Here is a 72,089-nt window from a genome sequence, read left to right on the forward strand (position 1 = left end):
CTCTCATCACTTTAATCAGCAAAATAGAATTGAACATCTGTTTGCATCCCATCCCACAGCCTCCTTGCCTCGAGGCTAATGCTCGCTGCCTCCTGGAATCCTCTTGGAGACAGCAAAGCACTGGATCACCCAAATGATCTCCAAACTGCAACTTGTCGGCTCCAACAGTTCCAGAAATATAGGAATATCAACATGGCTTTGTGTGTGGTAGGTCATGTCTAGCAAATCTTAGAATTTTTTTTTGAGGTTACCAGGAAAGTTGATGGAGAAAGACCGGTAAATGTTATCCACATGGACATCCTATTCAGGATGAAAAACAGATGTAAAAGAAGTGAAATAAATAGTTTCATGGTCTATCCAGATGTCAGTTGAGGGAGCGTTGTACAGAGGTGCCATCTTGACCGGTTGAGAGGAAAAAAGGCTAATGTGCCAAATGTTTTCTTCACGACTCTATCTACCTGTGACACCACTTTCAAGGAATTATGGATCTGCCATTCCCAGATCCATTCTACTGCACTCTTCAGTGCCCTACTGTTCAATGTGTATGTCCAACCGTAATTTGTCCTTCCAAAGTGCAACACCTCATACTTGTCTACATTAAATTCATCGCTATTTTTCAGCTCATTTTTCCAGTTGGTGGTCCAGATTCTGCTGAAAGCTTTGATAGCCTTCCTCGCTGTCTGCTACATCCCCAATCTTGGTGCCATCCTCAGATTCGTTGATCCAGTTTACATCATCCAGATTGTCAACATAGATGACAAACAATAACCGATCCCTGCAGCACACCACTAGTCATATGGCTCCAGTCAGCGAGACTACGATACCTGCAGCACACCACTAGTCATATGGCTCCAGTCAGCGAGAGTACCACCCATGACCACACTCAGGCTTCTCTTGCCAATGTTGAATCCAATTTACTATTTTGTCCTGAATACCAAGTGACTAACCTGTTTGGACCAGCCTCCCACAGGGGACTTTATCGAAGGCCTTGCTAAAGTCCATGTGGATAACATTTACCGGTCTTTCTCCATCAACTTTCCTGGTAACCTCAAAAAAAAATTCTAAGATTTGCTAGACATGACCTACCACACACAAAGCCATGTTGATATTCCTAATCACACTCCACCTATCCAAATACTTATACAAGTGGTCCCTTAGAAGGCCTTCCAATAATTTACCCTCTCTGTTAACTTCTGACTACAATTTCCCACCTTTTTCTTACAGCCTTTCTTGAACAATGGAACAACATTAGCTATCTTCAGTCCTCTGACACCTCACCTGTGGTTAAGGACACATTTAAAAATTTGCCAGGGCCCTTACAATTTCTGCACTAGCCTCTCACAGGGTACAATAGGATACCTTGTCAGGCCCTGAAACTTTATCCATCCTAATCTGTCTAGTGACTTTTATTTTATTTATGCCACTCATTCACCTGCTTTTCTCTGAATTCCATATGCAACTATGTAACATGTGGGCACGTGGCCAAGTGGTTAAGGCATTCGACTAGCGACCTGAAGGTCGTGAGTTCGATCCCCAGCTGAGTCAGTGTGTTGTGTCCTTGAGCAAGGCACTTAACCACACAGTGCTCTGTGATGACACTGGTGCCAAGCTGTATTGGCCCCTGCCCTTCCCTTGGACAACATCGGTGGCGTGGAGAGGGGAAACTTGCAGCATGGGCAACTGCCGGTCTTCCATACAACCTTGCCCAGGCCTGCACCCTGGAGAGTGAAGACTTTCCATGGTCTCGCAAGACTAACGGATACCTTAAATATGCAACACCTTAAATTATTATTTTGCCTGCTCTATATACATTAGCAGTTTAAAAAATCTGTAGTGTCATTGAAGATTAACAAGAGCTTCAGAACTTTTATAAATCATGTTAATAAATCTTTTCTGTTGTCAATGGGTAAACTGACTTAAGAAATCAACACTGCTGTGGAAGGCACTTAATGTCCTAGAACCTCCAGTTTTTTGCCATGATCAGTTGGCTTCATGAACAGCTAGGTGCCAAATTGAACCGAATTCTAGAGGTGAAACAAGTGTGACTACCCCGAGATCATCAACCTACATGTGACCAAGCATAGCATGAAGAAACCCTCGGTTGCTTAGTCATACCTTGACCAAGATGGTTGTCATAGTTGAAGATCAAACTTTCAACCCTGAAACATTAGAGCAATAGTTCAACATCTTCAGCTGCTTCATTAGTGATCTTCCTTTCATCACAAGGTCAGAAGTGAGGATATTTGCACAACATTCAACTCCATATGCAACTCCTGAGCAACTAACACAGTCCATTCCTGCATGCAGCAAAACCAGGGCAACATTCAAGCATCGGTTGCAAGCTGCAAGTAATATTCAGGCTCAAAAGCATCACGTAATGACCATTTCCAACATGGATAGACAACAATAACTTCAAATATAACACTGAAGCTGCCGCTCATAGCTGAACCTGTTTTACTATTCTTCAGTTATTATCTTGTGCAAAAATAGTAAACTTCCTTGTCAGTCAATTCCTAATGAATTAGTTACCTCACTGGGTTTATTTAGCAAATTGCAACCAGACAATAATCAATTTTAATAGCACCCAATTCATCTCAATTCAGATCTCACTCCTTTTCATCAAGAATACCTTTGTACCTACCTTGATATTTCACACAGATCTTTAAAGAATCTATTCAAGGGTTATGTGGAAGTTGAATTCCAGTAATTTGTTCCAATAAGACTCTTAAATTTATCCAAAAGGGTTGAATTTTAAAACAAGACCAAGTAGAATGTAAAAAAGTACCAATTTCTTGATTACACCAAAAACATTTATCAGATAGATTTGAATTTAATCTATTTATTTTTTGTGGTGTAATGTATAATTGGTGTAAAAAATTATATTGTACTAATCTAAGTCGAACATTTATTGTATTTGTCATACTGTCTAGACAAAGTCTTGACCAATTTATTTCATCAATATTAATATTCAGATCTGTTTCCCATTTTTGCTTTGACTTATGGGTTCCTTGTTTAATTGTCTGTTCTTGAATCAAATTATACATACAAGAAATAAATTTTTTAAAAGAAAAATTTGTATTATTTCTATTAGGTGATATTGAAGGGATAAAACCGAAACTTAAATTGAATAAATATCAGAAAGAATTTATAAAAATTGCATTGGCAGTAGCTAAGAAGACTATAGCAGTTACTTGGAAATCTGATTCGTATTTAAGTATGGATCGTTGGAATAATGAAATGGCTAGTTCTATTCCACTTGAAAAAATTACTTATAATTTAAGAGATAATTATGTAACATTCTTGAATATTTGGCGCCCTTATTTACAAAAGATAGGATGTCATATTTAAGTGCTCCGACAAAGAATTTGGTTACTTGGGGAAAGTAACGAATAATTATACCAAATTTATTTTGAATCCCATGGAGCATGTGGAAACCTTCCAATACCCAGGTGGCTCTTTTTTTTCCCCTCTTTCTTTCTTTTAGGTAGGACTATATATATGGGGGGGGAGGGTTAAGGGGAGGGGGGGTGGGTAGATTTTATCTTTTCATGTATTCTTTTTGAAAATTTAATAAAGATTATATATAAAAAAGAATCTACTCAATATACATATGCTGTAATTGATTTACTTGTTTATTAATTATTATTTTTCTCTTCTATATTATGATTGCATTGAACTGCTGCTGCTAAGCATCACATGCCGGTGATAATATATCTGATTCTGATTAAGAATAATTTTCTCCAGGTAAATTTAGTATACTGCCATGTAGTTGTTAAAAAAGGAATAGTATATTTTCCCACAATTAGAAATATATAACCACAAAAACTTCCAGGTGAGATTGCATATGTGAAGTAGGGAATAGTTCAATTTGACCTTTTTGCAAAAAGTTTCCTTCAAATGAAAGGTCATCCATCAGAAAAGTTAACTTGCTTTTTCCTCTTTCCTCTAAAAATGTCTGAACTGCTGAGTATTTCCAGCATTATGCTTTTATTGCAGATTTTCAGCAACCAATCTTTCCTTTTCAATTTTCTTTGTGCTGATAGTATACTCTATTTACACAAATGAAAAGGAAGCAATAATAGAACAACACTCGATACCATCTCACAAACAAAATACAAACTCCATGAAATATTTCACAGGATCTTTATTGGCTGTGGTATCCTCATTAATATCACCACAGATCAGCAACTTAAAGCTCCCGGTGTCTCATGAACAGTGTAATGTAATAAAACACTCATTCCCATGCTCTGATTTATACAATAAAATCAACTCACTTTCAAACCAATTAGTCACTGTCAAGTATCAACATATCAGACTCAATGTACAAGGGATGCTTCACTCTAATCAGCATTCCTGCCTTGCACTTGCACAACTCTTCATTTTTAAATAAAAAAATGGATTTTCAGTTTTAGATTTTCAAAATATTCAAAATTCAAAAAGGAAGTCTTGAATTATGTGAAATGAAATAATCCTATTTTTCAAAAGTATTGGGATGGTATAAAGCAAAACACTGCCCTCACTTTCAGATTAGGGTTCAAAAATTAAAGTCCATATGGATATTTCAGGAGAAGCTTTGCTACCTCCTTAATCCAAACATAATCTTGATCTGTAGATAATATTCCTCTTTCTATTTACTCTCAAACAAACACATGTACACACATTATCATCTCTCTTGGCAAATCGGTAAAGCATTTATCAAGATTTAACAAATTAATGAATGGACAAAAAAGCTGGTGCAAAATACACAGTAAAAATGATGGCACTATATTTCTCTGATATCACTGGATTGAGATAGCTACATTTTTTAAAATCTTACACAACAGATGCCACCTCAAATATCATTTTGAATGTTAAAACATCCATTAAATCAGATGAATTGCTGACTACAAAATTGTAACTATTGCCATCTTGTTCAATGAAATCCAATTATAGCTATTAGATTTAGATATAATATGGTGCTATATTTAGAATTTCATAAAGGCGCAGTGGGGTTTCTCAATGTGTCAGAGAAAGTTAACATCTTACATTTTGTCATGAAAATACGACTACCTGGAAAAAAAATCTTGCACCAATTTTGTTAAAACATTTATTTTTTTTTTAAATTAAATAGGCTGTACAATTTGGAAAATCTTCTTTCTCCCATATCCACTATTCAAGTGCAACATCCACCAGCATCTCGCTAGTTTGACCCATAGTCAGATTAACAGTGGATTTGTTCTGACTTTATGTATACTTAATGTTAAAACTCTTGATCCAATACTTTCCCCCAAAAGGGTTTGCGCAAAGGCTTTCCTTGGAGGGAGTCATGATAGCCTGTAACCACAACCTCAAAATGAGCAATATACTGTGCATGGAATTTCCTACTGATGTATTGTAAATTGAATATTTCTGTAATTCCTTGTGTATTATCATTAAAGGCACACAATATCCTTCTGAACAGCTGAGATAGCACCAACAACACACACCCCAGATACATTCACAAAAAAAAACCTCAAACTCCACACACAGCATGTGTTAACTGGAAATTACAAAGCTATAGCCTGGCAACTGCTTTCAAAAGGTTTGATTTATTCTTTATAACTGCTTGGTTAGGTCAAAGGCCTTACTAACACTGCCAGGCATGTCATTTCAAAATGCTCTATACAACTTGAGTCTTACAAAGATCAGTTTTTTTTAATTCAATGGAGCATTTTATTTTAAACTTTACTTCTCCCTCCGATACTGTTTTGTGGTATCTAAACAATTGCTCTGTTAAGATAAGGCCACTTCTGTTCTCCCATAAAAACCCTAATACAGAACATGTGCAACAGCACCAGCAGCATAGATAAAAAGGACCACTGCCATCTAAAGAGTTCAAGCTTGATTAGCAATGTATAAAAATAGCATCAGCAAAAAAAAAGGGAAGAAACGAAAGCACAATAGCACACAGCTCTCACACTACTGGCTCATTGCCAGTTCATGTACAACAAGTTAGAAATACAAGAAGAACTTTATAAATCAGAGATCTAAATTGAAAATCTGTAAGTGCCATTTAAATTATCATTAAAAATGAGATTAAAATGGAGTTTTCTTTTGCTTGGTGAACACAAGCTCCAACAGTCATGCACTTCGATTGGATTATTGATGCTCGAGCTCCTCATCATGTTGTGATCGGTCTGTCAGCAGCAGAGAAACAATTGTTCTCATTGTTACAGAACACTTTTCTCTCTCTACTCTCTCAACAGCTCCACTGTTTGTCAACTCTCTTCCTTCAAATGTCTGAGGCAGATTGCATTGATGAATGTCACCGGAACTCATAGATCGGAGTGCTGTGTTCAGGGACATGTGTCAGATTTAAAGACTGATACCTGTTAAACAAAAGCAATAATTCAATCAAAAATTAAGATTCAAACCTATAGATATACAATTAAAAAAAAATTGTGTGGAGGAATAAGAGGGAAAACTATCAGCTGGGGCCCATGCTTACCATCTTGCAAGCCTGACTGAAAATTTTAATGTCTGAAATTAGGTTGGATCAGTAGAAAACATAACAGACATTTTCTCTCCTAGTTAACTACTAATTGTGGGATCTAAATGCTTGCATAGTCCCACATGGATAAAGGATCAGCAGTGTAATTACATTTAATGTCTTCACCACATACAGGGGCAGAAATTGAGAAAAAGTGTATAATTTAATGTTCAGCTTCTCAGACATTTAGGGTGATTACTTGCATTTTGTCATATAGTTCATACAACTAATGTTACTTCTCACTTTAATATTTCATTTTTACCAATAAATTTGCAGTGAAATAGTTCATGGCATGTTTAAGTAATACATATATGAAACAATATATACATGTCATCACACAAATTACATCATATGGAATTACAATATTGTAGCCATTAGTGAGACTTGGTTGCAGGAGGGATAGGACTGGAAGCTCAATATTCTGGGGTTTTGTTGTTTTAGATGTGACAGAGCAGGAGGGATTAAAGGAGGAGGGGTGTCATTATTAGTCAGGGAAAATATCATGAAAGTGCTCAGTCAGGAAAGACCAGAGAACTCATCCAGTGGGGCAGTATGGGTGGAACTGAGGAATAAGAAAGGTATGATTACATTAAGGGGGCTATATTATAGACCACCCAACAGTCCACAGGACACAGAGGAACAAATTTGTAGAGAGATTGCAGACTGTTGCAAGAAACGCAAGGTAGCTACTATAGGTGATTTTAACTTTCCACATGTTGACTGGGACTCACATACTGTAAAAGGACTACATGGGAGAGAGTTTGTCAAACACGTTCAGAAAAGTTTCCTTAATCAGTACATAGAAAATCCAATGAGAGAGCGTCCGATACTTGATCTCTTATTAGGGAATGACAGAACAGGTGATGGAAGTTTGTGTAGGGGAACACTTTGATCTAGTGATCATCTAACACATTGGTTTCATAGTAAATATGGGAAAAGATACATCTGGTCCATGATTGAGATTCTACAAACCCCATTTCCAGAAAAGTTGGGATATTTTCTAAAATGCAATAAAAACAAAAATCTGTGATATGTTAATTCACGTGAACCTTTATTTAACTGACCAACTTAATTGTATTTTGTAAACATATACAAATTTAAAATTTGATGGCTGCAACACACTCAACAAAAGTTGGGACAGAGGCATGTTTACCATTGTATTACATCACCTTTCCTTTTAATAACACTTTTTAATCGTTTTGGGACTGAGGATACTAATTGTAGTAGATTTGCAATTGGAAATTTTGTCCATTCTTGCTTGAAATAAGACTTCAGCTGCTCAACAGTCCGTGGTCTCCGTTGTCTCCGTTGTCTGATTCTCCTCTTCATGATGCGCCATACATTTTCAATAGGAGATAGATCTGGACTGGCAGCAGGCCAGTCAAGCACAGGCACTCTTGTGTCCACAAAGCCACGCTGTTGTAGCCCGTGCAGAAGGTGGTCTGGCATTGTCCTGCTGAAATAAGCATGGACGTCCCGGGAAGAGACGTTGTCTTGATGGCAACATATGTCTCTCTAAAATCCTAATATTCGCCTCAGAGTCAATGGTACCTTCACATACATGCAACTCACCCATGCCGTGGGCACTGATGCACCCCCATACCATCACAGATGCTGGCTTTTGCACCTTTCATTGATAACAATCTGGATGGTCGTTTTCATCTTTGGCACGGAGAACTCGACGCCCGTTTTTTCCGAAAACTAGCTGAAACGTGGACTCATCTGACCACAGCACACGGTTCCACAGTCTTTCGGTCCATCTGAGATGAGCTGGGGCCCAGAGAACTCACCGGCGTTTCTGCATAGAGTTGATGTATGGCTTCCTCCTTGCGTAATACAGTTTCAAGTTGCATTTCTGGATGCAGCGATGGACTGTATTGAGTGACAATGGTTTTCCAAAGTACTCCCGAGCCCAGGTGGCTATAATTGTCACAGTAGCATGACGGTTTCTTAGGCAGTGCCGCCGGAGGGCTTGAAGATCACGCTCATTCAACAGTGGTTTCCGACCTTGCCCTTTACGCACTGAGATGTCTTTGAATTCTCTGAATCTTTTCACAATATTATGTACAGTAGATGTTGAAAGACCTAAATTCTCTGCAATCTTACGTTGAGAAGCGTTCCTTTTGAACTGATACTTGAATATTCTGTGCACTTTTCAATCTTATTTTAACTGTCTCAACTTTTGTTGAGTGTGTTGCAGCCATCAAATTCTAAATTTGTGTATATTTACAAAATACAATTAAGTTGGTCAGTAAAACTATTGAAAATCTTTTCTTTGTACTTTTGTCAGTTAAATAAAGGTTCACATGAATTAACATATCACAGATTTTTGTTTTTATTGCATTTTGGAAAATATCCCAACTTTTTTGGAAATGGGGTTTATAAATTGGAGAAAGGCTGATTTTGATGGTTTCAGAAAGGATCTGGCAAGTGTGATTGGGACAGGCTGTTTTCTGGCAAAGGTGTACTTGATAAGTGGTATGCCTTCAAAAGTGAAATTTTTAGAGTACAAAGCTTGTATGTATCAGAATAAAAGGCAAAGATAACACACACAAAATGCTGGAGGAACTCAGCAGGCCAGGCAGCAACAATGGAAAAGTTGACGTTTCAGGCCTAAACCCTTCATCAGTCATAAGCAGGCAAGGCGAAGGAAAATCCTAAGAGACTCTACAGATATGTTAAGAGCAAAAGGATTGCAAGCGACAAAATTGGTCCTCAAGAAGATAAGAATTGTAATCCATGCATGGAACCAAAAATGGAGGACGTAAATGGATTTTTTGCATCTGTATTTACTCAGGAGGCCGACATAGTCTACAGATTAGTAGTTTCTGAGATATTCAAACCACCCCTTCTGGCACCAACAATCATTCCATGATCAGTCACTTAGATTACATTTCTTCCATGTTCTGATGTTAGGTCTGAACAACTGAACCACTTGACCACATCTGCATGCTTTTACGCATTGAGGTACTGCTACATGATTGGTTGATATTTGCATTAACAAGGTGTACAAGTGTACCTAATAAAGTGGCACTGTGTATATGGATTTTATGAAAGCATTTAAGAGATGTACAATAAAAATTATAAAATAAGCAAAAAATCAAAAGCAATTAAGTTGCAGGGGACAGAAAGTGGTTAGAGGAAGAAAAGGACAAGAGGAATGGTCTCCAACGGGGAAGATGTAACAAGTGGTGGACAAGGCTTTTATCTTGTTCATTGATACATTACAAATAGGAATAAAGAAAAAATTAAATTTGCATATAACATTGTTAGGGGACAGCAATTTGTGTTCACTGGAATGGAATACTATGAAAATAATGTAACAAGTAGGAAGCATTGAATCAGAATGGAGTTCAGGAAAGGAAATATGAAGCCATCCATCTCAAATCCAAGAAAGATCTAATATTTTTGTATACATTTCAGAAAACAAATTTGTAGATAATTATCTTTTAATATAGCAAAACACCCCAAGGAATATCACAGCAAGTCATAGGTATCTGGGCTGAGATCCAAAAACTTTGTCAGAGAAAGTTTTAAGGAGTATCTTAAAAAAAAAAGACAGATGTACAGAATGAAGAGCCTTATAGACAGATTCGACACCTTAGACTATCAATATTGGAGTGACCAAGGCAAGAACTGGAAAAAAAAAAGGAGAAATTTAAAGATTTGAGGGTTGTGCGAAATTACTGGGACGAAGTTAAGTGTGAAAGATTTCATCTGCTTTAATGAATTCATTTTTGGGCATCTTATCTACTGAGAAGCTATTCTTGCTTGATACAAGCAGTTGAATTTTGGATCGCTATAAGTATGATGCACTTTTCCCCCTTATCAGTGGTAGAGGAATTCTGAAAAGATTGGCCTAAAAGAGGACCAAGTAGGTTGCTCGAAGGATGATCTAATTAACAGTTAAAACTGCACAGAGTGCCTGTCAACCAGTCAATAAATGGGTTGAAAATAGAAACAAGACCAACATAAATACAAGTGGTGCCATTTTCTGCAATGCAAGGGTGTCTGCCCTGGGCTAGTACTCAGGCTGCAGAGGCTCCCCTCTTTCCTGCAAATGCCTGCAAGAAAATTAACTTAAAAAGTAGTTTATGGTGACATGCCTAATCTGGTAATAAGTTTCCTCTGAGCCAGCTCATCTACTTGAATGCCACTGAGACCATGCAAAAGAAGTGACACCCTCAGGTATCGCAAATAATAAGACCAGAGTGAATGCAAAAGAACCTGCCTAGCATCACTGTGTCTCACCATACCTTTAGATTTGTGCTTTTTCTGTTTACATCCCTGATGAAGATGCTGGGCTGGGACATACTGTTCAGCTAGTCAATAGTTCTATAACTACAGTACATATTAAAACATGTAGATTTTATGTCTACATGCTGTTGTCTGAGCGAGGAATGGGCCGGAGGTCAGATATGCACAACCATCTAACACTGCACCCCATCACTGGAGTCATCATGGAGTCTGAGCTGTTGCACAGAATGAGTCAAGGGAATAGATATACTTAGCATCTAGCCATCGTCAAGCATCTAATGAGGCTCCATTCAGTTAAGGGTAACCACCTCTCGTTTAAAAGTTTATATTCATCTTCATGTTTTTGTTTCATTCAGTTTCTGTCTTATATCCTTGATTAAAAGTTTAATAAGTTATAAGTTTTAAAAAAATAATTTTACTTTTAAACACTGAGGTGTTTAACAGAACACGTCAAAAACAGTGAGAGAATGTGGATGGGACATTATCTTCAGCTTCATTTGTGGTGACTGCCTTCCATAACACCCAAGGCAATGGCACCAGCTGGATGTCACCACAAAATGTAAATGCAGCCATTGAGCTACTGTAGAAAGCAATGGTGAAGTGTCAGCCAATACTTTGGGGCCCACGCAAGGATAAAAACGGAGTGGTTAATTTATAATGTGTATATTTAAAAGCATATAAAATCTTGCATGATCTGAAAACCTTATGGTTTAGTAAAAAAATTATTGTGCACCATTGCCTGGCCATAGCCTGCAACTGCATGGGGTCTAAAATCATTCTTAAAGTAACCTGCCATACTAACTGGAAATTCCAATTAATAATGTGAAATATCCACAGAAATGCATAATAGGATTGTTAGCAAAACACTTGAAGGGGGTTTTTGAGGCATCCTTACAACAGGTTGGCAAATGCAGTTCAATTATTCATCTAGGTTAGTTGGAGTAATGAGGATATTCCCTATCAAAGGAACGTAACATCTAGTGTTCGGTAGTGACTTATCCCATATATTATTCTATTTCACTACATACTAAATCATTTATAAATCGAGGACTGATTTTTCCTACTAACAAGTGACATTGAGTAACATAGTAGGATGGGAACATCAAGGATACAGATTAGATGATTCATTTCGACTAATCCAAGTCACTCTTCCAAAGAACAGTTTCTTCTTGTATTCAATTATGGCATGTGAACAATCTCATAGCATCTCTGGTGGAGTGTATTTCTACAAATCTTAATGGTGTGGAATTCCAAGATTAGTACACACCATTTAAGAGATCATACTTCCCATCCATCTGATATCATTGACCTTCTTGCTAGTAAGAAGTGTCAGAATATCCTAGGAATAACAACGCATTTTGTAAATGGAAAACTGAATTTGCAACAGTGTACTCCTGATGGGATGGTGAAGAATCAAATAAAGTGAGCTGCTTTTTCCTGGATGGTGTCAACCTTCTTTGTGTAAGCACGATGGGCTGAGAAGTATGATCTCCCCCTTCCATAATTCTACAATAGTTGGAATTCAAAAACAGCAGTCACCCATTTTGGATAAAAAGAATTATTTTGAAAAGTGATGCTGCAGAGGAATAAACATTTAGGAATCCACCTACAAATTCTTTTAGTATAGTTGACAAGTACAGAGAGCAAATCAAAGAGACTGGAATGCATTTGGAATTAACATTCAATATTATATTTAAGGTACAGATGGTTACGTTAATTGAAATGTTTAAAGTGAAAAAATACCATGACAGATTTTCTCTGTTGAAAATTATTTCTTCATGTTGGCAATTTCTACTGAGGGAATACTTTTAAAATTAGAACGAGGACAAAGCATTTTCAGAAAAATTTAATTTTCTCCTTCAAGGAGTAAATAAAACTGGGTACAGATAATCCAAAATAATTCAGGCCAAGGAGCTGAAATATTTTGCTTTATCATGTAATCAAGAATCATATCAATCATTTCTGCAAACTGAAATAAAATATTAAAGTTGTTTAAATTGAAATGTTTACAAGTTTCTCTCACCATTCGGAACTCCTGTGATAGTAATAGCCCTCTATTGAAGCTGTGGATTTTTGGAAGCAAATGTAATAAAAGCCTGCAAAGGAAGCACCGCTGATGTCTTTGATTGTGTGATCAGGGACCAAAAATTGTTCCTGTTGGAAAAGAAAAAAAAACTTGGTACAATTAAATCAATTTATAGAAGTAACCTCTTAAAAAAAAAACTTTGTAAACTAAATCCAAATTTAGTTCCAAATATATGAAACCTATTGGGAATCTTGTAATTAGAATCAACATAAATAAACCAAAACAACTGCATTAGCCAAAGAGGCTTGTTTATAAAAAGAGGCACAATACTGTTTGAACACAATGCAGAACTGAATAACATGGAGCCACTTGCTTAGAATGTTGCAAGTAAAATACCTGAAAAGCAGTATGCTTCTTACATAGGTACGCCATGAGGAAATGTTACTAGCACAGAATATCCTATTGTACAGAATATCCTCACACAATAAACATTGCTTAACAGAGAGGAAACATTACATCACTCTTCCCATTTGAACAGCTAAGATACAAAGAAGAAAGAGATAAAGCCTGCAAGAAACAAGATTTAGTTTGATAAAATGATGACAAATCGATCAGATATAAAGGGGACAAAATGCTTGAAGAGTGCAAAAACACAATTATATTCTAGATAATGAAAGTAAACTGAATACAACTTTAATTGATGATTGAATACCTGGATATTTTCAGCATACCTGCAGGCATGAAAAAATAATCAACTTTATGAAGTGTTTATAACTTACGTTTGTCCAAGGTGGGGAAAAAAGGGAAAATGTGAAAGCTTTGCTAAAAGCAAACCTTTCAAGGTGTCAATCTTTTTTTGCATCCCAACATACCTTTAAGATATCCCAAAGCACTTTACAAGAAATAGAATACTTCACAAATCCCATTTTTAAAAACAAAAATGAACAGTTCATGTAGTAGATTGTTAAAAAAGTCTCTTTAGTTCTATTGTAACAACTGTGCCACAAAGTTAGACAGATGAATTAATGCTTGCTCCAGAAACATCACACATGCTGACAGATTAGTGCAGTATCACAGGGTATGCCGAGGAACAGACGTACCTCAACCACACTGCTTTTTATATGCACAGACTGATTTCCACATTTACCAACGATGCAACAGCAACTGCATTTAAAAAGCCATTTCAGTCTGAGGATTTTGAGATTGTGAAAAGTGTTTCATAAATTCTAGCCTATACATCTTGGCTTCTCTTGCAGTTGCACAACTTCAACTGATTTAGTTTTTAGCTTTTATTGATTGGTAATTATAAATGACCCCATATCCCCAAATCTCACCCCATAATATTGACAGAGCTGCATCATCAGCTGAAATTCTTCCCTCCAATTTCCACAGCTTATATCACCATCAGAAGTTTTAATAAATTCTACTAACATTGCCAATCACATCAGTTAGTTTTCCTCATGCACCTGGTCAGGTTAGTGAAGCAATTTAGGAGCCCACTGCTCTCAAGTCAAAGTTGCTCAATTCAAATATTAAAATTAATCTTGGCATTAAATTCACATTTTACTTTTTTTTTTAAAAAACTGTTGAATACATGTTAATGGAGAATTTGCATTTTAAAACTACTTTCAGATTAACTGGGAATACAGAAATTAATGCACTAACTTTTTGGAGTGCTTTAAGGAAGTCTCACATTTCTGTCCTTTCTTTGAAACTGCTCTAATAACTTGCCAAGATACCCAAGATTAGTAGTTTTCATAAAATGATCTCAATTTAAACTAGTTCTGTAAAATATTGCACATTATTATGCACTTGGGTAGTAATCACAATTTTGTTGGAAAACAAAATGAAGAATTTTTAATATATATAAAATCCTACTAAATTATCTTGCTCAGCTAACAAGGAATGAAATAATCAGTTGTGAAGAAAGTCAAATTTCAGACCAAAGTCACCAGTATCAAAGTGGTTCTGTTTATTTTTGAACTGGGAAAACATTACATAGGAGATCCAAGCTGTTGGTGTGCCCTCCTAAAGAGCATGTCTATTCTGTAGGGAAAGAAATGTAAAATGGGAAATCTCCATAAAGCTATCTAAAAGACTAGGAAAGGCAAGGACAAAAACTTGAGTTATAAGCTAATTCCATTATAGACTTGCTCTCACTACCATCTATTTATTATCCAATTTAAAGTGGTACAAGTTCATGCCTCAATTTGTTTAAAAAACTAAATACGTATTTAAAAAAACTTAAACCCAAACCCCCCTTCTCAAAAGGTATCAGATGTGCTACTTTCAAAGGTTCTTCAGAAGTTCTGTTTCATGTGTCCACTGTCCTCATATTAAAGTGAACTTTGGACAAATGGTAGAAAGCATCATGAATAAAACAGAATTTTCCCCTCTGAGTGACTTGCGTTTCAAGGCAATAAGTACAGACTGTTAACTTGTACACTTACTGTGTTGGCAGCCCTTGCGCACGGAAGATACTTTGAGGTCCTGTGTTTCGGGATCACAATCATGGAGGGAAGTTGCTGTGCATCAGTTGATAGAGGCAGGCATGGCATCCACGTCGTGGAGCAGATGTAGGCGGGACTAAAAAGAGGTGTTGAAATGTATTTGAGTTGGAGGATTTTTATGGAGCAGTTGCAGAAGGATGAAGTCAAAACATTAATGAGCTCAGTATCTTGGAAATCCTTGTCAGCTTCAGGCAGTTCGGAGAAAATTTAAATCTGTTTATGTTGCGATGAAAAAACAAAAAAAATCACTGTTCCTCTGCACCAGTGTTTATTTTTCTTGGTGCACATGTGGCAGTCATGGGATAGTTCTGTCCCAAAAGAATGGTTTTGGAGGACTTTCCCTCCTTCCCAATTGAGAAATGCCTTGCCTCTGGATGCCAGCTTGTTCCACTCTCTTTTCACTCCCCTCCTCCCGTCCTATTGTCCAAATAATAAATATGGCCCAAGTGAAAGTGGTAGGACCCAAATTTATTTGGATGCAGATTTATTGATGATGAAACAAAATCAGTTTGGTTTCATCATAAAAAGCATCACACCCTGAAAGCAAAAAAAAACAGTACAGTGGCTAAAAGCAGACTTCTGACCTTCAACACAAGTGATTCCTTGCTAAAAATACTTTGTGTTCAGAGTTATTAAAATGTGGTCAAAATAAAAAGTTACTAAGCAATTAAAATGCATTCCAGGTCAACTATATACTTCTCATTTATAGCCCTTTATATATCAAGCCCTTAGTAAAATTCATTTTATAAAGTGCCAACTTTTAGATGAATCATACACATCCACCTGAAGAGGCAAACACCCAGCACTTCCCTTTTGAAGAACAAAGTTCTTCTGGTGCTCGAGTCAAGATCCACCATCATCAAATCATTACAAGCATCTTGCTGTGTGCAAATTGCTTGTTATATACAACTACAAAAGGCTGTGAAGTGCTTTGGGATATGCTGTGGACATAAAAGGTGTTATTTAGAGGCAAGTTTTCTTTTTCTTGTAAGCATTTAGAAATTACACTTTCTATTTTTGAGGTGCTCCTGGATAAATTTCCAATGATAAAAATCTGATAAGAAAGAGGATCCTCTAGGAGTTAGACCTCTCTTAAGCCAGGTTTCAAAAACAAGTTTTCATTACCAATGCAAGGTCATATGCACAAAAGGATTTCATTTTCACTACTATTCTTTGAACATGGGGTGTCCGGCAGCAACTTTACAAGATGAAATGTTTGATAAATTGCCAAAAGTTTATAGTTTCTTCTTTTAGCCGCAACTTGATAGAAAACTACTCAAAAAGATGGAAACTAATTCATAGTTAAAAGAAAATGTGATGCCCATGAAGCTTGGACGTAAAAGAGCAGTGATTCCCATTTAGTGAACTGAAAACCCCATTCCCAAATATCCCTAGTTTAATTGAATATGTGGGCATCTTACTATTATGGGAGAATAGGTTATAATATCTGCGAAGTAACTACAAATCAAATGATCCACTGAAGTATAAAGTCTAGAAATTTCAGTATTAGAAATTGACAAATTGTAATATCAATTTTAAACAAGTTTCCCATGCAGGAACCAAAATTCACTGAATACCTCAAGTGATTTGATGAAGATTTTAAATTTACATCACACTACCAATTTTAAATAGAGGTAACTGAAGGAATATTACTGAGGGGAAAGCATTAGAATGATAGGTGTTTCATCACTGTTAAACGATCTGTTTTCAAGATGTGGGAAGCAGCTAATATCTCAGCACTTCAAATGAAAAAAATCAATTACAAGATCAGAAATGAAGGACAAGTCAATTTTTGACAAATATATTCAATAAATCTTTGCTTCCCTACAGTAATCTTATTTTTGGCTTCTGTATTTAGCAGAAAGTCATGCATTTTGATTATCAGTCATAAAAAGTAGATGAAACATCCTTTCCTGTCCTGTCAGAAAGGGCTTCACTTGACTACTCTTCACTATGTCAGTCGATAATAGCACTTCTCACTTCAAACATCAGAACAAGAATACCAACCTCCAAAATTCAGTAACACAAACACGAGGAAACCTGCAGATGCTGGAAATTCAAGCAACACACACAAAATGCTCGTGGAATGTAGCAGGCCAGGCAGCATCTTTAGGAAGAGGTACAGTCAACGTTTCGGGCCGAGACCCTTCGTCAGGACTAACTGAAAGAAGAGATAGTAAGAGATTTGAAAGTGGGAAGGGGAGATCCGAAATGATAGGAGAAGACGGGAGGGGGAGGGATGGATCTAAGAGCTGTAAAGTTGATTGGTAAAAGGGATACAAGGCTGGAGAAGGGAGAGCATCATGGGACATGAGGCTTAGGGAGAAAGAAAGGGGGAGGGGAGCACCAGAGGAAGATGGAGAGCAGGCATGGAGTAATAGTGAAAGGGACAGAGGGAGAAAAAAAGAGGGGGAAAAAAGGGGAAAATAATAAATAAGGGATGGGGTAAGAAGGGGAGGAGGGGCATTAACAGAAGTTAGAGGTCAATGTTCATGCCATCAGTTTGGAGGCTGCCCAGACGGAATACAAGGTGTTGTTCCTCCAACCTGAGTGTGGCTTCATCTTCACAGTAGAGGAGGCCATGGATAGACATATCAGAATGGGAATGGGACATGGAATTAAAATATGTGGCCAGTGGGAGATCCTGCTTTCTGTGGCGGACAGAGCGTAGGTGTTCAGCAAAATGATCTCCCAGTCTGCGTCGGGTCTCACCAATATATAGAAGGCCACACCGGGAGCACCAGACGCACTATATCACCCTAGCTGACTAACAGGTGAAGTGTCGCCTCACCTGGAAGGACTATCTGGGGCCCTGAATGGTGGTGAGGGAGGAAGTGTAAGTGCAGGTGTAGCACTTGCTAAGTGCCAGGAGGGAGATCGGTGGGAAGGGATGCGGGGGGGGGGGGAACGAATGGAGAACGGAGTCACGTAGGGAGCGATCCCTGCGGAAAGCAGCATCTTTCCGTCCCCCACCTTTCTGCTTTCCATTCATCCCCCCCAACCCTTCTCATCGATCTCCCTCCCGGCAATTATCCTTGTAAGTGGAACAAGTGCTACACATGCCCCTACGCTTCCTCCCTCACCACCATTCAGGGTCCCAGATAGTCCTTCCAGGTGATGTGACACTTCACCTGTGAGTCGGCTGGGGTGATATACTGCGTCCAGTACTCCCGATGCGGCCTTCTATATATTGGTGAGACCCGACGCAGACTGGGAGATCGTTTTGCTGAACACCTACGCTCTGTCCGCCACAGAAAGCAGGATCTCCCACTGGCCACATATTTTAATTCCACGTCTCATTCCCATTCTGATATGTCTATCCATGGCCTCCTCTACTGTCAAGATGAAGTCACACTCAGGTTGGAGGAACAACACCTTATATTCCATCTAGGTAGCCTCCAACCTGATGGCATGAACATTGACTTCTCTAACTTCCTTTAATGCCTCTCCTCCCCTTCTTACCCCATCCATTTTCTCCCCCCCCTCTCTTTTTTCTCCCTCTGTCCCTCTCACTAACTCCTTACCTGCTCTCCATCTTCCTCTGGTGCTGCTCTCCCCCTTTTTCTCCCTTAGCCTCCCGTCCCATGATCCTCTCCCTTCTCCAGCCTTGTATCCCTTTTACCAATCAACTTTCCAGCTCTTAGCTCCATCTGTCCCCCTCCTGTCTTCTCCTATCATTTCGGATCTCCCCCTCCCACTTTCAAATTTCTTATTATCTCTTCTTTCAGTTAGTCCTGACGAAGGGTCTCAGCCTGAAACGTCGACTGTACCTCTTCCTATAGATGCTGCCTGGCCTGCTGTGTTCCACCAGCATTTCGTGTGCATTCCAAAATTCAGTTACTGTTTCATTTAGATTAGTTAAGTAAATTGTTAAAGATAACCTTGCAATCCAGGAAGAGAAAACTACAAACTTAAACACCTCCATTAGGAGTTCAACAGAATTCTTATCTCAAGCTTGTAGCAATCTCTTGATGGTGACTTCTTAAAGTTTCTTCTAATATCTACCTAACTTCAACCTGAAACACTAAAATAAATGAAGTTACAACCCCAATTAAAAAAAATTATTACATGAACTGTTATTTTCTGGCAGTGCTATTTATCAACGAAATAAATATTTTTCTCAAGGGGCACTCTGAAGATTACACTGGATGTGATGGTACAACAACCTGAGCTTCATCACATAATGCATTTCTAAATTCAGTTGTACCAATAAAGGTTAATAACAAGTAAATGCAAGAATTTTGCCATGAAAGAGAAAGAAATTGAACAGATAATTTGAGTAAGTACTTTTGTGGACCTTTCACATTTGCCTTTGTTTTCCTGCAGGCCACAGTGAAAATAAAGAGGAATAGGTTCCCACCCAAATTCATCAGTCAGTTTGTGCCTGAAGACCAAGGAACACATGCCCATTGAGGTGAAGAACAGGAGTTACTTTAAAATATATTGATGCTACAATGGATATATAAAAAAAGATTTAAATAGCATGTTCATCTAAAATCAATGTCTCCGGGGCTACTTCAAACTTCTGCACAAGGACAATTAAGTAATTTTCATAGCACACATACTAAAAAAAGGTCAAGCTAAAATGGAAATTTGTTTTGATTTGTATTGGGAAGTCCTAAAAAACAAACAGAACTTAGTTCTGATACTCAGCTACAACCACAAAGCACAATATCAGGCAATCCAGGAACTGCTGCAGATACTTCTGAGAGAATATATGAAAACAGATCTGGGCCAAGATACATATGAGTCCACATTACAGTTTAATTTTGATAATTTCCCCTCAATACTAAATAATTGCTGCTACTATTTCCTAGCAACATAGAGGCACTATCCATATAACTCATTTAGCATCCAGAATCACTCAAGGGTGCACAAACTATTACAACATTAGTATATACATCTGACAGCAACAAGGCTATTATACAGGGCAAAACAACAAAGATATTATTTTTAAAATCTTCATTTCAAAATTGAGCATTATTTTTCCATTAAAAGGCAAAATGTACTAGGTAATAGTTCTGTAATCAGTTATGCACCTAAAAGTTCAATTTCCATGTATAATGAAACACTCAAAATGCTAGAGGAACTCAGATCAGGCAGCATCTATGGAAATGAACAAATATTTGATGTTTCGGGCTAGACAGTTCTTCAGGACTTGAAAGGAAGGGAGAAGTCACCAGATTAAGAGGTGGGACGAGGGGAAGAAGGACTAGCCAGGTAGGTGGGAAAGGTGAATGAATCTGATAGGAGGGGAGAGTGGACCATGGGACAAAGAAGAGAAGGGTCACCAGGGAGGTGGTGTTAGGCAGGTGAGGAGAAGGTGCAAGAGGCCAGGATAAGAAATAAAAGGGAGAAGGACAGGGGAGGGAATTTCTTAAAATCAGAAAGAGAAATCTATGTTCATGCCATCAGGACAGAATGAGGTGTGCTCATCCACCCCGAGAGGGGGCTCATCATGGCAAAAGAGGCAGCCATGGACTGACATGTCAGAATGGGAATGAGGATAGGAATCAAAATAGTTGGCCACCAGGAAATTTCACTTCTGGTGGATGGAGCGGAGGTGCTCGACAAAGCAGCCCCCAATTTATGCCTGGTTTCACCAATGTAGAGGAGGCTGCATCGGGAACACTGGATACAGTAGACAACCAAAACAGATTTGCAGGTGAAGTGTTGCCTCACCTGGAAGGACATTTTGGGGCCCTGAATAGAGGTGGTAAATGGGCAGAAGTCAATACACACAGTACATAAAGGACTATAAGAAAGTCATTGATGTTAATCAATAAGATTATTAAATTTTGGGGAATATAATAGAGAAGATGAAATACAGGAATATAAATGCAAGATGCACTGATTATTATTTCTTGCTGCTTTTTTTTTAAAAAGAGAAACAGAATTAATTTAAGGTATTTCAGCAATAATACACAAGCACAGTGGCACACTCTGTCCTTACACCCCAGGGTTCTGAAAGAGGTAGATAAAGAGATTGTGGAGGCATTAACAGTGATCTTTCAAGAATCACTTGATTCTGGAGGACTGGGAAATTGCAAATATCACTCCATTCTAAGGGAGAGAGGCACAATACAGGATATTATAGGTCAGTTAGCCTGACTTCAGTGGTTGGCAAGATTTTGCAGTCCATATTTAAGGATGAGATTTCAGGTACTTGGAGACACAACATAAAATGAGCTGAAATCAGCACGGTTTCTTTAAGGGGAAACCTTGCCTGACAAATCTATTCAAATTTCTTGAGTAAATAACAGGTAGGAAAGACAGGAGAATCAATGGATGGTTACTTGGACTTTCTGAAAGCCTTTTACAAGGTATCACACATGCACGACATCCTGGTACAAGAGGGGAAACAATCAGAAGTCGTGATACATGTTGGGACCAACGACATAGGCAGGAAGAGGGATGAGGTCCTGAAGTGTGAGTTTCGTGAATTAGGCAGAAGGCTGAAGAACAGGACCTCAAGGGTGACGTTCTCAGGATTGCTGCCAGTGCTACGTGACAGTGATGGTAAGAATTGGAGGAGATGGCAGTTGAATGCTTGGCTGAGGAGTTGGTGCAGGGAGCAGGGTTTTAGATTTTTAGATCATTGGGATCTCTTCTGGGGAAGGTGGGACCTGTACAGATTGGATGGGTTGCACCTGAACTCGAGGGGGGGCAATATTCTTGCAGGTAGGTTTGCTAGCATGGTTCGGGAGGGTTTAAACTAATTTGCAAGGGGGATGGGACCCAGAGCAATAGAGCAGTGAAAGAAGTGCATGGAGTAAAGCCAGATCTAACATACAGAGAGGCTTTGAGGAAAGAGAAGCAGAATAAACGGTGTAAAGACAGTAAGGTAGAAGGGCTGAAATGTGAGTACCTCAATGCAAGAAGCATCAGGAACAAAGGTGATGAACTGAGAGCCTGGATACATACATGGAATTATGATGTAGTGGCCATTACAGAGACTTGGCTGGCACCAGGGCAGAAGTGGATTCTCAATATTCCTGGATTTCAGTGCTTTAAAAGGGATAGAGAGGGCGGAAAAAGGGGAGGAGGGGTGGCATTACTGGTCAGAGATACTATTACAGCTACAGAAAGGGTGGGTAATGTAGCAGGATCCTCTTTTGAGTCAATATGGGTAGAAGTCAGGAACAGGAACGGAGCAGTTACTCTACTGGGGGTATTCTATAGGCCCCCTGGTAGCAGCAGAGATACAGAGGAGCAGATTGGGAGGCAGATTTTGGAAAGGTGCAAAAATAACAGGGTTGTTATCATGGGTGACTTCAACTTCCCTAATATTGATTGGCACCTGATTAGTTCCATGGGGTGTAGATGGGGCAGAGTTTGTTAAGTGTGTCCAGGATGGATTCCTGTCACAGTATGTGGACAGGCCGACCAGGGGGAATGCCATACTAGATCTTGTCCTAGGTAATGAACCGGGTCAGGTCACAGATCTCTCAGTGGGTGAGCATCTGGGGGACAGTGACCACCACTCCCTGGCCTTTATAATTATCATGGAAAAGGACAGAATCAAAGAGGACAGGAAAATTTTTAATTGGGGAAAGGCAAATTATGAGGCTATAAGGCTAGAACTTGCGGGTGTGAATTGGGATGATGTTTTACAGGGAAATGTACTATGGACATGTGGTCGATGTTTAGAGATCTCTTGCGGGATGTAAGGGTTACATCGCAAGATTTGTCCCGGTGCAGAAGATAAAGAATGGTAGGGTGAAGGGATCATGGGTGACAAGTGAGGTGGAAAATCTAGTCAGGTGGAAGAAGGCAGCATACATGAGGTTTAGGAAGCAAGGATCAGATGGGTCTATTGAGGAATATAGGGAAGCAAGAAAGGAGCTTAAGAAGGGGCTGAGAAGAGCAAGAAGGGGGCATGAGAAGGCCTTGGCGAGTAGGGTAAAGGAAAACCCCAAGGCATTCTTCAATTATGTGAAGAAAAAAAGGATGACAGGAGTGAAGGTAGGACCGATTAGAGATAAAGGTGGGAAGATGTGCCTGGAGGCTGTGGAAGTGAGCGAGGTCCTCAATGAATACTTCTCTTCGGTATTCACCAATGAGAGGGAACTTGATAATGGTGAGGACAATATGAGTGAGGTTGATGTTCTGGAGCATGTTGATGTTAAGGGAGAGGAGGTGTTGGAGTTGTAAAAATACATTAGGACAGATAAGTCCCCAGGGCTTGACGGAATATTCCCCAGGCTGCTCCACGAGGTGAGAGAAGAGATTGCTGAGCCTCTGGCTAGGATCTTTATGTCCTCGTTGTCCACGGGAATGGTACCGGAGGATTGGAGGGAGGCGAATGTTGTTCCGTTGTTCAAAAAAGTTAGTAGGGATAGTCCGGGTTAATTATAGACCAGTGAGCCTTACGTCTGTGGTGGGAAAGCTGTTGGAAAAAATTCTTAGAGATAGGATCTATAGGAATTTAGAGAATCATGGTCTGATCAGGGATAGTCAGCATGGCTTTGTGAGGGGCAGCTCGTGTCTAACAAGCCTGATAGAGTTCTTTGAGGTGGTGACCAGGCATATAGATGAGGGTAGTGCAGTGGATGTGATCTATATGGATTTTAGTAAGGCATTTGACAAGGTTCCACATGGTAGGCTTATTCAGAAAGTCAGAAGGCATGGGATCCAGGGAAGTTTGGCCAGGTGGATTCAGAATTGGCTTGCCTGCAGAAGGCAGAGGGTGGTGGTGGAGGGAGTACATTCAGATTGGAGGATCGTGACTAGTGGTGTCCCACAAGGATCTGTTCTGGGACCTCTACTTTTCGTGATTTTTATTAACGACCTGGATGTGGGGGTAGAAGGGTGGGTTGGCAAGTTTGCAGACGACACAAAGGTTGGTGGTGTTGTAGATAGTGTAGAGGATTGTCAAAGATTGCACAGAGACATTGATAGGATGCAGAAGTGGGCTGAGAAGTGGCAGATGGAGTTCAACTCAGAGAAGTGTGCGGTGGTACACTTTGGAAGGACAAACTCCAAGGCAGAGTACAAAGTAAATGGCAGAATACTTGGTAGTGTAGAGGAGCAGAGGGATCTCGGGGTACATGTCCACAGATCCCTGAAAGTTGCCTCACAGGTGGATAGAGTCGTTAAGAAAGCTTATGGGGTGTTAGCTTTCAGAAGTCGAGGGACAGAGTTTAAGAGTCGCGATGTAATGATGCAGCTCTATAAAACTCTGGTTAGGCCACACTTGGAGTACTGTGTCCAGTTCTAGTCACAACACTATAGGAAGGATGTGGAAGCATTGGAAAGGGTACAGAGGAGATTTACCAGGATGCTGCCTGGTTTAGAAAGTATGCATTATGATCAGAGATTAAGGGAGCTAGGGCTTTACTCTTTGGAGAGAAGGAGGATGAGAGGAGACATGATAGAGGTGTACAAGATAATAAGAGGAATAGATAGAGTGGATAGACAGTGCCTCTTCCCCAGGGCACCACCGCTCAATACAAGAGGACATGGCTTTAAGGTAAGGGGTGGGAAATTCAAGGGGGATATTAGAGGAAGGTTTTTTACTCAGAGAGTGATTGGTGCGTGGAATGCACTGCCTGAGTCAGTGGTGGACGCAGATACACTAGTGAAGTTTAAGAGACTACTATACAGGTATATGGAGGAATCTAAGGTGGGGGCTTATATGGGAGGCAGGGTTTGAGGGTCGGTACAACATTGTGGGCCGAAGGGCCTGTACTGTGCTGTACTATTTTATGTTCTATGTTCTATGAAACTGCTAAACCAGAGAATAGTATTATTGGAAAGATACTAACGTGGATACAAAATTGAGTGACAGAGGTAAAGTGTAGGAATAAAGTGGGCCTTTTCTGGTTGGCTGCTGGTGACTAGTGGTGTTCCACACGGTTTGGACTTGGGACCGGTTCTTTTCACATATGAGTTGGATGATGGAATTGATGGCTTTGTGTCAAGTTTGTGAATGATACGAAGACAGGTGGAGAGGTAGATAGTGTTGAAGAAGCAGGGAGTCTGCAGAAGGACTTAGACAGATTGGGAGAATGGGCAAAGAAGTGGCAGGTAGAGTATAGTGTAGGGAAGTGTATGGTTCTGCAGTTTGATAGAAGGAATAAAGGCTTATTAGACTATTTTCTAAACAGGGAGAAAATTCAGAAATTAGAGGTGCATGATCCCTGAAGATCAACTTGCAGGTTGAGTCAGTGGTAAGGAAGCAAATGCAATGTTTTCATTTCAAGAGGACTAAACTATAAAAATAAGGAATAAGAAAGTAACGCTGAGGCTTTATAAGGCATTGGTCAGCCCACACTTAAGAGTACTGTGAGTAGTTAGGGCCCCTTATCTAGGAAAGGATATGCTGGCATTGGAGAGGGTCCAGAGGCGGCTCATAAGATTGATTCCAGGAATGAAAGAGTTAATATACGAGTGTTTGATGGTCTGTACTCACTGGAGTTTAAAAGAGTGAGAGGGAATCTCATTGAAACATTCTGAATATTGAAAGGCTTAGAGAGTAGATGTGGAGAGAATGTTCTCTTAAGTAGGGGAGTCTAGGTCCAGAGGGAACAGCTTCAGAGTAGAAGGACACCTCTTTGTAATAGAGCTGAGGAGGAATTTCTTTAGCCATATGGTGATGAATCTATGGAATGTATTGCCATAGCTGGCTGGAGGACAAATCATTGGGTATATTTAAAGCGTAGGTTGATAGGTTTTTGATTAGTAAGAAAATCAAAGGTTTCAGGGAGAAGGCATGAGAATGGAGTTGAGCTGGATAATAAATCAGCCATGATGGAATTAGGCCATTTGGCCTGTGTCTTATGGTCTTATTCTGAAATGACCTAAACCTAAAAATTACTCTAACAGTCCCTCCTCTTGGCCCTCCTGGACAAAAATAAATTTGTACCAGGAAAGGCCAACCTCGGAGGATCTACTTAAATAGGGCAGCAAAAACACCCTGCCTCGAAATCCCCCCCCCAATTGCTACCAACCAAATGTTAAGCAGCGAGGCTGTTCCAGAAATTTGAATAAGTCTTTAGAAATGGCGGAGAAGGATAAAGGTCATGCGAGAACTGCAAGTATAGTGCATGAAGTAAAGCCAGATCTAACATATAAAGAGGCTTTGAGGAAGGAGAAGCAGAATAAAGGGTGTAAAGTGTGACGAAAGAGGGTTACAAAAGTACACCTAGACTAAGATGTTAACTGTCCTGTGCTAGCACCAGTGGGATCAACAGTTGATCTACCACCTGTCTTCAGGACAGAGAGATAAGTAAGACAATGGAGCAGCATTTGGAAATGTTAATGAAGAGACGAGAGAGTTTAATGGAAGGAGACACCGGTCTGAGTATTGTCAAGACCGGCTCCTTTTGAACCCTGAACTGTTTGAAGTGTGATGGACAGGCGATACCCCAGCAGGGGGATAAAAAGGGGCAGGTTCGCTAAGACAACACACACGACACCACGAGGTAACGAGACCCTGGAAGCGGTGCGCCCCCACAAGTAGGTGGCAGTTTTGGAGGTCTGGTCGCGGGACCAGCCATAGACGCACAGGGTAGAAAGATACGGTCGGCAGGAACCTGGTGTGTGTCCGCCCTTGCCTGGGTGCCGGGTTCACCGCTGAAGAACGATCGTGTCTGGAACAGAGGGGTCACAGTCGGTGACCTCGGAAGACATTACAAAGGGCTCGCCCGAAAGCTGACTGCGAGGAATATCGAAGGTCTGTTTGGAATCCGATTTGAATATTCATTCGTTCTCTCTCTCCCCCCCCGCCCCCAACGGCACAACAGTGATTGCTGTGAATTGAACTGAACTCAATTGAACTGAACTTTGCGTCACTTGAAACTGGTCATTTACCCCTAGACTGCGATAGAGCTTGATTGATCCTATTATCCTAGTTCTGTGTACATGTGTGTTTATTCATTGCTAACCTGTTGCATTTATATCCTTACTATTAGAGTACTGTGTTGCTTACTTCTTTAATAAAACTTTCTTAGTTCCAGTAATCCAGACTCCAACTGAGTGGTCCATTTCTGCTGGTTTGGCAACCCAGTTACGGGGTACGTAACAAAAGGTAGTAAGGTAAAGGGCTAAAGTGCGTGTACTTCAATGCAAGAAGCATCAGGAACAAAGGTGATGAACTGAGAGCTTAGATACATACATGGAATTATGATATAGTGACCATTACAGAGACTTGGCTGGCACCAGGGCAAGAATGGATTCTCAATATTCCTGGATTTCAGTGCTTTAAAAGGGATAGAGAAGAGGGGAAAAAGGGGAGGAGGGGTGGCATTACAGGTCAGGGATACTATTACAGCTACAGAAAGGGTGGGTAATGTGGCAGGATCCTCTTTTGAGTCAGTATGGGTGGAAGTCAGGAACAGGAAGGGAGCAGTTACTCTATTGGGAGTATTCTACAGGCCCCCTGGTAGCAGCAGAGATACAGAGGAGCAAATTGGGAGGCAGATTTTGGAAAGGTGCAAAAATAACAGGGTTGTTATGGGAGACTTTAACTTCCCTAATATTGATTGGCACCTGATTAGTTCTAATGGTTTAGATGGCACAGAGTTTGTAAAGTGTGTCCAGGATGGATTCCTGTCACAGTATGTTGACAGGCTGACTAGGGGCAATGCCATACTGGATCTAGTATTAGGTAACGAACTGGGTCAGGTCACAGATCTCTCAGTGGGTTAGCATCTGGGAGACAGTGACCACCGCTCCCAAGCCTTTAGCATTATCATGGAAAAGGATAGAATCAGAGAGGCCAGGAAAATTTTTAATTTTTAATTTTTAATTTTAATTGGGGAAGGGCAAATTATAAGGCTAGAACTTGCGGGTGTGAATTGGGATGATGTTTTTGCAGGGAAATGTACTATGGCCAGGTGGTCGATGTTTAGGGATCTCTTGCAGGATGTTAGGGATAAATTTGTCCCGGTGAGGAAGATAAAGAATGGTAGGATGAAGGAACCATGGGTGACAAGTGAGGTGGAAAATCCAGTCAGGTGGAAGAAGGCAACATACATGAGGTTTAGGAAGCAAGGATCAGATGGGTCTATTGAGGAATATAGAGAAGCAAGAAAGGAGCTTAAGAAGGGGCTGAGGAGAACAAGAAGGGGGCATGAGAAGGCCTTGGGGAGTAGGGTAAAAGGAAACCAAGGCATTCTTCAATTATGTGAAGAACAAAAGGATGACAGGAGTGAAGGACCGATTAGAGATAATGGTGGGAAGACGTGCCTGGAGGCTGTAGAAGTGAGCGAGGCACTCAAAGAATACTTCTCTTCAGAATTCACCAATGAGAGGGAACTTGATGACGGTGAGGACAATACAAGTGAGGTTGATGTTGATATTAAGGGAGAGGAGGTGTTGGAGTTGTTAAAATACATTAGGATGGATAAGTTCTCAGGGCCTGAAGGAATATTCCCCAGTCTGCTCCACGATGCGAGGAAAGAGATTGCTAAGCCTCTGGCTAGGCCCTTTATGCCCTCGTTGTCCACGGGAATGGTACCGGAGAATTGGAGGGAGGCGAATATCGTCCCCTTGTTCAAAAAAGGTAGTAGGGATAGTCTGGGTAATTATAGAGCAGTGAGCCTTACGTCTGTGGTGGGAAAGCTGTTGGAAAAGATTCTTAGAGATAGGATCTATGGGCATTTAGAGACTCATGATCTGATCAGGGACAGTCAGCATGGCTTTGTGAAGGGCAGATCGTGTCTAACAAGCCTGATAAGAGTTCTTCGAGGAGGTGACCAGGCATATAGATGAGGGGAGTGGATGTAATCTACATGGATTTTAGTAAGGCATTTGACAAGGTTCCACATGGTAGGCTTATTCAGAAAGTCAGAAGGCATGGAATCCAGGGAAGTTTGGCCAGGTGGATTCAGAATTGGCTTGCCTGCAGAAAGCAGAGGGTTGTGGTGGAGGGAGTACATTCGGACTGGAGGGTTGTGACTAGTGGTGTCCCACAAGGATCGGTTCTAGGACCTCTACTTTTCGTGATTTTTATTAACAACCTGGATGTGGGGGTAGAAGGACGGGTTGTCAAGTTTGCAGATGACACAAAGGTTGGTAGTGTTGTGGATAGTGTAGAGGATTGTGGAAGATTGCAGAGAGACATTGATAGGATGCAGAAGCAGGCTGAGAAATGGCAGATGGAGTTCAACCCGAAGAAGTGTGAGGTGGTACACTTTGGAAGGACAAACTCCAAGGCAGAGTACAAAGTAAATGGCAGGATACTTGATAGTGTGGAGGAGCAGAGGGATCTGGGGGTACATGTCCACGGATCCCTGAAAGTTGCCTCACAGGTCGATAGGGTAGTTAAGAAAGCTTATGGGGTGTTAGCTTTCATAAGTCGAGGGACAGAGTTTAAGAGTCGCGACGTAATGATGCAGCTTGTAATGATGCAGACCTAGTTAGGTCACACTTGGAGTAATGTGTCCAGTTCTGGTTGCCTCACTATAGGAAGGATGTGGAAGCATTGGAAAGGGTACAGAGGAGATTTACCAGGATGCTGCCTGGTTTTTAGACAGTATGCATTCTGATCAGTGATTAATAGAGCTAGGGCTTTACTCTCTGGAGAGAAGGAGGATGAGAGGAGACATGATAGAGGTATACAACATAATTAAGAGGAATAGTTAGAGTGGTCAGCCAGCACCTCTTCCCCAGGGCACCACTGCTCAATGCAAGAGGACATGGCTTTAAGGTAAGGAGTGGGAAGTTCAAGGGTGATATTAGAGGAAGGTTATTTTACTCAGAGAGTGGTTGGTACGTGGAATGCACTGCCTGAGTCAGTGGTGGAGGCAGGTACACTAGTGAAATTTAACAGACTATTGACAGGTATATGGAGGAATTTAAGGTGGGGGTTATATGGGAGGCACGGCTTGAGGGTCGGCACAACATTGTGGGTCAAAGGGCCTGTACTATTCTATGTTCTATGAAACCAAATGACCCTGATCTTGATTGGGATTTACTTTTGGGCCATTGAAGAGATAAAAACTAGATTTATAGTATTGTTAAGAGATAAAAAATAGCAATAGAGACTGTGCCATCACTAATCTACAATATAGTCTCATTCCTCTGCAACAGACTATGAGGAGGTATCTCAAAGCAGCAATACTTGGCTACATAGCTCTTCAAAATGGAGATTGCACAGAGCAGAATAGTTTGCCCTGGAATGATTACAACTTCCTGCTTTCCCCCCCAATAAAGTTTTCTCACTTAATTGATCTTGTATAAACACATCAACTGCATACTTTGTACATCACGGAATTAGATCAAGATTCACTTGAAAACATTTGCTCCTCAGTGTTTACATCTACGCAAGTGCTCTTCCAATTGATATTTTTCTCATCCTGGGTTATCTCCTCCCCTTTAAAGGAGGAACAAATCTATATCAATGCTACATTTTTAGGGAAATAGTGACAGCTGAAATTGCTCAGTTTCTTGAGGTTTGGAAACAGGTCTTATTTATTATGCAATTGTACTTCCACTGAGGTCACAGTAGCACAGTAAAGGTGGAAATCTCAATTATGTTACTACCAGTAAATTACTGTCATCCCGTTCAACAGACTGCATAGAAAGAATGTGTTGGATCTTAAATAAAAATATTAGTCACTCAGTATGCTAGTGGTCAATTTCCAGAGTACCGCAGATACGATTGTTATTATTCCTGCTATCACATGATCACCAGCTGTGCTTGGACACAAGCATCAATCCAAACAGTCGGCACCCAACACTCAATGAAATTTGAATGACATTGGAAAAATGTTTTTATGTGGAAATGTGTTCAACAGAGACAGCACTTTTACTTATAATTCTTCTGTTGAGAGCAGAATTACCAATGTATCAACAGATTGTATTCAAATCCTCCCCATTTTAATCCCTAGGAGATGACAGGTCAAGACATCACAAATGGGGGAAAATGAAATAAATCAAGGTTGCTGTTCCAGATCACTAATTAAAGAGTCCAGAAGGAAAATCTATCCTTGTGAACAAGATAATCCCGAATTCAAGTTTCAAATAGCCCACTAATATCCTCATGCAGGATCAAGCTCTTAAACTATCACAAAGACGTAACTCCCATAAAATTGCGCAATGGGAGAGTCGAGGTCAGGAAAGAAGGGAAACAATTACAAGAATGGATAACTTTACTCAGCCTATGAGCTATGCATTAGGCTGTGGAAAAGTTTTGAATATATCCTTTGGAAACTTATCAGACCTTTTATTTGTTCATAGTCATAACTGATGTAGTTTTAAAAGTACATTAATAATTTTATTTTGGCTTTAGTCTATTGTAAACCAGAGTGCTAAATTTTGGTCTCTGATTCATTAAGAGTAAAACTGTCTTCAACACACATAATTAAATAATCCTTGTACCTTCCACCTCATGAAGACAAAGTCACTGTTCTTTAATTCTTCATAATCAAACTCATCTGAGTTAAATGTTTTTGCATATTGGTAAAATGCCAAGAATTTCCCCTGAAAAATAAAAAAAAACATATGCTGGAAAATTACAAGATAAAGCTAAATTACAGAAACAGTAATTATCAAATCTTATACTATTCCAGGAGACAAGAAATTGAAAGTGTACAATCCTTGAAAGCTGCCCAAAGTGATTATAATTCAGAATGAAATGGCCCCAGAGTGAATTCAGTAAGAAAACAGTTCACATATGGGGCAATTTTATTGGGTTCTATTCTGTTATACATTGAAAAAGACACTAGTTGAAAATTTGCTTCCAGAGATTTATTTACCAAACCATGTCCATATGGTTAGTTCCTATATCAGACATCTTTATTCGCTTGCAGTTAAAAGTGTTAAATCTATATTTCAGAACAAAAAAAACCTCATTGTTCAATGCATGTGGAGGTATCTGCTGTTTCTTGAAAAGCATGTCTTTGGCTGACCAACTTGTGCTTTTTCATCTAGGTAGCCTCCAACCTAATGGCATGAATATTGATTTCTTTAACTTCAGGTAATTAATCTCCCCTCCCCCCCCCTCATTTATTCCCCATTCAGGTTAGCCTTTCACTCCTTTACTTCTCATCTACCTCCCCTCCTCATTCCCTTTAATCTATAGGCCCTATATTAGATTCCTTCTTCTTCAGCCCTTTTACCTCTTAAACCTATCACCTCCCAGCTTTTTAATTCAACCAACTTCTCCCACGCACCTTCTCCCTCACCTATCACCTGCCTGCTTGTACTCCTACACCACACCTCCTTATTCTGGCTTCTGCTCAGCTTCCTTCCAGTCCTGATGAAGGGTCCTAGTTTGAAATGTCAGCTACTTATTCCCTCTCCATAGATGCTGTTAACTTGCTGAGTTCCTCAAACATTTTCCATGTATTGCTCAAGATTTCCAGCATCTACAGTATCTCATGTTTCTCTAAATTTCTTATCCTACAGCTAAACACCAATTCTGTTATCGTCAAATTTTGGTTTCAAGTGCCAGACTAGCCCAGCAGCTTCTAATGTTCCACATCAATAGCAATGAAATCTCTCCTTTGATTTATTTTTAATTTAGTACTCAATGACATTCATATTTACATGAAATGTCTCATAAGCAAATTGTAAAGGTAATATGGTTGAGGCTGAAACATACTGTTGGGAGGAATTTAGAAACTTTACATTCAGTCTCTTGCAGAAATCACCCGGCACTGATCATTTCAATGCATCAACACCTGTCACTTTAATGAACAAAAGGCTTGCATTATAAAAAGAAAGCTAAAATACAGGCCTAATTTCAACCTCTTACAGAATAAGTAAGCTTAGGTCAAATGTTAAAATTTTAACAATATAACCCATTGGATTAATGGCAGCCAGACTAATATGGCTTCTAGAGGAACATCGCCAATTTAAAAGTTTTAATAAGACTAGCAGTCTCTAATTTTAATGGTTTTGCAGCTTTTTACAGTGATTAGCAGTGTCTATAAAACCTTGAGAAACCTGACAGTTGAAGGAAGGACAAGACAGTATGCAAGAGATTCCACAGATGCCGGAAATCCAGAGCCACACATACAAAATGCTGGAGGAACTCATCAGGTCAAACAGCATACATGGACATGAATAAACAGTCAACATTTTGGGCTGAGACCCTTCATCAGGACTGGAAAGGAAGGGGGAAGAAGCCAGAACAAGGGAAAGGGGGCGGGGAAGAAGTACAAACTAGAAGATACGTGAAGCCAGGTGGGAAAGTGAGGGGTGATGAAATAAAAAGTTGGAAGGAGAGAGGTGATAGGCAGGTGAGGAGAAGAGAAGAGATGGGGGGAGGCAGAAGTGGGAATTAAAGAGGGAAGGGGAGGGGGAAAAATTACCCTAAGGCTGAAGAAATCAATGTTCAAGCCATCAGACTAGCGGCTACCTAGATGGAATACAAGGTGTTGCTCCTCCAACCTGAGAGTGGCCTCATTGTGGCAGTAAAGGAGACCAGGACCAACATGTCAGAATGGGAAGGGGGATTGGAATTGAAATAGTTGACCACTGGGAAATCTTGTCTTCTGTAGATGAAGCAAAGGCGTTCGACAAAGCAGTCCCCCAATCTACTTCAGGTCTCACCAATGGCAGCACTGAGAGCACTGGATACAGTTGACAACCCCAACAGATTGACAGGTGAAGTGTTGCCTCACCTGGAAGGACCGTGTTGGGGTCCTGAATGGAGATGACGGAGGAGGTGAATGAGCAGGTGTAGCATCTCTGTCACTTGCAGGGAAAAGTACCAGGAGGAAGATTAGTGGGGAAGGAGGGTCAAGATATGTTTAGCGATAGGGTCCCATTAAAGATGGTGGAAGTTACAGAGAATGATGTGCTGGATGCAGAGGCTCATCAGGTGGTAGGTGAGGACAAGAACTCTATCCCTGTTAAGGCAGTGGGAAGATACGATGCTCAGGAAATGGAGGAGACGTGGGTGAGAGCAGCATCAATTGTGGAGGGAGGAAAACCCTGTTCTTTAAAAATGGACATCTCTGATGCCCTGGAAAGGAAGCCTCATCCTGGGAATAGATGCGGTGGAGACGAAGGAACTGAGAAATGGGAATGGCATTTTTGCGGGAGATGGTAGGAAGAGGTATAGTCAAAACAGCCATGTGAGTTTAAAAGTTTATAATAGATATTGGTAAACATCGAGAAATGTCATGTGAAATGACATGAAATCAAGAAACATCAAGAGGTGTCTGAAATGGACCAAATGACTTTAAGGGCGCGGTGGAAGTTGCAGGCAAAGTTCAAGAGATTGACAAGCTCAGCACGGCTACATGAAGCGGTACCAACGCAGTTGTCAATATAACACAGGAAGAGTTGGGGAGCAGTACTGGGGAAGACTTGGAACAAGGACTGTTCCACATAGCCAGTGAAAAGGCAGGTAATGCTGGGGCCCATATAGTATCCATAGCTACACCTTCAGTTTGGACAAAGTAGAAGGAGCCGAAAGAAAGTGCTGAGTATGCCAGAGAAGGGTGGAGGAGGGGAACTGGTTTGGTCTGTTGTTGAGTAAGAAGAGCTTTAAAGCCTCCTTGATGGGAGGGCGGGGGGTAGAAGCATATAGGGATAGGACATCCCTGGTGAAAATGAGACGATTAGGGCCATGGAATTGAAAGCTGTTGAGGGGATCGAGAGCATTTGAAGTGTCACAGATGTAGGTGGGAAGGGACTGAACCAAGAGGGATAAAATGGAGTTGAGGTATGCGGACATATGTTCAGTGGGGCAGGAGCAGGGGGAAGCAATGGATCTACCCGCAGTTGGGTTTGTAGATCTTGGGTAGGAGGTAGAAATGAGCAATGCAAGGCAAGGGAACTATAAGGTGAATGGGAGATCTTCAGAGTTGATGAGGTTGGAGATGGTGTCAAAGACAATGTCCCAATGGTCCTGAGTGGCGTCCTTTTTAAGGGGTAAGTAAGAGGTGGTGTCTGAGAGTTGTTACCTGGCCTCAGCAAGGCAGAGGTCAATTGACTAGACTACAACAGCACCCCCTTTGTCTGCAGGTTTGGTGGCGAGGTTGGGAGTGGTGCAGAGAGACTGGAGGGCTGTGCATTTGGAGCCAGTAAGGTTGAAGGGGAAAGAGGACTGCTGAAGTCAAGATTGTTGATGTCCCGACAGCATTTAGAGATGAAAAGATCCAGAGCAGGCAGAAAACCAGAATGTGGTGTCCAAAAAGAGGAGAATTGGATGATAGGAGAATGAATCATTGGTTTGGGATAGGGAATACTTGCCAAAGAAGTGGGCTTCGACACAGAAGAGCTTGGCATCGTGAAGGTCACAGAAGTCACTGAGGTGTCAGCAAAGCGGTCAAAGTTAAGGACCTTGTTGAGGACAGAACATTCCACCTCAGAGAGGGGAAGGTAAGAGGGAATGGTGTAGACAGCTGAGATCAGAGTGAGAAAGAGTCGGTGGCATCAGAGGAGAGGGGAGGGTTGGAGTGTTCAGTGAAGATACTGTAGAGTGAGAGGAAGAGGGAGGCTCCGGGAACCCAACAGGTGATAGGGGAGCCTGAAAGACCTAGGTTGAGAGTCTAGGGCCCAGCGGCAAGGAGAAAGGTCTCAGGCTGGAGATGGAGCTGGCCAAGGTCAGGCTGAAGGCGAAGGCTGCATTGCTCACGGTCTGAAGGCATCTAGGGTGGCTGGAATCAGAGTTACTGACAGTGGGATCCGTGATCTGGAGCCTTCTGGGGTCGTTGGAGCCAGAGATGGAGACAATGGTATCCGCAATGTCAGGGAGAGTGCACGTTTTCATAGCACTGTTTGTGGACCAGGAACAGATATGCTGCCTAATGGCCCTCACACTTTATTCATGTAAATAAAACCCCAGGATCCAACCTATTTATTCTCAAGATCATTTCCTAAATTCTCACAGTTTGACTGGAAGCTTGGCCATTCAACAGATTGAGCTTCAGGTTGGAAACCTGGCCACAAAAGATACACACTCTGGAGCTAAAAATGTGCTTCAGACACTGGACTATCTAGGTTCCCTTCTGAAATTGACTAATACTTGCCCCTCATCTTAAGTATCCTGTTATTAATATCCCAAAAAGTGTAAAACTTACCCAATGTTTTCGATCTACATCTTCATCTGCATCCCATTTTCTTGTTAAAAATGGATGTTTTTTACTGATGATTTCTCCTTCAAAAAAAGTAGTAAGAGTTGGATATTCCTGCAGGAAAAATAATTGAAGAGTGTAAAGCAACACCTTTTTATTATATTCTGCCCTCAATATGATTATACCTCAAAAAAATCTACTGCTTGACTGTTAATCTACTGTTAGACTATAACAATACTGTTAATCTGATTATCAAGTATTTGGGGGGAGGGAAATTATTCACCTAATTCTACTGGTAATTTATTGTTGTAGATTTATTTAAGATCCAAAACATTATATATGAGGAAGAAACGTTGATGATTTTCCTTCATTATTCTCACCTCACATTATCATTGCAGGATCAAAATCCTGGAAACCTCTACTTAACAGCACTGAGGGAAATTTTATTGTAGGGACTGCAATGGCTAAAGGCAGCTCCTCGACACCATTCATTCGTTATGGTACTTGTCATTACTACAATGATTCAAGGAGATCCAATATCACATTCTCAAAAGCAGCAGACCCATCCTTGCCAGTATTTCTTTCAGGAAGTACATTGGCTGGAGAGTCCAGTTACTCGGATTACCCCAAACCTAAGATTTCAGCTTTGGCGTCCAACTTGGAAGACAATTTCATCTTATAAGGATTTTGACATACAAAAAGTGTTTTATTTTAAAAAACAACTTGTATTTGAACAGAAGCAGGAAAAGATTGCATCATTCTATTCATGTGTGTTCAAGATGGTTACTTTGCTCAATTTTGATTCAGATTAAGAGAAATATTAAGAAGAATAGATAGAGTGGATAGCCAGTACCTCTTCCCCAGGCCCCCACTGCTCAGTACAAGAGGACATGGCTTTAAGGTAAGGGGTGGGAAGTTCAAGGGGGATATTAGAGGAAGGTTTTTTACTCAGAGAGTGGTAGGTGTGCGGAATGCACTGCCTGAGTCAGTGGTGGAGGCAGATACACCAGTGAAGTTTAAGACACTACTAGACAAGTATATGGAGGAATTTAAGGTGGCGGTTATATGGGAGGCAGAGTTTGAAGGTCAGCACAACATTGTGGGCCGAAGGGCCTGTACTGTGCTGTACTATTCTATGTTCTATGTTGCAGCACAAGGAAAATGTCTTTGGTCTCAGGATTCCCTCTTTCACAAAAGTCATTTTTAATGGATGTAGTTACAAACACAAGGAATTCTCTTGTTGAACCTTTAATGAGCCCTGGGCATTTACAAAGTGTACTGAACAACATGCTATCTCACATGTTAAAATAAATGGAGAAAAGTAGAAGTTTTTAAACAGGCCAGGCAGCATACATAGGGAAACAGGATTAATATTTCATCCATAGAGAAACAGGTTTAATATTAATATAATCTTCCAGTAAAGGAAAAACCATCAACTTAATGTTAAGTCTATTTCTCTCTTTCCAGTGCTGAGAACTCAAGCATCTACTGTTATGAATCCAGTCAAAAAATAGGCAGAAGCTTTTGAATAAAACATGGTTAAGATACAAAGCAAGTAAGCTTAAGATGACAAAGAAATATAAACCAAACAGAACTTGGTAGATGAATTTAAAACTCTCAAAATCTCAAGAAATTGTTATTATAGTTGAACAAAGACTGTAAGGCAACACCTTTTCATACAATTTTACCTTTTACAAACTGTTAATTAGTATTGTTCTTACAACCTAACAGTAGACTGATTTGATGCAGGTACCAACTATATTAATTTACAATATAAATTACTACATACTATTGTAGGAAGTAAATGAGAAAGTATTAACATAAAACAAACAAGAAGTATTGTAAAGGAAGTAATTGACCTTTTATCTTGGTGTGACTTTGCCATCTACAACTGCACTAATCTATTATATAGCGAACACTTAAGAGAACAGTGTTGCAGAGCGACTAGAATAATTCTTACCTGAAGTGCAGCTGCTATGGAAAAGAGGGGTAAAACTTCATACTGATGCAGTAGTAAGTAACCTTCTAAGATAATAGATTTAGGCATTGCCACTGTGGAGGAATGTATACACTACAAATGGCCATAGTCACCAGAACAAAACTCAGCACTGACAAAGAGTGTTTAGAATTAAAGTGCACTATTACCAAAGCTGATGTGATTGTACATAACATTCCATGTTTGAAAAGCTTTACTTATTTTGAAGTAAGATTTAGACTACACTACAGAGTTCTGTGCAAAAATATCAGCAAACCTTTTGTAGATAGCTACACTAGGAAGACAAAAGCAGCCACATTCTCTTCCTGAGTGCTCTACATTAAGTTATTCTGGAGACAACGGTGAAACTCAAATGAAGAATCAGACCCAATCATGTTTCCTTACATTTAGCACTACCATGCTACAACAAAAGAAAGATTATTTTGTATGGAATCATGCCCAAGAATATGTATGCAGCTTCAAGAGCATCAAGGAGTACAAACAATGAGTTTTGTGTACTATTTCTCACAATGCACATGGCCTCAATGTCTGATAAGAGACAGAAGACTAGAGCCACCGGCATCCATCTATTCTCTAAAATGTGTAAGCAATTTTCTATTACCATAGATCCTTTTCAATACTATTCTGGTCAAGAATAAAGATTTCCTATTGGCCTCTAATTTCCACCATCCCTGCCTCTCCCAAACTCTTAACTTATTGCTCCCTATTCTCCATTTGCTAAAGATAAACCAAACGTGTTCTCTGGCTCATGGATTTTCTGACTAGGCAGGAAAAAAAAAGCAATTTAAAATTGAAAGGACCTTTCAAAAATAATAGTGATCATTCTAGAGATTGTTGCTGCTTGGGCAAGAGATGCATTCATAGTCTAAATTGAAACACTGCAGTGGGAATTAGAACCTTCTATTAACAGTAAAACAGTATTAATTTAGATAACCACAAATATAGCTCTGCTCTGGATGGCAATTTTGCTTTTGTAATTTGTGCACTGTCTAAAACAAATATCAAAAACCATACTTCTGTTAAGGACCTCTTTTCTGATTGACTTACCTCGGTGAGCCCTTTGATCTTTAGGTATCCACAGAGAAAAGAGTTTTCCATGTCAACATGCTACAGGAAAATAAATACTTATTAGTTTGTATGCACTTACCAAAAATAATAAGAGATAAATTATTTGATTATAGAGTACCTCTCCTTCCCATGTTCTACCAATCTGTTGACGCCAGTACAATCTTATATATGGTGGTGTGCTGGGGCAATGGCATCAACACGGGTGATGCCAACAGGCTCAGTCTACTGGTTTGAAAGCCTGGCTCCATTATAGGACTCAAACTGGACACATTGGAGGCTGTGGTAGAATAAAGGACCCTCTGGAAAGTCCTGGCAATTCTGGACAATGTTTCTCACTCCCTGCATGCCACCTTGGCTGAACAGAGTGGCACTTTTAGTAAGACTCAGACAACTGCACTGCTCCAAATAGCGCTATATGAGGTCATTCTTACCCTCATCCATTAGGCTCTATAATGAGTCAAACTATAGCCAGGGAAGTGATATCCTCCTGTTGGATTGTTTGTGGTAACTTTTTTTTTATTCTTTCTACTTTCCTTCTAATATCTATATCTGTGCACTTGTGATACCATTGTGACACTGTAATTTCCTTTGGGATCAATGAAGTATCTATTTGAACTTCAGTAGAGAGGCAAGTTTTAAAAACAATTATCAGGGGCAGAACAGGAGTTACTTGGACAAGCATCAATTATGAGGGAAAACCAGAATGGATTTAAAAGGACAAATCAAATCTAGTTAACATAATGGCAGATCTGCAGCTTGATGAGGTACAAATTGATTTCTAAACGGCGTTAAAATAAACAAGTGCCATAAGCCCCTTGCTATCATGACAAGGCCATGGAATACAGAGTGAAAATGGCTACATAACAGAAAGCAGCAGTACGAAAAGGTTATTTCCATACGAGAGAAAAGTAGACATTTTCATGGAATTGGTACAAGGACCACCACTTTTCTCAACATACATACAAATTAAAACTTGGTTATTACACCGAGATGACTATTTTGCCCTTCGGGTTCAAAAAGCAGAATAAGTGGAATTGCGACTAGAAGGTTTTAGTTGTGGCCCTTTAGTCACACATGATATTTAGATTAAATGTAGAGTTCATCAGAATATTTATTATCACTGACTTACATGACATGAAATTTGTTTTGTGCTACAGAAAAAAATACTAAAACTTACAAAAATAACAACAGTGCAAAAGAAAGGGATATTGGATTCAGAGATACAAAAACTGTCCACAGGAGTGACAGGGAGGAAGAAGGGTTAACTGTCAGGAAACTAAGGATGGCCTGGCTGTCTATTAGGCAGAAAAATGGCAATGGAATTTAATTCAAAGAAACATGAGATAATACACTGGGGGAGCATGTAACAAGGTAAGAGAATACAAAATAAATATAGGAATTTGATATGTAGGAATATAGAGTCACCACAAAGTCTATTTCGCAGTCATGAGTGTAGAGAATAGTTTGAAAAAATAACACCTTCCATTAGTTAAAGAACACAAGAGCAGGGAGGCTATATTAGAACTGTGCTCAATCCTTGTCATGCCACAGCTCCAGTCACCACAATATAGGAAAAGTGTGATTCAACTAAAGGTACAGATGAGATTTGAGAATACAACCAGCAATGAAAATCTTGAGCTTGAGAAAAAAAATTGGATAGCCCAGCATTGTTTTCTTTGGAAGACTTAATGTAGATACAGCAAAGAGGAAGGACTTATTCTCCTGAGCAGAAGATCAAAAGGCTAGCGGGACAGACTTAAAGTAACTGGTAGAATGATTAGATGAGGAATATTCTATCTGGAACTCACTGCCTGACATGCTAATCACAGTAGAAAGAAACCTTTACCACATTTAAAAAGTGGTAAATGCAGAACCAAGATCTTCCAGAGGTAGACAAATTTAGGAAGGTAGGATGAGATTGGGTAATTCTGTCTCTACCAGCTCAGGCACAATGGCCAAATGACCTCATCCTATGCTGTAAATTGTCCTTGATTCTCTATGTTGTTTACTCAAGACAATCAGGGATTTATGCCAAGTGCATCAATTGAATGATTACTCTTGTCCAAAGGCAAACAATGTTTATAGTACCCAGTGGAGCATAATCAATAGCAGTCAGAATCTAGTACTACAAGATAGTGACACAATTTCAAAAACTGTGTGTGATTGCATAGAAAATGGGGAGGGGGGGAGGGAGGAGGGAGAGAATGGTGTCCAGTAAGGAGACACAATGCATTAAGTTGAGGAGGATTTGCTTATTTGATTTATTATCGACATGTCATTAACCAAGAGGGATTAAAGCCTGAAGTCTTTACAGGGACAGTCCAAACAACAGCAACTCTGGCTAAACCAAAACCAATCTGGAGAGACAATAACATTGCTCTCAGATCGAAGTTGAAACTCCTGCATGCACTTGTGCTCTCCATCTTCATGTATGTATGCCAATCATAGACTTTGACAGCAGAACTGCAAAAGATCCAGGCAGAAGAAATGAGATGCTTCAGAAGGCTCCTCGGCATCTCCTATACAGACCATGTCTCAAACGACAATCAAAGAACCATCACCCATCAGGAGACACTGCAAAGATCTACTGTGTAAACTGAGATGGTATGGACACATAAGAGCAAGTGGACTCTCAAAGACCATTCTTCAGGGAGTGGTGAAGGGGAAAAGAAACAGGGGCAGACAGAGGAAGAAATAGACAGACAATATTGCAGAGTGGACTGGAGAGAGCTTTGCTGCAACCCAGGCACTCACCCATAACAGTGAGAGAGGGAGGCAACGGATGCAGCACTCCTGTGACCCAGGACGGTTGCGAGATCTGTACCCGCAGCTGTATACCAAGATACAGTGAGAAGTTTGTCTTGCACATTGCTTATAAAGATTGAATCATTACACAGTACAGTGAGCTAGAATAAGGTAAAACAATAACAAAATAGTAAAGTGTAAAAGCTATGAGAAAGTGCAAAGTGCAAATAAATGATAAAGTGGAAGATCATAACAAGATAGATTGTTAGGCCAAGAAATAAAAGTGGGATAGAAGCTGTCTGTACATGCTTTAAGACTCTTGCATCTTCTGGCCAATGGGAGAGAGAAGAGAAGAGAAAATGCCTGGAATGGGCAGGGTCTTTGATCATGTTGGCTGCTTTACTGAGGCAGCAAGAGAGTGCAGAGGGGAGAGGCTGGTTCCTGTGTTGTGCTGAGCTGTATCAACAACTCTCTGCAGTTTCTTGTGGTCACATGCTGAATTTCTTTAGCCTCCTGAGGAAACCAGGGTATTGGTGAGCTTTCTTGGTTGTGACATAAGACGTGACTGGACAGGGGCAAGCTGTCGGTGATGTTCACACCTAAATTTCAAACCCTCAATGTCAATGATGCAGACAGAAGCATGTGTGCCACCTGCTTTCTGAAGTCACTAACTAGTTCTTTTGTTTTGTTGACAGTGAGGGAAAGGCTGTTGTCATGACAACACATCACTGAGCTCTTCCTGTACTAAGACTTGAGCATTACTTCAGATGCGATCCACTATCGTTGTATTATCTGCAAGATGAAGTTCGAGCAGAATAGTTCCCCAAATCATCAGCTTGGCGATGTATAACATCCAATTGTTCGGCTACTTGGTTGAACCAATCAGTCAGTATTAATACATCTGCACCCTCAATTGCTGCTGAATTTAGCATCTTATTTACAGGCTGTAGAAACAAGTCACTGCAAATCACGCAGGTAAAACCAGGAAGATATTTTCTACGTGGAAGGCTGTAGATGTTGAGCCAATCATATACAAACATACAATCAGGATCAAGGGTAACCTAATCAAATCCGCTCCATCCTCACGTAAAATTATGGCTGATCTAACTGTCATCGACTACACATTACGGACTACTTACAGTCCCTCTTGCTTATCAAGATCCCATGTTCCTCCGCCTCAATATCCTGCTGCCTTTTAACAAGGGAAAAAGAGTTTTCTGCCAGACAAAACTTAACTTACCTGCCTTAAATGGACATGATTCCTAGTTCTGAATTCTCTCATGAGAAACAAGATCTGCACACTTTGTCAAGATTCCCTGGATTTAATTTAATAATATTTTGTATAATTTTTATTCTTCTAAACTCTGGTGCATATAATTCTTACCTGTCCACCCTCTGTCAGATAAATTCTCCATTCCAGCCAACCTCTTCTGAATTGTTTCAGTACATTAAAATTCTCCTTACATAAGCATTCCAACAGTGTTTACAGTACTCCAGGCAAGCTCTCAATGCAATGTAACAGAAACATCACCCTACCTTTGTATTCAATTTCCTTCACAATATTGATAACATTCCTAATGACTACTAGCCTTTTGCAAATCATGCAACAAGACACCAAAGTCCTCCTGTATCATATTGCAATCTCAACACACACCACCACACATTTTGTTTTCCCTACCATAATCGTCAATGCCAGACAATGTGCTTCATTTGCAAGATCTTTGTCTCTCCATTTAATTCTATCCTCCTTGTGGTTTTCTTTTGAGCACTTTACATACTTAATTCCTAACATCGTCTGTCAAATTTTGCAAGCATTCGTTTGGTCCCTTTGTTCAAATATTTATATAAATAGTAAAAAGCTCAGTCTTCTGCCAATCCCTATGCTACACCACTCATGTTTTCCCAACCACTAGAACACTGTTTCCTATTAGCCAGCCAATCTTCCTTCAACGCTAATGTTACTTCTACTCTGTGACATTTTATTCTCTGCAGTAACACTTTGAAATTTTTCAAGGCATTTTAATTACAGGTAACTGCTAAAGGCATTAAGGAATATGGATTATCATATAAAAATGAGGCAAAATAATTAAATTAAGGTGTTCATTCACTTTTGATAATTGAGACAGATCACTAAGTTGATAGATGGCTACCATAGAGAGAATTTAGTCATCTGAAGAAGGCACAAAGTTTCAACTGATTTTACACATTGAGTCATACAGAATAGAAACAAGCCCTCAGCCCATCGTATCCATGCCAGCCTTCAAGTACCAAGATCTATTAACCCCATTTTCAATCCTTCTGCTGTACCTACATTGCTCACAATCTTGTACACTTCCATCAGTCTTTACTGCTGCAATGTAAAACAACCCAATCAATCTTGTCTCTCCTCACAGCTGAAATATTTCATCTCAAAGTATTGTGGTGAATCTCCTCTGCATATACTTCAATGTAAACACACTGTCCTGTAGTGTGGTAACCAGTACTACAGCCTATCCCCCCGCCCCCAGAGAGTTGTACCACATCTTCTATGACCTTGTATTCTATGAGGGACAACTTGCCTTCTTAACCTGCTTTTCATGCTGTGGCATTCAGGGATACTTGGACATGTCCAGTAAGATCCCGCTACACTTCAATACTTAATTGTACATATCCTAGTCTCAATAGTCTCCCAAAATGCATCCCCTCACATACTTCAAGATTAATTTTCTTCTGCCAATGGCATAAAATTCAATGGTAAAATTATACACGTTTTTCCTCTAGATGCTACCTAACCAGTGTTCTTGCTTCTAAGAGCATCGTATATTGTTACGCATATAAAAAAAAGCTGCTAAAAATGCTCAGTAGTCTAACAACATTACAGTAGAGACAAATGGAGATAATGATTTGGGAAGCCGGAAACCAGAAAGAGAAACTTTCTAAAATTGTTGAATTCAATTTTGAGTCTTGTGCCAAATTTGAAGACATCATAACAGTATAAGAAGCCAAGGACAGGCGTCAAGGTGGGATGGGGTGGACACTTTAAGGTTTAGTTTACCTTTGCAGATTGAATGGGGATGTTCTGTAAAGCAGACACCTAATCTGCATTTGATTCCTCCAAAGTAAAAACCATCTCTATTGAACCAAATGGAGTGCATTAAGCAGAAAGTGCAACTGAATCACTGTTTCTACCAGAAGTGCATGGGGGAACTTGTTGATAAGAAAAGGCAAAAAGGGAAAACATTCTATCACCTGTAACTGCAAATGAAGCCATGGGTGAAACTGAAAGACTGAACCAAAGAGCAAATAGTTTCTTTAGAATGCTAAACGAGACGATAGCACCACATTAAAAGTGAATAAAGTAAATATGAATACAAGATATCAATTCTTAAATGAATATTAATATAAGACTATTAACTTGTGTACTAGTCAACACTGACTAATATAGAATAAGTAGATATAGACAGAAGTAGGCCAGCAGCGCTCCAAATCGTGAACAATCTCTATCCAACTGCTCTTGCCTGATACATGACTAATTAGCTTTCTCTTAATTTGATCTTTCAATGTGCAGAGTCATTACCAAAAAGGAGGCGTGAAATGATCGTAATTGCAATACCATTTGGGTTTAATGACAGCGATGACAGGCTTGATCAGCAAGTATGCGGAACAGGGAGCAATTATAACATTACAGTACCTGCAATACCACCTCCACATCATACGAGTTGCCTTTGCTTTTCTGGTGTCCCCTGAACTTGGAGCCACTGTACAGGAGTGTGGTGGCGACTCCGGGCTGCTGAGTGTTGATGGGAGGCGGCGGGATGAGTGAGGCCGCCTCGGTGCGGACCGGCATCTCGCGATGTCGCCCCGGCCCACCCCCTGAGAGCGAAGAAAAAGGGGGAAAGGGCGGGGAGAAAGGGGGAAAGGGATGGTTCAGCCGTGAATCGGAATTACTCAGTCACAGTCCCCAAAGCCGCTTCTCCTTCACAACCCCTGACAACGCGAGATGGCCGCAATCAGCTTCTGACTCACGGGGATAACATCGCCATTTCTCATTGGCCCATCTTTTACGTCACTATGGACCCTAAACGGTCGCAGATTTCCATTGGCTAAGACTTGAGGTACAAAATTCAAGGATAGGACCTCGAATTTTGCGCCTGTGCTGCGTGCTGGTTGCATTCTGGGAGTTGTAGTCCGAAATTTAGTTCGACGCAAACCGGCTTGCGTCGCGTGGAGTTGACGGGCAAAGAGCAGGTGGCTGGTCGATGGATAAGCACTCTATAAGTACTTCACATGTTCACAATTTATTGCCACTAGTATTAATGATTTTTAAAAATCTACTTATCTACACAACTGTCCATGTCTTCAAAAATCTTCATTAATAATTTTATTCATACTTTCGGCTTTTAATGTCACCGTCAAAGCCGCTCATCCATAATTGCTAGTGAGAAGGTGGGGCTGAGATGCCTTCTTGAACTTCTGCAGTTCTTCTGATGAGGTGCACACATAGCGTAGATGAAGGGGGAGTTCCAGGATTTAAGCATAGAATAATGAAAAATCCATTGATGTACTTATAAATCAGGAGGATGTTTGACTTGGAGGGGAAAACTTAATGGTGGCTGTGTTCCTAATGTAACTTGTGTTGCTGTCCTTTGAACTGGTAGAGGTTAAAGTTTAGAAGGTCTGTCAAAGCTGGTGAGGTAACTCCATTGCGTTTTTTAGATGGTGCACATTGTGTATCAGTGTTGGAGGAAATAAATGTTTAGGGTTGTTGATGGGGTGCCAATAAGTGGACTGCTTTGTCCTGATGGCGTTGAAGTCCCTGAATGTTGATTGGGCTGCACCCATCCAGGCAAGAGGCGGGCCTGTTCCTGGCTGGCTTACTGATTGTTGAAAAGCTTTAGGGGTGTCAAAAATTCAGTTGCTCCAGGTTACTCAGCCTTACTGTGCTCTTCCAGCTATGAAGTTAGTTGACTTTGTGGCAGCAGTACAATGCAATGCATAATAATAGAAAAAAAGCCAATGAGTTGCTCAGTGTGTGGCCTCAGGCTTCTGTACCTCCCTCCTGATGGTAGCAATGAGAACAAGTATGACCTGGGTGATTGGGGTCCTTAATGAGGGACACCACCTTTTTGAGGCATTGCTCTTTTAAGATGTCCTGGATACTACAGAAGCTAGTGCCCATGATGGAATTGACTAAGTTTACAACTCTCTGCAGATTACTTTGATCCTGTGGGGTAGCTCCCCCCGCCCCATACTATGCAGGCAGTTAGAATGCTCTCCGCGGTACATCTGTAGAAATTTTCAAGTGATTTGCTGACATACCAAATCTTCTCGAACTCCTAATGAAATTTATCCACTCTTGTGCCGTCTTTGTAGCTCCATTGATATGCTGGGTCCAGGATAGATCCTCAAAGATATTGACACCCAGGAGTTTGAAGTTACTCACTCTCTCCGCTTCTGATCGTGCTAGGAGGACTGGTACGTGTTCTCTTGACTTACCCTTCTGAAATCCGCAATCCAAAAAAAATGATGAAACAATGTACAGGGAGGAGGTCAAACACCTAGAGAACTGGTGCAGTGATAACAACTTGATGCTTAATGTCACCAAAACCAAGGAGATGATCGTCGATTTCAGACGGTCTCAGCCTGAGCACACACCCCTCAGCATCAGCGGCTCCACAGTGGAGAGAGTGGAAGACATCAAGTTCCTTGGGTTGCAAATCTTGGACAATCTCACCTGGTCCAGGAACATCACTGGGATTGTAAAATGGGCCCAGCAGTGATTGCACTTTCTGAGGAAGCTTAAACAAGCATCACTCCCCACTAACATCTTAACTACATTCTACAGAGGCGTGGTTGAGAGTGTGCTGACCTTTTGCATCACAACCTGGTACTCCAGCTGCAGTGCTGTCAACAAAAAAGCCTTGCAGAGGGTGGTTAGGGGAGCAGAGAAGGTTATTGGGGTCTCCCTGCCTTCTGTCCAAGACCTCTTTCAGAGTCGATGCCTCCAGACGACACGGTACATCACTAAAGACACCTTACACCCTCTCCATGAACTGTTTGTTCTTCTGCCATCAGGCAAATGTTACAGGGGCATCAAAACTAAAACCACAAGGCTACTAAACAGCTTCCTCCCACAGGCAGTCAGACTGCTAAATAGCTGCTCCACCTGACTCTGCTTTGGACACTTTTAACTTGCACTGGACACTTAAAACTTGATTTAAACTGATGTGTGGCTGTTGTGTTTTACTATTTATTGTTATGTTTATTATTTAGTGTTGCGTTTGTTATGTTATGATTGCACTGCTCCTGGGAAATGCTGTCTCATTCTGCCCTGCAGAGCTGATGTACGGTTAGAATGACAATAAAGTTTTTTGAAACTTGAATCTTGAATCAGTTCTTTGGTCTTGGTGATGGAGAGTGCAAGGTTGTTGCTGTGATGCTTCTCAACTAGCTGATATTTCTTGCTCCTGTATGCCCTCTCTGCATCATCTGAAATTCTGCCCTCAATGTTTGTATCATTAGCAAACTTATAGATGGCATATGAGCTGTGCCTAGCCACACAGTTGTGGGTGTAGAGAGAGTAGAGCAGTGGACTAAGCACACATCCCTGAGGTGCGGTGTTGATTGTTAGTGAGGTGGAACTGGTTTGAGGTCTACTGGTTGGGAAGTCGAGGATCCATTTGCAGAGGGAGGTACAGAGGCCCAGGTTCTGGAGCTTTGCAGTTAGTACATGTATGTATAGGTGTGCAGCTTCACAGGCACATAGCATCATAAAAGCAAGATTCACAAGAAAAATACAACAAATGATACAACAATTTTACAAGAAAACAAAATTAACACAAAAGAAGTCCATTTTAGTACAAAGTTCTGCTAAATTGTAGTGATTAGGGTTTTGCTATTTGGTTCAAGAACCAAATTGTTGAAAAGAAGTCATTGTATTTGAAATTTTGGTTGTGTGGGCATTGGCACCTCCTGCCCGATGGTTGCTGCAAGAAAGTGGCACGGTTCAGATGGCGGGGATGCTTGATCATAGATGTTGCCTTCTTATACGTCTCCCACGGATGCTACCAATTGTGAGGTGTGCAGGGTCCTATACTCTCTGCAGTTTCTTACATCCTTATGCATTTGAATTGCTGTTCCAGACCATGATGAAACTGTTCGGTATACTTTCAACAGTATGTAGTGGCATGCAAAAGTTTCGGCACCCCGGGTCAAAATTTCTGTTACTGTGAATAGCTAAGCGAGTGAAAGATGACCTGATTTCCAAAAGGCATAAAGTTAAAGACGACACATTTCTTTAATATTTTAAGCAAGATTACTTTTTTATTTCTATCTTTTACAGTTTCAAAATAACAAAAAAGGAAAAGGGCCTGAAGCAAAAGTTTGGGAACCCTGAGTGGTCAGTACTTAGTAACACCCCTTTTGGCAAGTATCACAGCTTATAAACGCTTTCTGTAACCAGCTAAGTCTTTCAATTGTTTGGGGGATTTTCACCAATTCTTCCTTGCAGAAGGCTTCTAGTTCTGTGAGATTCTTGGGCCGTCTTGCATGCACTGCTCTTTTGAGGTCTGTCTACAGATTTTCAACGATGTTTAGGTCGGGGGACTGTGAGGGCCATGGCAAAACCTTCAGCTTGAGCCTCTTGAGGTAATCCATTGTGGATTTTGAGGTGTGTTTAGGATCATTATCCTGTTGTAGAAGCCATCCTCTTTTCATCTTCAGCTTTTTTACAGAGGGTGTGATGTTTGCTTCCAGAATTTGCTGGTATTTAATTGAATTCATTCTTTCTTCTACCAGTGAAATGTTCCCCATGCCACTGGCTGCAACACAAGCCCAAAGCATGATCGATCCACCCCCATGCTTAACAGTTGGAGAGGGGTTCTTTTCATGAAATTCTGCACCTTTTTTCCTCCAAACATACCTTTGGTCATTGCGGCCAAAAAGTTCTATTTTAACTTCATCAGTCCACAGGACTTGTTTCCAAAGTGCATCAGGCTTGTTTAGATGTTCCTTTGCAAACTTCTGATGCTGAATTTTGTGGTGAGGACGCAGGAAAGGTTTTCTTCTGATGACTCTTCCATGAAGGTCATATTTGCGCGGGTGTCGCTGCACAGTAGAACAGTGCACCACCACTCCAGAGTCTGCTAAATCTTTTGCAGTCAAACGGGGCTTTTGATTTGCCTTTCTAGCAATCCTACAAGTAGTTCTCTCGGAAAGTTTTCTTGGTCTTCCAGACCTCAACTTGACCTCCACCGTTCTTGTTAACTGCCATTTCTTGATTACATTACGTACTGAGGAAACGGCTACCTGAAAACACTTTGCTATCTTCTTATAGCCTTTTCCTGCTTTGTGGGCATCATTTATTTTAATTTTTAGAGTGCTAGGCAGCTGCTTAAAGGAGCCCATGGCTGCTGATTGTTGGGACAAGGTTCGAGGAGTCAGGGTATTTATAAAGCTTTGAAATTTGCATCACCTGGCCTTCCGAAAGATGACTGTGAACAAGCCATAGCCCTAACAAGCTAATTAAGGTCTGAGACCTTCGTAAAAGTTATCGGAGAGCTCAAATCTCTTGAGATGCCCAAACTTTTGCATGGTGCTCCTTTTTTCACTCTAAAATTGTACAAAACAAAAATAATACACTAATCTTGCTTAAAATGTTGAAAAGAATGTTTCATCTTTAACTTTATGACTTTTGGAGATTAGTTCATCTTCTACTCACTTAACTATTCACAGTAACAGAAATTTTGATCGGGGTGCCCAAACATTTGCATGCCAATGTATTACTGTGTATCCAACAGCATACTCATGCCTGGTCATCGATTTCTGCTTTCAGTGATAACATCATCTGTGATTCTTTTTAATTGTAAACTCACGCTGGATCTGGAGGGAACTAATTCTTCTGTGTAATTTGGGGTGATGGATGGTATCTACAAGTTCACCAGTAGGAGTAATAGAACAATTTTAGAGACAGAGCTAAGAGTTTTATACATGAAGCATATTACCCTTGAGTGGTTTGTTTTCCATTGCATACAAATGCATTATCCTGAATTTTATGGTCATTGGACCGCACACTGAAACAGGTCCTTTGGCCTAAGATGTCTGTGCTGACCATGAGGTCAAATGAAACTAAACCCAGATCCCTCTCCTCCCTTCATGTTCATGTACCTCTTAAATGGCACTATCAGATCTTCTTTCTTCTTACAGTCACTGATCACTCCCTGTGGATTAAAAAAAATGTCCCTCTCTCACCATAAAACTATGCCCTCTGGTATTTGACAATTCTACCCTGGGAAAGAGACTCTGATTATCTACTGTATCCATGCCACCTCTAATTTTATAACCTCCTATTAGATCTCCCCTAAGCTTCTGATATTGTAATCCAAATCTATCCAAACAATACTCTTTAATCCAGGTGGCATCCTGGTGAACTTGCTCTGCAACCTCTTCAAAGCCTCCACATCATCTCTAATGGAGTGACCAGAACTGAATGCAATACTCCGAACAAAATATTATGCAGCTGCAACATGGCTTCCTAACTCTTACACACAACATGCTGACTGATAAAGGCAAGTATTCCATGTCCCATCTTGACCACCTTATTCAACTTGTGTTGCCAACTTTCAGGGAGTTAAGGACCTGGACCCCAAGATCACTCTGTTATTCAGTGCCACTAAGCATCCTCCCATTTACTGTGCATGTTTCCCTTATGTTTGACTTCCCAAAGTGTAACACTTCACACTTGCCCAGATTAAATTCTATCTGCAGTTTCTTCACCCATATCTGCAACTGATCAATATCCTGCATTTGACAACCTTTTCCACTACCCACAACTTTACCAATTTTGTATCATCTGTAAACTTACTAATAAGCCCGTCTTTTTAAAAATCCAATTTTATATATATATATATATCACAAAGAATAGTCTCATAGAATACTGGAATAACTATGCTGAATAGATCTGAAGTCAACATTACCGGAGAACTGACTATAATGTGATTGATACTTTCCAGCCACTGAGTATCATTTGGGCTTGTTAAAAGCCAAACTTGCTAAGTACAGAGCACACTTGTTGGAACCCGCAAAATCTGCTGGATCCAAAGGTGAAGGCTTTGATGTGATGAAATCAGGAGATGCCAGGGTAGCATTGATTGGATTCCCTTCTGTGGGTAAGGTAGGAATAAGTTTACTCCGTATGTCTTTTACACTTTTCTACAACAATGCTGTGTGTTGGACTAACATGGTTGGTGGGACAAATTGGAGGAGATACTATAAAGTGGACAGAACTTCATTCATTCAGCATCTTAACTGTGCAAGCCTTGTTTCCTTTAGAAACCACTCAATGAATGCTAACACCCAAAGCATTAATATGTTGTATTGTGCACTTCCTATTTTGGCCTTACTTTTTTTCCCTCTTGAGTAAATAAAGTTAGACTTTATCTCCTCCACATAATCCACCACCATGTTCAAGGCCAAAAAAATACAACGGGAAGGGAATCATGACCACAACAATACAAAAGCCTGTGGACCATTCTCCGTACTGTGGGTTTTTTACTGAGATGTACAAGGATCTCCACCCTCATCAAAGTTTTGAACAGAATTCTTTTGCATTCATTGTAGTGTTAGAAGTGCAATACCAGTCAAATGTAGATTTATTTTTCTGGTTACAATTTCTAATTGCTATCAGAGCATAAAATCTTCGTTGTAAATGGTTATATGAAATGATGTACACACTTGTGAAATTGTTGTTATAGGCAGTATTTGTTTTCTGTAGATCGGAAGTTTGTGATCTTCATGCCAGGTGTTTGTGTTTTTATTATCAGTGCATCAACCATATGAATTAAATGGAATAAAATATTTCCAGCTCCTTCTTATGGTTCAGATGGGCCTGAAAGAACACCACTCATTAGCATTTAAAGCATTTTGAAAATAACTCCTTCAATGCTTTGAAACATTTGATAGGATGATAAGATGCTACATAAGTGTAGCCTAGCTGATAAATGGGTTGATCCAAGGTGATTGTTGCTTGTATGGAGCAGTCAACGCAAGAAACATGAACAAACCAAAGCATAATGTCATGTATCACTACAGCACAGAAACTGGCCCTTTGGCCCCTCTGGTCCATGCTGAACTGACATTCTGCCTAGTCCCATCAACCCACACCTAGACAATAGCCCTCCATGCACCTTCCATCTGTATTCTTACCAAACTTCTCTTAAATGCTGCAGTCAAAACGGCTTTCACCACTTCAACTGGCAGCTCATTCCGCACTTACACCACCCTCTGAATGAAGAAGTTCCTCCTGAGGTTCCCTTTAACTATTTTACCTTACACCTTTAAGCTATGACCTCTAGTGGAAAAACCCCGCTTGTGTTTACCCTGTTTATACCCCTTATAACTTTATGTACTTCTATCAAATCTCTCTTCATCTTCCTGTGGTCCAGTGAATAAAGTCCTAACCTATTCAACCTTTCCCTATAACTCAGGTCCTTAAGTCCCATCGACATCCTTGTAAATTTTCTCAGTATCCTTTCAATCTTATTGATATCTTTCCTGTAGGTAGTTGACCAGAACCTGAACACAATGCTCTAAATTTGGAGTTGCCATGTCTTATGCAACTTCAGTATAACATACCAACTCCTGTACTCAATCAACACACAGCAAAGTTGCTGGTGAACGCAGCAGGCCAGGCAGCATCTCTAGGAAGAGGTACAGTCGACGTTTCAGGCTGAGACCCTTCGTCAGGACTAACTGAAGGAAGAGCTAGTAAGAGATTTGAAAGTGGGAGGGGGAGGGGGCGATCCAAAATGATAGGAGAAGACAGGAGGGGGAGGGATGGAGCCAAGAGCTGGACAGGTGATTGGCAAAAGGGATATGAGAGGATCATGGGACAGGAGGCCCAGAGAGAAAGAAAAGGGGGAGGGGGGGAAACCCAGAGGATGGGCAAGGGGTATAGTCAGAGGGACAGAGGGAGAAAAAGGAGAGTCAGAGAAAGAATGTGTGTATAAAAATAAATAACGAATGGGGTACGAGGGGGAGGTGGGGCATTAGCGGAAGTTAGAGAAGTCAATGTTCATGCCATCAGGTTGGAGGCTACCCAGATGGAATATAAGGTGTTGTTCCTCCAACCTGAGTGTGGCTTCATCTTTACAGTAGAGGAGGCCGTGGATAGACATGTCAGAATGGGAATGTACTCAATACTGATTTGTGAGGCCAATAGGCCAGAATCTCTTTACAACCCTATTTACTTGTGACACCACTTGCAACAGATTGTGGATCTGTATACCCAGATCCCTCTGATCCTCAGTGTCCTACCATTCACTGTGTATACTGGTTTGTTCCCAAAAGTGCAATTCCTCACACGTCTGCTTTAAATTCCATCTGCCATTATTCAGCTTATTTTTCCAACTGGTCCTGATATCCTGCAAGATTTGATAGCCTTCCTCATTGTCCACTATGTCCTCAATCTCAGTGTCAGCCATAAGTTTGCTGATCCAGTTTACCACATTATCATCCAGATTATTAATATAAGATGACAAACAACAATGGACCCAGCACTGCTCCCTGCGGCAGACCACCAGTCAGAGACTCAACCGTCTGCCATCACTCTCTGGCTTCTCCTAATCCAGTTTACTATTTCACTTTGAATGCTAAGTGACTTTACCTTCTGTACTAGCTCCCATGCAGAACTTTGTCAATGGCCTTGCTAAATCCATGTAGAACATCTTCTACCTTTTGTTAGAGTGAGTTTTTTTTTCCGTAGATGATTTGTTTACACTTAAATGACTTTGGCCACCAGACTTCTATTTGACAAAGTACTGTGGACTGAGTCCACAACAATGCGCTTCCTAAAAAGGTGTGAATACCAGATGCTTCTGGTGCCGTAGTTTGACCAGGTGCTGTAGTTTCGAAGACAGTACTATCTATATATTATAAATATTAATTGTCTTCTATGTTAGCATGTGAAATGCCAAATAAAGGTATCGTGGACTTAACTTGCACTCCTAAAGACTGTGGATACCAACCCAGACATGTTGGCGTCGGAAGGAAAGGATGGTGTGATATTTTGTTTGTAGCTTCAATAGGAAACATTGTCTATGCATTGCCTATAACTTTTTAAGTAGCGATTGTCTTTGTGTTTAGCATATAAATATCGAGCCCACATTGAGCTAGCAGACCTTTCTCCCGAAAGCATCTCCGTCTGTATGATGCCTGCTTGTTGTGTTGAGTAAAGAAGCTGCTTTCTATCTACCAGTGACTCTGCTTCTCTGGTGATTTCATCCAAGCTACAACACCTTTCCTTCATCATCTTTTCCAGTAACCTCCTCAGAAATCTGAATGATTGGTTAGACATCACATACAAAGCCATGTTGACTATCCAAAATCAGGGCCTGTCTATCTAAATACTTAAATATCCTGTCCCTTAGCCTTCTCCTGCTTTGTGGGCATCATTTATTTTAATTTTCAGAGTGCTAGGCAGTTGCTTAGAGGAGTCCATGGCTGCTCATTGTTGGGACAAGGTTTGAGGAGTCAGGGTGTTTATAAAGCTTTGGAATTTGCATCACCTGGCCTTTCCTAACGACGATTGTGAACAAGCCGTAGCCCTAACAAGCTGATTAAGGTCTGAGACCTTGGTAAAAGTTATCTGAGAGCTCAAATCTCTTGGGGTGCCCAAACATTTGCATGGTGCTCCTTTCCTTTTTTCGCTCTAAAATTGTAAAAAAAAATAATACACTACTCTTGCTTAAAATGTTGAAAAGAAGGTTTCATCTTTAACTTTGACTTTTGGAGATCAGTTCATCTTCTACTCACTTAACTATTCACAGTAACAGAAATTTTGACCGGGGTGCCCAAACTTTCACATGCCACTATACGTGTAGAAGTTTGTTAGAAAGTGTTCAATGACAAGCTGACCCTCCTTAACCTTAGAAAGTAAAGACCTGGTGCACTTGTGTTAATCCCTGGGTGCGTCACCTGATATTTTAACATCTTGGAATTTAAAGCTGCTGACTCACTGATTGCACCTAATGTGTAGATTGCTGCATTTTCAACCGCCTTCCCTTTCCTGAAGGCAACAATCAGCTCTGTAGTTTTGCTGATGTTGAGCAAGAGGCTGTTTTTGCTATGATTGTTCATCTTGCTCTGGTAAACTGACTCATCGCCATATGTAATCTGTCCAACATCACACTGGTGAATTTGAAGATGCCATTGCAGCTGTGCTTAGCCACACAGTCATGTGCTTATAGAGAGTAGAGCAAGGGGCTAAATGTGCAGCTACTGAGGCTCACCAGAACTGGACAGTTGAGGATTGGAAAAATATTGCCTGGTTGGAAGAATCTCAATTTCTCCTGCAACATGCAGATAGTAATGTCAGAAGTTGGTGTAAGCAACATCAATCCATGGATTCATCCTACCTTGTGTCAATGGTTCAGGCTGGTAGTGGTGGTGTCTGCGGCAACTTGCTGATGCTATCATGTCAACATGGACCAGAATCTCTAAGAAATGTCTCCAGCACCTTGTTGAAAACATGCCACAAAGAATTCAAGCTGTTCTGGGGGAAAATGGGGGGCCCTATCATGTACTAGGAAGGTGTACCTAATAAAGTGGCCACTGAGTGTAGATTGCTCCATTTGCCGAGAAGTTCCAAATGGAATTAAACATTCTGCAATTGTTACTGAATTTCCACATCTCCGATGTTGGGATGGCAGGAATGTCATTCATTAAGAAACTGCAGATGGTTGGTTGTAGGGCACTGCCTCGAGGAACTCCTTCAGGGATGGCCAAAGGTTAGGAAGGTAGACCGCCAATGACCATAGCAATCTACGTCTGTGTAAGGCATGACTTCAACTGCTGGAGTGCTTCTCTTTGATGACCATTATTTTCTGTTTTACTGAAGTTGTTTCTAGTTACTTTGATGTCCACGATCATAGAATAGACTTATAGAATTGTAATGATGTGGAAGAAAATCATTTGTCCCAATGAATTCATGCATCTCCTTTGCAAATCAACCTTGTCATTCATATTTCCCTGCTCTTTCCGTGAAATCCAGCGAATTATTTTCACTCAGGTAAATATCCAATTCCTTTCTGAAAACACCAAATCTGTTTCTACCACCCTCCACATGTATTTTGGAATCTGCATCTCTAGGTCTTTGTATCAATAGACAATAGGTGCGGGAGTAGGCCATTCAGCCCTTCGAGCCAGCACACCATTCACTGTGATCATGGCTGATCATCCATAATCAGTACCCTTTTCCTGCCTTCTCCCCATATCCCTTCACTCCGCTATCCTTAGATAGAGTTAAGAGCTCCATCTAACTCTTTCTTGAAAGAATCCAGAGAATTGGCCTCCACTGCCTTCTGAGGCAGAGCATTCCACAGAACCACAACCCTCTGTGTGAAAAAGTTTTTCCTCAACTCCATTCTAAATTGTCTACCCCTTATCCTTAAACTGTGGCCTCTGGTTCTGGACTCCCCCAACATTGGGAACATGTTTCCTGCCTCTAGCGTGTCCAACCCCTTAATAATCTTATATGTTTCAATCAGATTCCCTCTCATCCTTCTAAATTCCAGCATATACAACCCCAGTTGCTCCAACCTTTCAACAATAGATCATCCCCTAATCTGGGATAACTTCACTCCTGTCTAAATCCATTTAAATTTTATACATTTAAGTCAAATTTCTTAACTTTTTTTGCTGTAAGGAGAACAGCTCTGGCTTCAGTGTTAACCTTGTAGTTCAAATTGCTCATTTCAGGAACCATTCTAGAAAGTCTTTAATGTATCATCTCTATGAATTTCATAGCCTTCCTGAGGTTTTGTGATCAGAATTGGGTTATTGCAGCCTAATCAGTATTCTCTAAAAGGTTTTACATAATATCCATAGTTTAGTATTGTGAGACTCTATATGTGAATTGCAAAATCCCTTATTCTTTGATCGCTGTTCTTTCATTATATCCTTCCATCTTGAAATTTTATGGATGTTTGTAGCATTCCCTGTGTTTCTGCATTAGTATATATTCTGCCTCACTGGTTCTGCAAAACTCTTTGCATTTGAATCAAACTTCATCTGCCAGCTCCAGTCCTTTCTGCTGATCTATCTTTGTTTTAAAGCCTATTTCTATCCACTTTGCTGTTTATCAGAGCTCCAGGTTGGTGTCATTTGGAAATTGTAAAATGTTGTCCTCCTGGCAGTAATATACACCCAGTGGCTACTTTATTAGGTATACCTTTCTAGTTCTGGGTAGGAAGCTCCCTTTGTATCCAGAACAGCCTGAATTCTCCATGACATGAATTCAACAAGATGCTGGAAGCATTCCTTACACTTTCTGATCCATTTGACATGACAATAAACATCAGGATTGGTTGGATGATAATGACAAACTACTTCAACAACTCATCGACGAAAAGAGAAAAGCTTTCATCACCTTACAAAATGACCAACAATCGGCTACCAAAAGGAAACACTATCAGGAATGCAAGGCTGCAGTCCAGAAGAGCACCCGAAACCTGAAAAACCAATGGTGGAGGAAGAAAGCTCAGGAAATCCAACAACTAGCAGACGCCAATGACACTCGAGGCTTTTTCAATGCAACTAAAGCTATTTTTGGCTCATCTACTCACAGTTAAGCCCCCTCTCAAAAGCAAAGACTGTTCAACCATCCTGAAGCCCACTGCTGACGTCAATTCCAGATGGAGGGAGCACTTTGAAGATCTTCTAAATCAAACCGTCTCATTTGACAAGAATGTGATTAATAACATTCCAAAACAGCCCGTTGATGACTCCCTAAGCAAAATACCAACATTTGAAGAAGTCAAGGAAGCCATCAAAACCTTGAAAAACAGCAAGGCCACTGGACTCGATGTCTACCAGCTGAGGTCTACAAAATTGGAGATAACCCGCTTCATTACCAACTGCATCAACTTCTCATCAAGATCTGGATAAATGAAGACGTACCAGCAGATTTTAGAGACTCAGCAATCATCACCATCTACAAAAGGAAAGGCAATTGATCCGAATGCGGAAACTATTGTAGAATTTCCCTGTTAGCAACAACAGGAAAGATCCTCACCCGCATCATGAACAACCGGCTCAAGCCTTTAGCCGAGAAGATCTTTCCGGAGACACAAGCCAGTTTTAGACCATCACGTGGAGCAATCGACATGATCTTCACAATGCGACAACTACAAGAAAAATGTCGTGAACAACTTCAACCTTTGTACATGGCATTCATCGACCTCACCAAAGCCTTTGACTCGGTGTCAAGGGAACTACTATGGGATGTCCTATCCACCTATGGATGCCCTGAAAAGTACATTCCAATCCTGAGACTCTTCTACGATAGCATGCTTGCCACAGTCATGGTCAGCAACAGTAACTGTGAGCCTTTTCAAGTTAGATCAGGAGTGAAACAAGGATGCGTGATTGCCCCAACTTTGTTCACCATCTTCATTGCGACAATCATCCACATCATCAAGGACGACCTACTCCCAGGAATTGAAATTGTTTACAGAACAGACGGCAGACTTTTCAATCTTGCCCATCTCAAGTCCAAAAACAAGACATCCACGAGTTCCCTCATCGAGTTCCAATACGCAGATGACAACAGTGTTGCAGCTCTCTCAGAAAACCACCTACAACAGATTCTGACTGCCTTTAACCGTGCATACATGAAACTTGGACTTACCATCAATTCCAAGAAGACTCAGATCATCTACCAACCGTCACCAACTGAGACAAATTGGATAGAACCATCGATTCAACTTGGTGAAACATCCCTGGAAAACGTGGACCACTTTCCGTATCTTGGAAGTCACCTCTCCTCCAATGTCAACCTTAATGTCGAGATCCAACATTGTCTTCAATGTGCTGGAACAGCTTTTGGACATCTCCGAGCAAGAGTCTTTCACGACGTGACATCCAAACAGACACCAAAATGTTAGTGTACAAAGCAGTGGTGATCCCAACACTCCGGTATGCATCAGAAACCTGGACAGCATACCGACGACATCTGAAGGCACTTGAAAAGTTCCATCAACGCTGTCTTGGAAACATATTAAATATCAGTTGGGAAGATAGAAGAACCAACATCAGCGTGCTAAATGAAGCAAAAACAGCAAGCATTGAAGCCTACGTCATCAAGGACCAACTAAGATGGAGCGGTCATGTTGTTTGGATGAAAGACGAATGTCTGCCGAAACAAGTCTTCTACTCCCAGCTTAAAGAAGGCAAACGTAAAAGAGGCGGACAACAGAAGAGATTCAAAGACGTCTTAAAGGCCAACATGAAGAAATGTAACATCGACATCAACAATTGGGAAACCAATGCCAAGGACAGGAAGCTCTGGCAAGCCATCATCCAAGAAGGAACAGCAACTTTTGAAGCCAACAGATGTGCAGAATTAGAAGAAAAGAGAAGAAAATGGAAAGAGAGGCAGCAACGACCAAAGCCCGATCTGCTATCTGGAACTACCTGTCCTGAATGTGGAGGACCTTTCAAAGCCAAGATTGGACTCGTAAGCCACTTGAGAGCCCATAAAAATCAATGGAATGAAGACCATCATCCTTGACCTCAAGGGATAGCAACAATTAGGCATTTGCTACAGACACCACCACCAGTGGCCTGAACCATTGACAAAGGCAGGATAGATCCATGGATTCATACTGATAATGCCAAATTCTGACCGCCATCTGCATTTTGTAGCAGAAATCAAGATTCGTCAGACCAGATGATGTTTTCCTATCTTCAGCTGTCCAGTTTTGGTGAGCTTGTGCCCACAGTTTCCTGTTTTTAGCTGATGGTAGTAGAACCCATCATGGTCTTTTGCTACGGTAACCTATCTACTTCAAGGTTCAATTTGTTGTGCGTTCAGAGATGGTCTTCTGCATGTCATTGTTGTAATGCATGGTTATTTGAGTTACTGCTGTCTTCCTGTCAGCTTGAATCAGTCTGGCCGTTCTCCTGTAACCTCTCTCATTAACAAGGCACCTTCACCTACAGAACTGCCACTCACTGAATGTTATATGTTTTCTGTGTCATTCTCTGTAAACTCTAGAGACTGTTCTGCGTGAAAAGCCCAAGAATTCAGCAGTTTCTGAGATAGTCAAGCCACCCTAACTGGAACCAACAATCATTCCACAGTGACCAGTGGTGTTTTGTAGGGATCTGTTCTAGGACCCTTCCTCTTTGTGATTTTTATAAATGATCTGGATGAGGAAGTGGAAGGATGGGTTTGGTAAGTTTGCTGATGATACAAAAGTTGGCGGTGTTGTGGATAGTCTGGAGGGTTGTCAGAGGTTACAGCAGAACATTGATAGGATGCAGAACTGGGCTGAGAAGTTGCAGATGGAATTCAACCCAGATAAGTGTGAAGTAGTTCATTTTGGTAAGTCAAATTTAAAGACAGAATATAATATTAATGGTAAGACTGTTTGCAGTGTGGAGGATCAGCAAGATCTTGGAGTCCTTGTCCATAGGACACTCAAAGCTGCTGTGCAGGTTGATAGTGTTGTTAAGAAGGTGTATGGTGTGTTGGCCTTCATCAGCTATAGGGACTGAGTTGAAGAGCCTTGTGGTAATGTTACAGACCTTAGACCCCACTTGGAGAACTGTGTTCAGTTCTGGTCACCTCATTACAGGAAGGATGTGGATGCTATAGAGCAGTGGTCCGCAACCACCGGGCCACAAAGCATGTGCTACCGGGCTGCGAGGAAACAATATGATTTGGCGGTATGATGAGTAGAAAACAAACGTCGCTTGAGAGTTTCTTTAGAAGAGGTGGTAGGGGACATAAAAGGCCTAACAATGATGATAATGCAGAGACAGTTGAGGCCGAGACTACAAAAAAAAAAGAAAGCTTCCTTCAACAGAAAATATGCGAGTTGTAGATAAAATATGGCTTTATTGCGACTGGTGACTTGCACGCTCCAAGTCCCCTGTGTGTGATATGTGGAGACAAGCTGTCTAAGGAGGCAATGAAGCCCTCAAAACTGCTTTGACACCTTGAGTCCAAGCACCCTGCACTTAAAGACAAACCAGCTGAGTTTTCTGAGCGGAAAATCGTGAGCAAGTGGGACAGAAGCAAGTGTTGAGAGCCACCACCTCCACAAATGCTGCTGCTCTGAGAGTGTCGTACTTAGTGGCTAGCCATGTTGCTAAGGTTAAGAAACGTCTGTTTGAGCAGCTTTGCGAGGAAATGGATGCAGAGCACAAACGCTTCTCTTACACACTGAAGTCAGGTGGCTATCGGGGGGGAGAGCCCTGGCCAGGATTTTTGAGTTAAGAGAGCAGCTACAGAGATTTATTTCAGGAAAAAAGTCACCACTGGCAGCACACTTCAGTGAGAGGAGTGGATAGCAAAACTTGCTTATCTGTGTGACATGTTCAACCTGCTCAATGAACTCAATTTGTCACTTCAGGGGAGAATGACAACTCTCTTCAAGCTGGTTGATAAAGTGTCTGCTTTCAAAGCCAAACTGGAACTGTGGGGATGGCGAGTGGACAGGGGCATATTTGACATGTTCCCAACATTAGCTGGGATTTTGGGAGAGACTGAGGCTGCACCGGCTTTCTCACAGCTGGTGCACAATCACCTATCTTCGCTGTTGACAGAATTCGAGCATTACTTCCCAACCGCAAATGACCCAAGGCGTGCAAAGGAATGGGTCCGTGACCCATTTGTGAATGTCCCCGGTGAATCATCCATGTCAGCGTGGGAAGATGATCAACTCCTCGAGCTTGCAAATGACGATGGGCTGAAAAGTATGTTTGACATAACATCTCTGCCGGCATTCTGGATCATAGTCAAGGCTGAATATCCTGAGATAGCCACGAAAGCACTTAAAACGTTGCTCCCATTTCCAACATCATATCTCTGCGAAGCAGGATTTTCTGCATGAATGGAACGAAAACTAAATTGCGGATAGACTGGACATAAGGAACCCCCTTCGAGTATCGCTGTCTCCCATCACCCCTTGATGGCACTGTGTTGTTGCAGGGAAACAAGCCCAGGGCTCCCACTGATTCAGCGATATTGGTGTGTCGCAATGATTTTATATGTTCATACGAGGAAAATATGCACTGTGTGTCTAATATCCAAACGTTACTTAAAATGTTATGATAAAATGTTATAAAATGTTTGTCCCCCTTCGCCCACACCTCAGCGAGTTCCGTGTTCGCCACGATGCGGAACTTTTCTTCCGCCGTCTCCGTCTCCGAGCCTACTTCTTCGGCAAGGACTCTTCCACCCCCACCGATGACCCCTTCTCCCGTCTTCAACCCTCCTCCTCTTCATGGACACCCCGCTCTGGTCTTCTGCCTGCTCTGGATCTCTTTATTGCCAACTGCCGACGGAACATCAACCGTCTCGACTTCACCGCACCTTGTCCCCATTCCAACCTCACTCCTTCGGAACGCTCTGCTCTCCACTCCCTCCGCACTAATCCTAACATTATTATTAAACCCGCTGATAAAGGGGGTGCTGTTGTAGTCTGGCGTACTGACCTCTACCTTGCCGAGGCACAGCGACAACTCGCGGATACCTCCTCTTATTTACCCCTCGATCGTGACCCCACTAAGGAGCACCAGGCCATTGTCTCCCACACTATCAACAACTTTATCCGCTCAGGGGATCTCCCATCCACTGCTACCAACCTTATAGTTCCCACACCCCGCACTTCCCGTTTCTACCTCCTACCCAAGATCCACAAACCTGCTTGTCCTGGCCGACCTATTGTCTCAGCTTGCTCCTGCCCCACCGAACTCGTTTCTGCATACCTCGACACTGTTTTATCACCCCTTGTTCAATCCCTTCCGACCTATGTTCGTGACACTTCTCACGCTCTTAAACTTTTCGATGATTTTAAGTTCCCTGGCCCCCACCGCTTTATTTTCACCATGGATGTCCAGTCCTTATATACTTCCATCCCCCATCAGGAAGGTCTTAAAGCTCTACGCTTCTTTTTGGATTCCAGACCTAATCAGTTCCCCTCTACCACCACTCTGCTCCGTCTAGCGGAATTAGTCCTTACTCTTAATAATTTCTCCTTTTGCTCCTCCCATTTCCTCCAAACTAAAGGTGTAGCTATGGGCACCCGTATGGGTCCTAGCTATGCCTGACTTTTTGTTGGGTTTGTGGAACAATCTATGTTCTGTGCCTATTCTGGTATCTGTCCCCCACTTTTCCTTCGCTACATCGACGACTGCATTGGCGCTGCTTCCTGCACGCATGCAGAACTCGTTGACTTTATTAACTTTGCCTCCAACTTTCACCCTGCCCTCAAGTTTACCTGGTCCATTTCCGACACCTCCCTCCCCTTTCTAGATCTTTCTGTCTCTGTCTCTGGAGACAGCTTATCCACTGATGTCTACTATAAGCCTACTGACTCTCACAGCTATCTGGACTATTCTTCTTCTCACCCTGTCTCTTGCAAAAACGCCATCCCCTTCTCGCAATTCCTCCGTCTCCGCCGCATCTGCTCTCAGGATGAGGCTTTTCATTCTAGGACGAGGGAGATGTCTTCATTTTTTAAAGAAAGGGGCTTCCCTTCCTCCACTATCAACTCTGCTCTTAAACGCATCTCCCCCATTTCACGTACATCTGCTCTCACTCCATCCTCCCACCACCCCACTAGGAATAGGGTTCCCCTGGTCCTCACCTACCACCCCACCAGCCTCCGGGTCCAACATATTATTCTCCGTAACTTCCGCCACCTCCAACGGGATCTCACCACTAAGCACATCTTTCCCTTCCCCCCCCTCTGCATTCCGCAGGGATCGCTCCCTACACAACTCCCTTGTCCATTCGTCCCCCCCATCCCTCCCCACTGATCTCCCTCCTGGCACTTATCCGTGTAAGCGGAACAAGTGCTACACATGCCCTTACACTTCCTCCCTTACCACCATTCAGGGCCCCAAACAGTCCTTCCAGGTGAGGCATCACTTCACCTGTGAGTCGACTGGGGTGATATACTGTGTCCGGTGCTCCCGATGTGGCCTTTTATATATTGGTGAGACCCGACGCAGACTGGGAGACCGCTTTGCTGAACATCTACGCTCTGTCCGCCAGAGAAAGCAGGATCTCCCAGTGGCCACACATTTTAATTCCACATCCCATTCCCATTCTGACATGTCTATCCACGGCCTCCTCTTCTGTAAAGATGAAGCCACACTCAGGTTGGAGGAACAACACCTTATATTCCGTCTGGGTAGCCTCCAACCTGATGGCATGAACATTGACTTCTCTAACTTCCGCTAGGCCCCACCTCCCCCTCGTACCCCATCTGTTACTAATTTTTATGCACACATTCTTTCTCTCACTCTCCTTTTTCTCCCTCTGTCCCTCTGAATATACCTCTTGCCCATCCTCTGGGTCACCCCCCCCCATCTTTCTTCCTGGACCTCCTGTCCCATGATCCTCTCGTATCCCCTTTTGCCTATCACCTGTCCAGCTCTCGGCTCTATCCCTCCCCCTCCTGTCTTCTCCTATCATTTTGCATCTCCCCCTCCCCCTCCAGCTTTCAAATCCCTTACTCACTCTTCCTTCAGTTAGTCCTGATGAAGGGTCTCGGCCTGAAACGTCGACTGCGCCTCTTCCTATAGATGCTGCTTGGCCTGCTGTGTTCACCAGCAACTTTGATGTGTGTTGCTTAAAATGTTATGATGCTGTTGATTTATAAGTGTCTCATAATTGACTTATCACTATATTCATGCGAGGAAAATATGCGCTGTGTGTTTAATATTAAAGTTGGTAGATAAACCCTTTTAGAAACGAAATTGAGTGTATTAGCCACTTATAAGTGACTTACAGTTGACTTATCACCTATATTCCAGTCATAATTAACACACCCCACTCCCCAGTTGGCCAGTCCGCAAGAATATGGTCAATATTAAACCAGTCCGCGGTGCAAAAATGGTTGGGAACCCCTGCTATAGAGGATGTTGCCTGGATTGGAGAGCATGTCTTATGAGAATAGATTGAATGAACTTCACCTTTTCTTCTTGGAGCGATGGAGGATGAGAGATGACCTGATAGAGGTGTATAAGATGATGAGAGGCATTGATTGTGTGGATAGCCAGAGGCTTTTTCCTAGGACTGAAGTAGCTAACACGAGGAGCATAATTTTAAGGTGCTTGGAAGTAGGTACGAGGGGGATGTCAGAGGTAAGTTTTTCATACAGAGAGTGGTGGATGCGTGGGATGTTCTGCCAGCGAAGGTGGTAGAGGCAGATACAATAGGGTCTTTTAAGAGAGTCTTAGATAGGTACATGGAGCTTTGAAAAATAGAGGATTACGCGGTAGGAAAATTCTAGGGAGCTTCTAGAGTAGGTTACATGTCGGCACAACATGGTGGGCGGAAGGGCCTGTAATGTGCTGTAGATTTCTATGCTTCTATGATAATTTTGCATCAAAAGACAACACAGTCAGAGGATGTACTGGGAGGCATCCCCGAAGTGTTGCCATACTTCTGGCACCAACATAGCATGCCCACAAATTACTGACCCTGTCCCATTCATCTTTAGAATGTGGGAGGAAACCGGAGCACCCGGAGGAAACCCATGTGGTCACGGGAAAAACATACAAACTTCTTACAGACAGCGGCAGAAATTGAATCCAATCTTCACATCACTGGTGCTGTAAAGCATTACACTAACAGCTACGCTACTGTGCCACCATGTCCAATGTCAACATTATCAAATGTCTTCCAAAAATTCATATAGATATCTGTTACATTCTGTTCTTCAGTCCCCTTTGCCTCGTTATTAAAATATCTAGTCATGTTATTCAAATACAGTTTGCCTGTAACAAAGGGAGACACAGCAGACTGCGGTGATGGAAGATGCAGCGTCTAGTATAGACTTCAACTATTGATAATTCTGACCCCCTCCCTGACCAGGCTGCTCAGTCTGAAGGAGGAACAAATCTGTGATGGGGTCTATTTTATAAACTTAAACATCACCAAATACCGTCAAAATTTTCCCTGATTGTGGTTTCTAAAAGTTCCTGTCACCCCCTCTCCCACAGATATTGTGACCAAATTGATCAGCTTATAACTCCTGGGCAGGATCTTGTATAACCTTCTGAATATTGGTATCACATTTGCCATTTTCCTATGTTCCAGTTAATGTTATTATCTAATACCTCCAGGATTTCTCTTTCAGCAATGCTAGTAGTAAACAAGACATGCACCTTTACAACTTTTTGCTTGTCCTATATTGAAGTATTGTTCATAACAAATATAGAATTAGACAGAATATATAGCTTTTTAACTTTAGTATTTAATTTTACTCATTAGACTTCTCTCGCATGGCATTATCTAACACTTTTCAGTGTAATCTCTTTTTCTTTGTCCTCATTGTGCTCTACAATTTTCATTTTAAATACTATCTGTATTAATTATGACATGTGCGACATTATAACACAGGTAAGTAAATGTCTCCTAAGTTTCTGACAGGACCTATTAATGATTATTTATAGTCCTTAATTTTGATCATACCTTCAAGTGGAAATTGTTTACCTTCAGCTATCTTTTAAAATCTTTTCATTAATAGTAAAAACTATTAGGACACATTAATGCTGATATGCTTTAGGGAGTCTGACCAATTTTCCTTAAGATAAGACTTTTTGGTTATTTATAAATCTTTTAAGAATCGCTGGTGCCTAGTAATTAGGTAATATTCCATTTTAAAATGTTACACATCAGAATTTTGATGTTTTTGTGAGTAAGTTGCTAGAATTGCAAAGGTCACAAAATTTGGCCTGGCATTCTGGTTATGACACCTGGCAACATCAGCATTTTGCATATAGAATGTGTACATGATTTCATTTATAATCATAATCAGATTCATTGTCACTGAGATTAATCATGACATTTGTTGCTTTGTGGCAGCAGCACAGTTCCAAGCATGACAAATTACTATAACTTCCAATAAAAAAATAAATAAAGGTGCAAAAGAGGAATAGGGAAGATGTATTCATGGACTGATCAGAAATCTGATGGTAGAAGGGAAGAAGCTGTTCCTGAAGCAATGAGTCTGGATCTTTGGATTCTTGTATCTTCTCCTTATGCCGGCTGGTGGCGCAGTGACATCAGCGGCAGACTTTGGAGCAAAGGTTCCCGAGTTCGAACCCAGTCGGGCCACTCCCGGGCACGCTTTCCATCCGTGCTGGGTTGAGTGTCGAGCTCGCAACGTGGCTTGGTAAAAAAAATGACTGCGCTGTGAGAAGGACGTGGGGGACCACTCACAGAATCTTTCCTCCAAGACAACCACTTGAAAAATGGTCGCTGAGGCTCTGGCAGAGTATGGCACACAAAAAAAATCTTCTCCTTAATGGCAGTTATATGAAGAAGGAATGTCCTGAATGGTGAGGGATTAGCATCCATCATTAAGGACTTACCAATGTCTACTTAGAGTAGTGTCAGTTGAACTAGCAAAGATCTTCCCTTGATGTATTTTCTCAAAAGGTGGCCATTTCATCTGTTAGCTTTGCATTGGTCTTTTTCCTCATTGGCCCTTTCTGATGAAACTCATTAATTTGAAGTATTAACTCTATTTTTCTGTCAACAGATGTTGACTAGCCTGCTGGTTGTTTTCCAGATTTTCAATTTATGTGGAAGTTAGTTACATTCTTTAATGTTAATATGTCCTTAAGGAGCATGTTTTTATAATGTTTTCATTACTCATTTCAACAGTGCTATTTAGTTGTTGGAATTGTTTGGCAATCAGCTGCAGAACACTCTGGAGGTTTCCTACATCTCAGGGAGGCTGCTGCAAGGTCACACGAAGACTTTGCAGAAATAGTGCTCTCCCTTACTCAATGCATAGAGAATGTTTCTTTCTTATTCTCTGGTAATGCTCAGTGATCTTATGAATGGTGACAATTGTCACCTTGAACTTCTTGACCTCTAGGCTATTTCAAGTTTTAGTTAGGAGTTAGAGTATTATGTACAGTATAATTCTAGTCACCACAATTGGAATGATGTGATTGCACTGGAAAGGGTGCCGAGATATTGTCTGGATTGGAGCATTTAGATGATAAAATCAAAAGACAAAGGAACAGAATTAGGACATTCAGTCCATCAGGTCTGCTTCATCATTCCATCATGGCTGATTTATTATCCCTCTCAACTTCGTTTTCCTGCCTTCTCCCCATAACCTTGGATGCCCTTACTAATTGAGAACTTATCAACCTCCACTTTAAATATACCCAAATTACTTGGCCTCCACACCTGTCCGTGGCAATGAATTCCACAGATTCACTACCCTCTCGCGAAAGAAATTCCTGCTCATCTCTGTTCTGAAGAGATGTACCTCTATTCTGAGGCTGTGTTCTAAACTCCCCCACTATAGGAAACATCCTATCCATATCCACTCTATCTAGGCCTTTCAGGTTAAACAATCAGGATGAAGGTCTTGGCCTGAAACATTGACACTATGCTGCCTGACCGGCTGAGTTCCTCCAGCATTTTGTGTGAGTTACACAATCAGCAGTTTATTGAAACTGAGTTGAAGAAATGACTGTTCGACATTTATCTAATGGTAATTTCCTAATCTCGGCCTTCAGCTTCTCCTCTATCTCCTCTCAAAAGAGGTCAAGAAGGGAGATGGGAAAGAAGCTAAAAGGCAGAGGATCAAGGCCAAAATAAAAGCAATCCTTGCAGAAAGTTTAATTTTTCTGAGCAAGATAAAAGATCAGGATACAGCAGAGGCAGCCAATAATGTTAACTTGCATTTACATACCTCTTAATGTAGTAAACCATGTTATTAAGCTTCCTGGTAGCAAGATCAAAGAGCATGAAACATGGAGTCACAATTTTTGGACGGTCTGTATTTGATAAGCAATATCCTGGTACATCTCTGCACGCTTTCCAGTACAATCACATCATTCCTGGAGCACAGGGGGCCGAGTGGTGACCTGACAGAAGTATACAAAATTATGAGAGGGATAGACAGTAAGAAACATGTTGTTCCCTGTGTGGGAATGTCTAAGACAAGAAGACTTTCGTTTAAGTGAAAAGTAGGGGTTCTGGGGTGGTCTGAGGAGAACTTTTTCGCAAAGTGTTTGGAATCTGAAATGAGCTACTTGAGAAAGTGTGGAAACAGATACTCCCACAGCATTTTAAGCACTTAAATTATTAATTGTTAAAGTATAGAAGGCTATGAGAGTAAATGGTACATGTATAGATAGATACAATGGTTGGTGGCCGAAGGGTCTGTTTCTGTTGTACAGCTCATTATTCAGTCTGTGCCCCATTTTCCAATATGTGTTACAAAATAGCATTAAAAATTGATTGGTGCTCTTGACTTAAGGAAAAGTGTATTTTTCACCTTGAGCAAAGTTCAGACACGTTGAACTGGAAGCTTGAAAGTTCAAGTGGTAATGGACTCCACTCATAGTGTTTCTGTTTCCCATTCAGAATCTGGATCTCTGTTTGAACTGTAAAGTTGTTTATATGTGAGGCTCTAGTACAGCATATAGCAAATCTGGCCAGTCAAATACAATAGTAGAGAACAAATTTCTGAAAAATTTCTATCAATTTCTGGAGGCTGAAATTTGTCTAGAGAAAAGATGAACTGCAGTTCTTCATGTTTACAGTGGGTTCAATTGGGGTGTTTGGAGCATTTGTGTGATCATTTTGATTCAAATTTGACCCATGTTGAATGCTGTAAGGATTATCAAGAAGACAAAGATCTGTCAAATGCTTCATCCGCATTTGACTCCTACCTGCCCTTCAACTAGTGCAGTTGAGTGCCATTGTCACAGTGGCATTGCAGATTAAGGACAATGCATCAGGGTCCCCAAGATGCAATTTCTATTGTTTGAATTGCTGTAGATGCACCCTACATTATTCTCTACAGAGAACTGAATACTGTACTGTGTGCTGAGTCCCACAAAATCCTGCCATCGGGGTGGCTCTGCTTTTGCCAGAAAAGCAGGTTACGTAGGAGGAGAATAAGCAGATGAAGCAGGTAATAGAGGAGGAGGAGGACATCTGCGATTGACATCAAAGGGAAGTCCTCTCTGGGCTTGTCAAGATCAATTTCATTGGACAGAAATTGTCTTTGGCACTTAACTCTTTGAGCTCCAGATAGTAGGTGGGATATGAATAATTGCCCAGTGCTGTTCAATTGCCAAGATACCGTGTCTTGACACTACCGTGCAACCCATTCTACACTCCAACTGCTACAGACCTCATCTACAGTGTGTTCATAAAGTTTTAATCCTTGCCTGCAGGAAGAAGCTGATTATGACAATGGACATCCTTTCCTTGGGACACAGTAGTGACAAAACCTGGGGGGATGGGTGGGAGGAATGATCACTGATCTTTGAAAAGGTTCTCTGCCTGGCATCACAGAGAACATCATTATCAGCAGCTGTGCTCCTGTAGATCAATTAACATATCCAGGGAAACCATCCAGTGATTTCATTAAAGGTCCAAATATATTACAGAGTACCATAGATGCAAGTGTCTGACTCCGTTCTAGTCAAACCTAGAGAACTGTGAGTGCTAAATCTGAGCAGACTAAATAGCTGTGAAGCTGTGCTGTTTGACTGGAAATTGTCATACAGCAACAAACTACGAGACTGGAGAGATATGAGACTTTATGTTAATCCTTGAACCTTTGCAAATCGATGTTCCTGTATCAAACACAAAAAGGGCAGCTGGCCAAAACTTTGACATTAAGTAGCTTGAGGAGCAGAGACAAGGAAGAATGGTAGCCACTCAAAATCCTCAGTCATATTGGCAGTTGACGTTAGTCGTGCAGAGTAATACGTGTCTGTGGTGGTGTGCATATCATTCAAGGGTCTGAACATAAAACCAACAAAAAAGAATCCCTGTCATCCTGATGACAGCTCTAGACTCTGTTTTGGCTTAGTATTGCTTCCTGCTATCCATGATAGCTTTACAAAGGTTGTACTTTGATTTCTTGTATAGGTCTGGGTCATCTGGTTTGAATGCTGCAGACCTGGACTTCAGTAGGGTGTGGTTTCCAATTGGGTAATGCCTGGGTTGACTTCTTTGGTA

At 41.1% G+C, this 72,089-nt stretch overlaps 1 protein-coding gene across 1 annotated transcript; it reads right to left on the reverse strand.

The window, feature by feature from the left end:
* Window positions 1-4,114: 4,114 nt before the first annotated feature.
* gid4 (GID complex subunit 4 homolog) lies at window positions 4,115-46,124 on the reverse strand. The gene is made up of 6 exons (XM_063057382.1): window positions 45,759-46,124; window positions 39,323-39,382; window positions 36,286-36,393; window positions 31,628-31,729; window positions 12,789-12,919; window positions 4,115-6,347 (listed from the first exon to the last, which is right to left on the reverse strand). The coding sequence occupies exons 1-6, from the start codon at window positions 45,912-45,914 to the stop codon at window positions 6,284-6,286; spliced, it is 621 nt and encodes a 206-aa protein (XP_062913452.1). The 5' UTR covers window positions 45,915-46,124; the 3' UTR covers window positions 4,115-6,283.
* Between the last annotated feature and the right edge of the window lie 25,965 nt (window positions 46,125-72,089).

Source organism: Mobula hypostoma, chromosome 9 (genome assembly GCF_963921235.1).
Source record: "Mobula hypostoma chromosome 9, sMobHyp1.1, whole genome shotgun sequence".
NCBI lineage: Eukaryota > Metazoa > Chordata > Chondrichthyes > Myliobatiformes > Myliobatidae > Mobula > Mobula hypostoma.

What these genes read in the sequence shown, in the direction of transcription:
- gid4 (XM_063057382.1), bottom strand. Translation starts at nt 45,914, where the DNA reads ATGCCGGTCCGCACCGAGGCGGCCTCACTCATCCCGCCGCCTCCCATC. An exon ending in AGATCAAAGGGCTCACCGAG is followed by an intron (nt 36,394 to 39,322) that starts GTAAGTCAATCA and finishes TTTTTCCTGCAG; the next exon opens with GAATATCCAACTCTTACTAC. An exon ending in TTGTCTTCATGAGGTGGAAG is followed by an intron (nt 12,920 to 31,627) that starts GTACAAGGATTA and finishes CTTTTCCAACAG; the next exon opens with GAACAATTTTTGGTCCCTGA.